Source organism: Acanthochromis polyacanthus, chromosome 7 (assembly GCF_021347895.1).
Source record: "Acanthochromis polyacanthus isolate Apoly-LR-REF ecotype Palm Island chromosome 7, KAUST_Apoly_ChrSc, whole genome shotgun sequence".
Classification (NCBI taxonomy): domain Eukaryota; kingdom Metazoa; phylum Chordata; class Actinopteri; family Pomacentridae; genus Acanthochromis; species Acanthochromis polyacanthus.
Genome location: NC_067119.1, coordinates 34,863,973 through 34,928,396, shown reverse-complemented (window position 1 = coordinate 34,928,396; position 64,424 = coordinate 34,863,973). Strand labels below are relative to the sequence as shown.

General features: G+C 43.1%; 1 protein-coding gene across 1 annotated transcript; it reads left to right on the top strand.

Annotated features, from left to right (window-relative positions):
* The first annotated feature begins 40,263 nt into the window (after positions 1–40,263).
* LOC127534723 (uncharacterized) lies at positions 40,264–47,546 on the top strand. The gene has a single exon (XM_051950650.1). It carries the CDS (start codon positions 41,027–41,029, stop codon positions 45,419–45,421), a length of 4,395 nt encoding a protein of 1,464 aa, XP_051806610.1. The 5' UTR covers positions 40,264–41,026; the 3' UTR covers positions 45,422–47,546.
* The last annotated feature ends 16,878 nt before the right edge of the window (positions 47,547–64,424 follow it).

Genomic DNA, 64,424 nt, shown 5'->3' with positions numbered 1-64,424 from the left:
ACCAAATTTCAAACGACACTGGTTGAGAGAAATGTTAAGAGTATAAAATTTTGGCCAAAGAGTATGGTGCTAACATCCATTCTTCCAAAGCTCGCCAAGACACCCGAGCATCAGACTGCAGTCAAGTTAATAGAGGTCTCAGAGTAAAGGCCCAATTATAAAATTTAAAGTTTGGAAGTGACAAACGACCATCCTGCCTATCTCGCTGTATTGTGGTTAACCTCATACGAGGTCGTTTGCCTCGCCAGATAAATTTTGTCATTGCTGACTGTAATATATTCCAATATTGGGGGGGTGGAGGAAGAGGGAGCATCGAACTAACAAAATGGATTCTGGGCAAAACATTAATTTTAAGAATAGCTATTCTACCACACAGTGAATTAGGTAGGTTGGACCACCAATCGAGGTCTGCCACTACATTGCTGAGTGTTTTACTAAAATTGTTTTTTGATATAGTCTGAGTAGAAGCATATATTTCTATTCCCAGATAAGCAAAATTTGTAATAACTGGAACAGAAGCAGGAACCGGAGCATTATACGCAGCCTGGTTTAATGGTAGTAAGACTGATTTCTGCAAGTTTATTTTAAAACCAGAAAGTTTGCCGTACAGTTCAAAAATCATCAAAACATTTGGGATACTCTGCACTGGATTGTTTACATACAGTAAAACATCATCTGCATACAGTGAGATGTGATGATTAGTTCCATTAACAGTGACTGGGGAGATTGTAGAGGAACTGCGGCTTGCTTGAGCGAGTGGTTCGAGGGAAAGAGCAAATAACAAGGGACTGACAGGGCAGCCTTGTCTTGATCCTCTCAAAATAGGAAAAGGAGGGGAACTAGTTTTGCCTGTAAGTACTACAGCTGTTGGGTTTTTATACATCACTTTGATCATATTAATAAACGTCCTGCCAAATCCCATAAACTCCAGTACAGACCATAGAAAAGGCCATTCTAGGTGGTCGAAAGCCTTCATTGCATCTAACGATAGGACAGCAGCAGGAGAACTAATACTTTGGGCCCCATTGATGACGTGTAATAATCTTCTAATATTGTCCGTGGCTAGTCTAGAACGAATTAACCCTGTCTGGTTACAGTGTACCAGTTCTGTCATGTAACCCTACAGTCGTCCAGCCAGCAGCTTTGCATAAATCTTTAAATCTGCATTCAAAGGTGACAGAGGTCTGTAGCTAGAACACTGTACAGAATCCTTTCCCTTTTTAAGAAATAATTGCTGAGTTGACATCCCTAGAAAATGAACCCTCTTTGATCGAGAATTGGATCATGTCCAGTAATAGCGGGCCGATCAGAGACCAGAAAGTGAGATAAAATTTTTGGGGGATGCCATCCGGTCCAGGTGATCTCCCTTTGCGCATGTCTCTAGCGGCTGCCTCACATTCCTGCAATGTAATGGGGGAATCTAATTTGATAGAATCATCATCAGTAAGGCGGGGAAGGTTAACGCTACTTAGGAAATTATTACACGTTTGTTGATTGAAATTATTTTTTCGAATTATATAACTCCTTGTAAAAAGTGGCAAAACAAGTGTTTACTTTCTTGGGGTCCAATTGTATGGTACCATTATTGTCTTTAATGCAGAAAATATCAGCGAAATGCTCATCAGATTGAAGTTTCATTGCTAGTAGATGATAATAAAAATAATTTATTAAAACTTGACTGTGATTCATTTTCCGTTATTGGCCAGATCTGTCCAGAATTACTATTGCAACAACACATCATCAGTAGGGTAAAATTAACCTGTCTCACGACGGTCTAATCCCAGCTCATGTTCCCAATTAGTGGGTGAACAATCAAACGGTTGGTGAAGAAGAGTTGAAAGTAATAGTTCTGTCTTGTTTTATGCATGAGAAATTCTGAGTGACACCCCAGGAGTGAGTTAATCTCTTTTTTAACCAGATCCTTTTGTAAAGCAGTAGCATCATCAAAATTAAGCTGTAAAGCAGTATCAAGAGCAGCATATTTTGATTCCAAAGCTTCTAGTTTAGCTGCATGTTCTTTGTTACGTGTTGAAGCATATAATGTGGTATTACTCCTAATAAAGCCCTTTACTGCCTCCCAAAGAATCCTTGGATCTAAAACCGAGCCGACATTGAACTCCAGAAATTCAGTAAGGTTGCTTTCAAACTGACCTATGAATTTTTCATCTCTTAATAATGATGAATTAAAACACCACCTCGGAGCTTTGTTTGGCAAAGGGCGAAGAGTGACGGAACAAAATACAGGTTTGTGATCGAGCACGTAATTGGAATATAGTGTGCATTTTGAATATTTTGGAATAAATCCCTCGAAGCAAGTAAAAAACCTAGTCTCGAAAAAGATTTGTCTCCCTGAGAAGAACGAAAAATCTTTTAAGAAAGGGTTCAACATTCGCCATATGTCAACCAAACCAGTATCAGATGCCAATTTGCGGAGTGCTTCAGATGCTAGGCGTCGGTCCCTGCTCTCAATGCCACCTGTTCTATCCATGTTACTGTCCCATATTGCATTAAAGTCTGCCCCCAAAACTAAGAGAAAGCCTGTGAGATCAAGCAAAGTTTTAGTTAAAAATGTATAAAAACATACATCAAACATGTTAAGAGCGTAAGCAGAAATAAATGCAATATTCTTCCCCTCCATGCGGATCTTAGCAATAGCTATCCGACCTGCATCATCTGCCCAAGAATCAATCACTTCAAATTTCAGTTTGCGTTTACATAGCACCATAACCCCTTTACATTTTGTGGCTGTGGATGAAGTTGCAATAGAGTGGTAAAATTTATTAGCTAAATGACATGAATCTCTAAGCAATAAATGAGATTCCTGTATCATAGCGAAATCAATGTTTTCCCTGCAAAGAAATTCCAATACGGTTGTCCTTTTGTGTGGAGTGTTAAGACCCCTAGCATTGATTGAAACAAGGTTAAGAGCCGTCATGTTCAATCAGGTTTTGATGATAAAACAAGATGGAAAAGAAAGGATAGAGTTGATTCAATAGCCATTGGAGAGAAAAAAAAAGTCTGGATCCAGGGAAAAACAGAAAAAAATGGAAAAAGGGGGCTTGGGGAAACATACCATCAAACCCTCCTGATAAATCCACTTTCGGATAACTAACTCAAGAAAACAAGAGTTTCAGGCCTCACAAGTGTGACACCAACATCACCAGACATCAAAATAGAAATTACAATAATGTGAACCCTTACCTTAATACTATAACATTTTTAACCTTGAAGAACAAACTGCAAATTGACATACCCCTGAACATGCTTCCCATCCAACTTAAGTGCCTTACAGACGTACATTACTTAAAAATGGGGCATAAAATGCATCGACAGTGGAAATTAGAAATAGTCAATATGTGAAAGAATAAATAACCAAAGGTGCAGTTGAAAGAAAACAAATAAAAATGTCTCCACAATACAGTGTTTATAACTCCCAAATGCTTAAAAAAGAAAGGAAGAAGAAAAAAAACACTGTAATAGAGAAAGAGATGGCCAATATTGTCCAAGTCATTGTCTCACCCAAATCTGTCTGTAAGGTCCATGAGGGAGAAAGAAATGGAGGGAGGGGGGCAGTTAGAGGTTTTTAATGCACTTCAGGGCCTTATTAGGATCCTCAAAATGATGCTTTATCCCACGCGGTGTAGTGAATGACAGAATGGCAGGATAACCAAGACCAAATGGGATTTTCGCTGAGTGAAGCAGGTGTTTACACTCCAAGAAGGCGTGTTGACGCTCCTGCGTAGCCTTCGAGAAATCTTGGTGGAAGCTTATTTTGTGGTTCCTCCAGCAAACATCACCAAGATCCCTGGCAAGTTATCTTACCAGCTCCATCTGTTGAAACCTCAGCAAGCGAACGATGAAAGGCCTCGGTGGGGCTCCGGGCTTAGCTGGTAGCAATGACCGATGAGCACGCTCCAAATCCAGCCCTCCCTAGAATTCAGCCTGAAGGATTTCGGGAAGAGTAGCCCTCAGGAACGAGATAGCATCTTTATTTTCAACGTTTTCTGGGAAGCCATAAATGCTTAGATTCACTCTCCTGTCCCGATCCTCATATTCCATTAGTTTGGCGTTCAATGTTTCCACCTCAGAAGCCGAAGCCGAGGGGGAATCGCACCGCTGCTGCTCCGCTTCCTCCAGCATATCGATACGGGCTCGTTATCCTCGTTAGCATTTCGGCTAGCTTAGCCTCCATCGCTACAACCGCTCTTCTAGTTTCTGACAAGTCCTTGTGAACTTCCTCAAAATGTTTGGCTTGATCGTTTAAGATCTTTGATCAGTCGCCACCTTCTGAAGAAGCTCATGCATTTTACCAGTGGAGACAGCCGCATCTGTGGCATCCTGGAGTGACGAGGCTGAAGAGGCCTGGTTAGCCTTCAAGCCAGGAGTAGCAGTAGCTCGGACACTTTGCTGCTGTTGCGGTCCATCTGAATCGTTCTTCCGGAGGTTCGGCATTTCGTTCTCACTGGTTATAGTCAGTCACTTATTCATGAACAAATATGTATTGAAGCATCGCAAATACCTGTATGTTCACGTAAAATATAAACTGGTGAGGTCGGAGCCTCCAGCTTATGCAGCCATCTTACTCGGCGCCCACAAACGTCATGGACATTGTTTTTTGATTGTTTGATTTTGCCTTGTCTTACTGCCTCGGTTCCAGGAATGTTAAGCCTGATGCCCTGTCTCGCCTCTGACGACTTCAAGGAGCCCGGTCCAATTCTCCCTAAGTCCTGTCCGATGGCCACCTTGACTTGGCAGGTGGAAGCGGACGTGCGTCAGGCTCAGCAGCAGCATCCAGACTCAGGTAATGGTCCTGTGGGATGCTTGTTCATGCCTGATCCTGTCCGTTCTAGCGTTTTACAGTGGGGACATTCTTCTAAAGTTGCCTGTCATCCTGGCACTCATCGGACCTTGGGGCTAATCTAGTGACGGTTCAGGTGGCCGACCATGGAACAGGACGTTAAAGAGTTCATTGCAACTTGTACCACCTTCGCAGTAAGACGTCAAACCAGGTCAGTCCAGGGCTACCTCAGCCCCTCCCAATACCCAAGCGTCCATGGTCACATATTGCTGTCGATTTTGTAAATGGCTTTCCTCCTTTCAGAGGTAACACTGTCATACTCACCATAGTAGATCGTTTTTCTAAAGCTGCCCATTTTGTCCCTCTCGCTAAGTTACCCACAGCTAAAGAGACCGCAGATGCCATGATCAATCACGTGTTTCGCCTCCATGGGATACCTGCGGATATTGTGTCAGACCGGGGGCCACAGTTTGTCTCCGAGGTATGGAAAAGTTTTTGCAATGCTCCTGGGGCCACTGTTAGCCGAACCTCTGGTTTTCACCCACAGTCTAACGGACAGACTGAGCGTACTAACCGGACTCTGGAAGTTTTTTGAGATGCATGGTTTTGGAGAATCCCTCCTCCTGGTCCGACTGACTCCCGTGGATTGAGTATGCGCACAATTCTTTGCCGAATGCCTCGTCTGAGTTCTCTCCTTTTTTGTGTTCCCTGGGCTACCAGCCCCCTCTGTTCCCTTCCCAGGAGTCAGAGATCAACATTCCTTCTGTGAACGTCTTGGTCCACCGGATGCAGGGCACCTGGAGACGTGCGTGACAAGCCTTGCTTCGGGTCAACCAGCAGATGGTGACCCAGGCCAATCGCCATCGGAAGCCCGCTCCGGTATATCATCCCTGCCAAAAGGTTTGGCTTCGGGCAAAGGACATCCCCCTACGTGTGGAGTCTCAGAAGTTGGCCCCTCGCTTCATTGGACCCTTCGACGTAGCGCGTATCATTAATCTCAGTTCTGTTCGGCTTCATTTGCCTCCTTCTATAAAGGTCCATCCCACATTTCATGTTTCCCAACTCAAGCCTGTTGTAGAAAGCACTCTAGCTCCCCCTGTCCATCCCCCTCCTCCACCCAGGGTCATCGATGGTGCACCTGCCTATACGGTGCGCTGCTTCCAGGACGCCCGGCGCCATGGCCGTGGCCTTCAATTCCTGGTAGACTGGGAGGGATATCGACCTGAGGAACGCAGATGGGTTCCTAGAAATCAGATTATTGACAGAACTTTGATTACTGACTTTTTTAGACACCATCCGGACTACCCTGCTCGGGCACCTGGAGGTGCCCATAGAGGGGGTGGGTGGGGTGGGGTGGTACTGTTAAACTGGCAACTGCCAATTCTGGGTAGTGCTCTCTCGCCTCCTCTCCCTTTCTCCTCTTACAGGTTCCTTTAGGATTGATTGCATCGGCAGGTGTCCATCGGCTATCAGGAGCAGGTGGAGGCAGGCCCAATCTACTCTCGTCTGCCTGCTATTTAATGAGACGCCACTCTCCTCTCTGTGCCAGATCATGACACTACCAGCCTGGATTCTCTGGCTCACTCGTTCCACCCAGTTTCCCGTTCTCAACAGCCACCTCCTTGGATCAACTCACCAGACCAGATTCTCTCCACCTGGCGTCCCTCTCTCACCGACCTGCTGCTGCCATTCCCCACTTCTTCTCTGCCGGCCGTGCCAGAACCCAGTCCGAGCGTCCATTCGTTTGAGTACAATTGTTAATGGAGATGGTTGTGTTAGTTGTAGTATCTTTAAACCAGTTTTGCCTATAGTCATCGAGCATTAGTATGCTTGTTTGTACATACTATCAGGTGTGTCTCGCTAATGTTCCTTAGTTTCGCTTTGAGTAATCCAGCCATAGTGGCTTCGTCCTTTGTTCTTCAGCTAATGCTAAAGTGTTCTTTGTCATAGTAAGCTTAGTTTTTCTGTATCTCTTTTCAGTATTCGCTATTCTTACCTGGTTGTTGCCCGACATAGGTCAGTAACTCTTCTCGACCACTAGTTGCAGTGTAGCTCATTTTCTTTGTGGACTTCCGGTTTTAGTTTTCCGGTTCAAGTTTGTAGTTTTTTTTGGAGAACTTCCTGTAATAAACTCAAACGTGGCAACGTTTCATTTCCTGCACTTGAGCTCCCTCGCAAATCGATACACTCTCAGCTCATTGTTTTGTGTTTCCAACCCACAACTTTATACTGATCTAGTTCAGTTTCATTGAATGAAACCAAAGGAACCAGAGGCAGCTGCTGTTATCATCAAAGCTTGAATAAACCCAGTTTGCACTAGTTTGTAAGACACGAGCTTGTAAAGACAAGAGATATTTAGTTGGAGACACCAACACAGAGCTGAAAGAAGAGTCAGGTGGCCCAAAACCACATCAGTGTGTAAATATTCTCATGTTTGCTAGGAAACAACATATGGGTCTCTAAGATGACAATATATCAGTTTTTTATTCAGTTTGTTGCCTTGTGTCTAGTTGGACATGAACAACAATAAATGCAGCTTTAAATAAGAACAAATCAATCAATTACCCATGTTTTTATTGTAAAAGAAAGCTATGAAGTTGCTTGTTTGCTCTTAAAGAAATATGTGCCAAGGTTTAACAGAGCAATGAAGAATGAATGGTCACTGAACTAGACAATACTTAGGGCACATAACCATCTTCACATATCCGCATATAATGCCTTTTTCTATTACTTGCAATCAAGCGAAACAGAATCTTGTAAAATGAACCACTGGATTTGGATTCAAGGCTGAATCTTAATACTTATAAAATGTGTCCACTGTTAGAACTTAGATCAGTTGTCTGTTAGTTTCCAATGTTGTTTCATCTGTTTCAAATTCCAATTTAATTCAATTCAGTTCAATTTAATTCAATTTTATTTATGTAGCGCCAATTACAGTCAAATTGTTTCAAGACGCTTTACAGAACCCATATGCCTGACCCCCAGAGCAAGCCCTAAGGTGACAGTGGCAAGGAAAACAGCCTTTTAACAGGGAAAAAACCTGAAGCAGAACCCGGCTCTGTATGTAGGGGTACCCATCTGCCTGCTGGCTGGGCAGGTTGAGAGGGACAGAAAAGGTAGAGGTAGAGGGGCAGAGGTAGAAGGGCAAAAGTAGAGGGGTGGAAAGGGGGAGCAATGGGAGAGGAGGGGAGTGGGGAACAAGGAACATATAATGCATAGTTGGATACATGTATGATAAACTAGATGATACATACAAAGTACAAGCTAACATTGAAACTGATTCAGCTCATTTGCAACATTTTTAACAGAATAAAGTTCATGTGTTATTTATTTGGTGTTCTTCACAGAGCCTCTGTTGACTTGACTCTTTGTGTATAAAACCTCATTTTGGGATGACGGGGAAATACAATCCACCCCCCAGGGATGAGGGGTGTAAAGTAGCGGGTGGAAGGTGGGTTTAGCTCAGGAGAGACTGCTGGAACTGATGCTGTGAATGTTTGTAGTGCTGGCTTCCTGTCTCTGTAATTAGTGCTGTCACATCAGTGTCCTTCACACCCGGTGGGCAGCTGGAGCAAGAGCTCTGGGCAGCCCCTCCTCACATGCCAATCGATGGGCTCGCCCTGGCTCCAAACAGCCAACCCCGCCTGATAGAGCCATAACACACACTCACATATAAACATGCACTCATGGTGTCGGTTTCATGTGCTCTGCCAGCATGTAAATGTACACAACTCCCCCAAAGTGGACGTGGTTCTCTGGCCAAAAAGCAAAACAGGTCATTGTCACTAAGGAATGCTGAAAACATTTGCTACTGTGCCGAGATGATTCAACGTGCTTGTAGAAGTTTCAGCCCCATTTAACATGAATGACATTGTGTTAGAAAGACAAATGGGTCAATCTGCATCAGTTCAGACAGAACTCAGGAGAAATGTTGGTGCACAGAGTTTACTTATGTATTTGTGAACTAAAAAGTAACATCTGTTAAACATTTTGGCTAAAGTGTGAGAATTTCATATGTTTTCAGACCTCTTAATTACAATGATAAATTTTTGACTTCTTTTAAGGAAGTAGGCATTGCAATTCAATTCTGACTCACTACTGTTCAAAAGCTTGGGGTCACTCAGCCAATTTCATGTTTTCCATGAAAATTCATACTTTTATTCATGTGCTAGCATAATCACAAAATGGTTTCCTAATCATCAATTAGCCTTTCAGCACCATTAGCTAACACAATGTAGCATTAGAACACAGGAGTGATGGTTGCTGGAAATGTTCCTCTGTACCCCTATGTAGAAATTCCATTAAAAAATCATCCATTTCCAGCTAGAATAGTCATTTAAGACATTAACAATGTCTACACTGAGTTTATGATTAATTTAATGTTATCTTCATTGAAAAATCTGATAAGGAACACATACACAAACACACACTCACACACATACACAAACACACTAACCCTTAAGATGTTTGTCTTGCACAGCTAGTTAAAACTTAAAGTGTTCTTTCTGATACATATGCCGATGGTGTAAGTGCGTTTGTGCATGCGTGAAGATAAAGTACAAGAAGAGTTGTCAGGAAAAGTGAGACTCATTAGTGCCTCAGTAAGTTTAAAGGAATAAACTTCATGTCTCATCAGCTTCTCAAAAAGTTTTTCAAAGTCTTATATAAAAAACTTCATATCCCCTCAGGATGCGATGGTGTCTGTGAAAATATATGTTTTGCAGACCCCTGAACCCCTGAACAAGGTTACTGCCTTAAACTTGCCTCACAAACTTCAGACCTATCAAATTCCTCTGTAACATAAGGACTTAATAGGTATGCATGCTGTTCAGTGCTGTTGTTACTAAACATATTAGACTCTCTAGTCCAGGGGTCGGCAACCCACGACTCTGGAGCCGCATGCGGCTCTTTTATCCCTCTGTTGCGGCTCCCAGTAACTTTGGAAAAAAAATAATCAGCAGGCCATTCAATTTAAAAAAATGTATTTTAGTTTGTTAATTTTTAAAATTTAATTCTAAATTTGAAGATTATGGTGATCTTGTAACATCAAAATAAAACGTCTTAATTTTTGTCTGTCAAAATATGCATCCCAGCCATCAATCTCCGACACTCACCACCTGCGTGTATTCATTTGGAGTCCTGTTGATATTCGGATCCCAGTGTTTGCTCTACATTCATTCAGCAGCGGCGGGCCACCATTCCTAAATCCGAGCTGTCGCTCCATCAAATTTCTTTCTTTTTCTTATTGTCGCAAATACACCACTGCCGCATGTCTCCGCCTTCACAGCAGAGTCCTGCATTGGTCGGGTACTCGTGAGTAATATGGTAAACTACGGATAATTGTCTTGCTCAGTATCTACTCTTTGATATGTCAGGTTAATACGACGTTACTCGCGAGAGCACGGCTCGATGTCACGTCCAGCATCCAGGCAGCAGGTCAGAGAGTCAGAGGAGTGTCGTCTTGGAAAATAGGGCAGTGACTTACCGGAGAAAAGTTATTAGTTTAAGATAAATAGATAAATAGATTTTACAAGTTAAATAGACATTCGCAAATTATTAACTTCCAGCTAACATTACGTAACATATGAGGTCCAAGAGCAAAAATGACATGAACCAAGTAAGATAAATATTAGTGGTAGGACACAATTAAAAAATGAATCTATGAGGCTTTGTAATTAATTAATCACGACTGATTAACAAGGGCATAGAGGTAAAAAAAAAAAAAAATGCGATATATGCAGTGTTGTCTTCATTTTAAATGCCAAAAGGATTTTGCGGCTCCTGGTGTTTTCTGTGGTAAATGAAATGGCTCTTTGAGTGTTACCGACCCCTGCTTTAGTCTTATGTGGAGCAGCCATATTCCTCCAAAGGTCCCAAATCATCCCCTGTGCTGCTTTAGGTTACTTATACCAGGCTGGAGCTAAAGAAGAGAAACACTGAAAAACTTAATGTCATCTCTGACTCAGCAAGGTGAGAAGATGAACTGGCTCATCTTAGAGCTAGAAGCAATGAGCAGATCAGACAGAAAGGCAAGAGAAGAAGACAGCCTACCTGGATCAGTTGTTGGTTTGAATGAGAGAAAGGAGAAAAGGCCTTTGCTGCTCGTGAAATAAAACCATGCCAGTGGAGCTCTAACAAACTATTGAATGGTACAAACTCTGCAAAGAGGGGAGCTCCTTCGTATTTGTCTCTGTCTGTGTGGTGTAGTGTGAATCTCTCTCTCTCTCTCTCTCTCTCTCTCTCTCTCTCTCTCTCTCTCTCTCTCTCTCATGATTATGTCAATAATGGACAAACTAGGACTCAGCATAGAGCTCCAGGCAGGACGTGGTTTCAGAATATGGTTAACACGATCCGCTGATAGAAAATCTCTCAACATACTGAACCAGCACGTCAATATATATAGCTTTGTGGAAAAAGTGATAAAGGATGAGAAGTTACCGGATCCAACACATGCAAAGATACTACAAGTTAAATAGATTTCAAGGACTGGTTACAGAGCAATAAAGATAATTTATCTGGTTTTTGGGGCAATTTCTTTATTTATTTTTTCTCAGTTAAAATACCAAGAGCAAATAGAAAGGAAAAAAGGTTTCAGTCCACTATGTTTGTTTCTTGCTATTAAACCCCTGTACTTTCATTTCATTCAGTTCTAGACCTTTGACAGAAGCTTGATTTATATCCTGTGTTGAACGTACGCAGAGCCTACACTGTAATCAATGCAAGTGGCTTACGCTGTTGTGAACATTCACACTGTGCTGGTGTGTGTGTATCACTCGGTAATAGAGGACTGCATTGGGACTGGGATTCTGCAGGGCCCAGCACAAATCTTGCAGAAATATGTAGTTTTAACTTTGCTGCAGGGGAGATCAGGCAGCTGAAAAAATAGATTACAGTTTCTAAGATTTACCATCACCAGAAGGATGGCGCCAACAAATGAAACTGGAAAGAAGATGAAAGCAAGTATTTATAATAGAAATGCGAAGCAAGTCTGACACGTGAGCTAATTCTCCCATTGTTACTGAGTTGAAAGTTAAAAAAAGAACAAGTGTAACAGGCCAGATTAACCCCTTGGCCAAAGTATACCCGGGTATAAACTGTCCTAGGCCAATAACTAGAATGTCCTTGAGCTAATTACAATTTAAAAAAGTTGAAATTAATTGAATTGAAAACCCAGAAAAAATTAAACAAAACATGATGAAAGAACATCCACATTGGCTGGTGTTGCTTTCAATTGTTTCTGTACAAAAGATTTCAGTATAATATCTCTTTGTATTGTCTTTGATTTGTGCTTAAACTAAGACTGACTTCATCTGTGTGATTACACCACCAGCCAAAGTACACAGTGTCTTGTGAAAGTATTCGGCCCCCTTGAACTTTTCAACCTTTCGCCACATTTCAGGCTTCAAACATAAAGATATAAAATTTTAATTTTTTGTCAAGAATCAACAACAAGTGGGACACAATCGTGAAGTGGAACGAAATTTATTGGATATTTTAAACTTTTTTAACAAATAAAAACCTGAAAAGTGGGGTGTGCAATATTATTCGGCCCCCTTGCATTAATACTTTGTAGCGCCACCTTTTGCTGCAATTACAGCTGCAAGTCACTTGGGGTATGTCTCTATCAGTTTTGCACATCGAGAGACTGAATTTCTTGCCCATTCTTCCTTGCAAAACAGCTCGAGCTCAGTGAGGTTGGATGGAGAGCGTTTGTGAACAGCAGTCTTCAGCTCTGCCCACAGATTCTCGATTGGATTCAGGTCTGGACTTTGACTTGGCCATTCTAACACCTGGATACGTTTATTTGTCAACCATTCCATTGTAGATTTGGCTTTATGTTTTGGATCATTGTCCTGTTGGAAGATAAATCTCCGTCCCAGTCTCAGGTCTTTTGCAGACTCCAACAGGTTTTCTTCCAGAATGGTCCTGTATTTGGCTCCATTCATCTTCCCATCAATTTTAACCATCTTCCCTGTCCCTGCTGAAGAAAAGCAGGCCCAAACCATGAGGCTGCCACCACCACGTTTGACAGTGGGGATGGTGTGTTCAGGGTGATGAGCTGTGTTGCTTTTACGCCAAACATATCGTTTTGCATTGTCGCCAAAAAGTTCAATTTTGGTTTCATCTGACCAGAGCACCTTCTTCCACATGTTTGGTGTGTCTCCCAGGTGGCTTGTGGCAAACTTTAAACGAGACTTTTTATGGATATCTTTGAGAAATGGCTTTCTTCTTGCCACTCTTCCATAAAGGCCAGATTTGTGCAGTGTACGACTGATTGTTGTCCTATGGACAGACTCTCCCACCTCAGCTGTTCATCCAGAGTGATCATGGGCCTCTTGGCTGCATCTCTGATCAGTCTTCTCCTTGTTCGAGGTGAAAGTTTTGAGGGACGGCCGGGTCTTGGTAGATTTGCAGTGGTCTGATACTCCTTCCATTTCAATATGATTGCTTGCACAGTGCTCCTTGAGATGTTTAAAGCTTGGGAAATCTTTTTGTATCCAAATCCGGCTTTAAACTTCTCCACAACAGTATCTCGGACCTGCCTGGTGTGTTCCTTGGTCTTCATGATGCTCTCTGCACTTTAAACAGAACCCTGAGACTGTCACAGAGCAGGTGCATTTATACGGAGACTTGATTACACACAGGTGGATTCTATTTATCATCATCAGTCATTTAGGACAACATTGGATCATTCAGAGATCCTCACTGAACTTCTGGAGTGAGTTTGCTGCACTGAAAGTAAAGGGGCCGAATAATATCGCACGCCCCACTTTTCAGTTTTTTATTTGTTAAAAAAGTATAAAATATCCAATAAATTTCGTTCCACTTCACGATTGTGTCCCACTTGTTGTTGATTCTTGACAAAAAATTAAAATTTTATATCTTTACGTTTGAAGCCTGAAATGTGGCAAAAGGTTGAAAAGTTCAAGGGGGCCGAATACTTTCACAAGACACTGTACTTTAGCTTAGCCCAATTCATACCCCGGGCACTGAAATTAAAGATTTTGGCCAGGACCCAAAATTTAAGATATCGGTCCCACCCGAGGTGACCAATTCTTTTTGGTATTTTTAACTTGCTATATGTCTCTAGTTTACATTTTAATATGATAGCCCTTGCATACTCACAGCTAAATATATTTTAGCACTCGTTAAATGGACATGACCCACGATGAAATGCATGGAGTCTGAGCCAAAAGTCCTATCAAAAGTCCTATCAACACGACAGGACAATTTGATGGGATTTTTCCTTCACTGCGAAAAAATATGAAACACCACATGCTACACATGACCTGAATAATAACTTTACAGCTCAGAACAATACTATAACAAACATGAGACTGAGAAAGATTTTGTTGCTATGGTAACAAGATTATCTGTAAGCAGGATGGAACACTAAAATAGTGGAAATCTGACAATTTCAAAGTTAAGTTCCATTGAAGTTTAAAAAAAGACAAACCATGTCTTGTGATTTGTGGTCAGTGAGAGACAGCAGACTATAATTTCCAGTTAAACATACAAAATACCTTTTAAATGGAGTCAAAACTGTCAAAATTGTGATGACAAGTTCAAAATATAACCCAGTTATAACAGACTGCTACCAGAATTCATCATGTCAAAACACTATTGCAAAGACTATTTCCATTACGAAGCTGAATTTTCAAATGCTTTTGCAGTTTTTATTTTAATTAAGTTTTTATCAGTTCCATCCTGTTGTTCCGTGCGGTAATTCTCTGAGAACAGTACAGACTTATGAGATGAAAACATAAAATACAGGTAAGTCATTTCTTACATGTACCAGCATCATATCAAATAAAGGCAGTCATTCAAGTTAATTCAAAGTTAATCCTAGAAAAGGAAAGGATGTTACCACAGTTAACCGATCTAATTCAGCTTAATTAACTTTAATTAGAACTGTAAAAGGCAACTTGCATAACTCGACATTTCAGCAGTTTCAGCAGGACCTGAAAACAAACGTACACCTACCGAACAATAACTCCTTCTATAGGAAAAAACAAGTGAAGGCAAATACACAATTATCAAATAAGCAGGAAAAGATGCATTCATTTGGGTCTGATGTTTAATTATTATAATAGATTAAATGTATAATATATTTCTCACAGTTTTATTTGATTATTGAGTTATATTATATGTGACCTTTGCATACTGCAAGATTTAACCCGCTGAAACCCATTGATGATATTAATGTAATTTCTTTTCCTTTTTAAACTGTTTTTAGCCTCTAATCAAGAAAACAATGAGACTTTATAATTGTTTGAATTTTTCAGGATTTTGTGAAAATGTTACAAAATTGCAACAGCCACTCTTAGTGTATGCAAATATTACAACTTAATTTTTAAGAAAATCCACAGATGAGTAGGCATTGATGATTCAATAGTTTCAAAATAAGTATCTTGAAATGAATTGTATTGATATTAAATTGTTGAATACGGCACAATAAAATGCAAACTAATTTAACTAGTCAAAGCTCTAATTGCAATCCCTGTTAGAATACACCGCCACACAACAGAAAAGCTGTAAGAAAATTATCTTATTACAACTTTATTTTTTTGAACTTACAAAAGTGGAATTGTATTAAATCAGTCATCCACCATTAGTTTATATTTACATATTGGAATTGCTTGAACATTATAATGATTTCTGGTGTCTGAAGACTCTTAACTGGTGGATGTCATTCTCCTTTGTGTCTCCTTATGTGAAACTGAAGGCAGCAGTTTGATCTGTGAAGCACAAACGAGTATCACACTGCAGTTGATGTGTGTACCTGCTAATATACTGTTAATCCTATACTAAATTAATTGGGTAAACTTTTAAACTTAACCCCATAAGCTATGCAGTACAGTATTTATGGTTTTTGATTTTAGCGCCTTCTTTTACAGCACTTAATTTATAGAAGATGTTGCTTTCACTTTTTCTTTTTTATAACTGAAGAACAAGGAGGCCTTGGCTTGGTACAGTATCTGTATACAGTACAGATACTGTATATTGCCATAGATGGCACAATTGATTAATTTACTCATGACCTGGTGATGGGTCCTTCTGTGTAAACAAGCAGCATCCATTAAAGCCCAGTGTTGCATTTTTGCACCATAGAAAGAAATCCCTAAAAATCACAAGTAGAGTTGAAGACAAAATTATTAGGCCCGCTATGAAATTTAAGATTTGTTTTTTTTTTTTTTCAAAAAATTCTCAAGCACTGTTAAACAGATCAAGGAAGTTTTTAACACAGTTTTTTCAGATATCCTAGTTTTATTTTGGAGCTTACAATATTTTATTTTGCACACAGAAACAAGATTATTTAATAAAAAACAAAAACTATCAGGGCCATTATTAGCCCCCTTGATGCTAATAGTCAGTTGTGTATCATTTTTGCTGCAGCTTCCAGTCATTGTCACAGCTCCCTTCTCCTCTGCCTCGCCTGTCTCCCATCCGCTCCTCTGCCCTGTCTGTCTTGCCTGTCTCCCATCCGCTCCTCTGCCCTGTCTGTCTTGCCTGTCTCCCATCCGCTCCTCTGCCCTGTCTGTCTTCCCCGTCTCCCATCCGCTCCTCTGCCCTGTGTCTTCCCCTGCAGCTCGGTGCCTGAGTGGAGTCTGGCTTCTCAGCTGACTCCACTCAGGCAATCAACCACCTCCACGGCTCCCGGACAGCTGATGATCATCTCACTAATGACTCACCTCAACAATAAGTACAGGCTCAGCCTTCCACTCCCTGCCAGAGTATTAAACAAGAACCACGCAGTTCGGTTTGCTCTCTAGCCCTTGTACAAATCTGTTTTGAGTTCTTACCTTGTTTCTGACCTTGTTTTCTCCTGCCTCCCTCAGTTCAGCTGTCCGGGATCCCCCGCCATCCTCCTTCCCCTCCGGCTCTCCCCGACAAGTCGTCATCCTCCTTCCCCTCCGGCTCTCCCCGACAAGTCGTCACCGGTTTCCCCTGCCTGGACCCCCCACTCCTGCCTGGACCCCCACTCCTGCCTGGAACCCCCCGCTCCTGCACCCTGGTTTTCCCCCACCTAGCCACCATTTCACCCCCCCAGCAATAAAACCCTTCATTCCAACCAGCCTTGGTGGTGTGGCTCTCTGCTCGGGTCCAGCCCTCCTCAGATCGTGACAGTCATTTGTTGTAGTTTCTAACGAGTCTCTGACATCTCCTGAGGAATCCCAGCCCGTTCTTCTTTGACAAATCTCTCAGCTCCTCCAGATCTGATGGTCTTCTGGTATGGACCCTGGTCTTCAGTTGACCCCACAGATTTTCAGTGGGATCCCAGTCAGGGCTTTGTGCAGGCCAGTCAGTCACATTCACTTTGGTCTTCTAGAGGTAGATCATTACCAGAAGCAACGTAAGTTTTGGGTCGTTGTCATGTTGGAAGACCCAGACCCAGTTTAGCAGCTGACTGCTGGAGGTTTTCTTTCTAAATCTTCATGTATCCTTCTTTCTTCATGATTCCTTAAATCTTGACCAGATTCCCAGTTCCAGACGCACTGAAGCATCCAACAGCGTGATACTGCCACCACCGTGTTCAACTGTGGGGACGGTGTTCTTTGGATTCTACGCCTCTCCCTTCTTTTTCCAAACAGAAGCAGCGTCTCTATGACCAAAGAGCTGTAGTTTGGTCTCATCTGAAAGACACGCTTCCAGTCTTCATAAGTAGTCCAGCTTCCAGGCTGGACTACTGTAATGCTCTCCTCATTGGGATCCCTGGCAAGAGCCTCCAAAGGCTCCAGTATGTTCAGAACAGTGCTGGCCGGGTCCTGATGAGGATGCGTAAACATGATCACATCACCCCCATCCTTCGCACTCTGCACTGGCTTCCTGTTCACCTTCGCATTTAGTTCAAAATCCTTCTTCACACCCATCACTGTCTGCACGGTGCAGCCCCCACCTATCTCACTGAACTCCTTCACCCACACACTTCAGCCAGAACCCGGTCAGGCCAACTACACCATCTGCGCCCGCCCAGGACTCGGCTCAGGACCATGGGCGACAGGGCTGTCCTCAGCAGACTTCAGTTTGGCTTGAAGGTTTCTCTTCTGTGGAAGTGGAGGGTTCGGGTTCAGTCCATTTCTGTGCTAGGCTCTAGTGACCGTCTTCTTTGACGCTACAATTCCTGACTTCTCTAAGCCATTAACCAGTGTTTTGGTGGTTGTTTTAGCATCTTTAGACACATCTCTCACAGGTTTTCTTTCCAGAGTCTTTGAAATCTTTGGCATCCTCCCTCTGCCAGACTTGTTCTGTGCTGTGTGGCTCTCTCTGAATTTCTTGATGAGACTTCTCACTCCACTTCTGGACACTTAGAAACACTGTGATAACTCTGCTTTGTAAGCATCAACAATTCTTTTTCTCTTTTTGTTTTTGGCATGATGCTTTCTCAAGTAATAGCTCAAATCCTTAAGTTTTTATACTGTGTGTAAAGTGTAGGACAACCCCAGTTTTAACTTGATTGATTGATTGATTGATTGATTGATTGATTGATTACAAGCTGTAAGCATTACAAAGTTAAAGCACATGATTGCACAACAGCGGTTTGTGGTTTGTCTCAATAAAAAGGTAAATTCTTAAGGGGGCTAATCATTTTGACCCTGGTAGTTTTTGGTTTTTGTTGAATAATTTGTTTCTGTGTGCAAAATAAAATAATGTAAGCTTCTAAAATAAAACTAGGATGTTTGGGAAAGCTTAGATAGAAATTCCTTGATGTGTTTAACAGCACTTGGGAATTTAAAAAAAAAACCAAAACTTAAATTTCATGGCGTGGCTAATAATTTTGTCATAAACTGTATTACACGTTTTAAAAAAATATTTTGAGTTGTTTATCACTGAAAATCTGTATCTATTCTTCTCTTTGTAGAAAAAAGTATTACAGATCAAATACTTGTTTGGAAAATTATTGAAATCATTCCTGAAGAGAGCTGGGGGCATCAGCGAAAGACATGTTGTTTGAACTTGGAATGTGGTATGTCGCACAGTATTAATATTTTCATAAAATGCATTCCAAAAATTTTGCAATTTTGCAGTTCAGAGTGTGGGGTGCTGGGATATGCAAGTGTTTGTCTACATTTTTAAGGCTGTTCAGCCTTAAAAAATATTGTAATGTTGCAGCTGTGGGCCTCATAGGGTTAAATGGATTGCAATACAGCGGTTATGGTGAATGTGACCGTTTCACAAAAAAGTGACTAAGCTGCCAGTGTGGAAAGGCTATCACATCTTAATGTACTTATATTAACCCAATATACAGTTTAGTACCACTTTGGTTTGGTCACCTGAGGTGGTACCAATATTTGGGCCCATGGACTAAATGGCCCAGAATATACCCTTAAAATATGTCCCATGTTATATGCGATTACATCAATCAAATTAATTTTGTCTCAATTTAAGCACAAATCAATGAAATTAAATAAAACATTTTAGGCAAATTGGACTGCACAGCAGCTCGGTGGTGAGCACTGTTGCCTTGCAACCTGGTTTGCGTCCTGGCCTTGGCCTGGGATACTTCTACGTTGAGTTTCCAGGTTCTCCCTGTGCATATCATTGGTTTTCTCTGGATTCCCCAGCTTCCTCTCACAGTCCAGAAACATGCTGAGGTTAATTAATAACTCTAATTGCCTATTGAAGGTGTGAATGTGAGTGTGATTGCTTGTCTTAATAGTAGCCCTGTGATAGACTGGTGACCCTAATGAGGATTAAGTGGTCTGTAGATATTGGATGGATGGATTTTAAGGTAAACTATACTATGAGATATTATGCTGATGTAATAGCTTATTTATGGGGCACAAGTCAAGCCAATTTTAATTTAAGCACAATACAAAGGTAATATAAATAGATATTGTACTGAAATCAGTTATACAGTAACAATTGAAATTAACAGCAGCCAATGTTGATCTTCTATGATAACATTTTGCTGACAGTATAATTTTATCTTGGTATGCAATTCAGTTTTTCCTTTCATTTGAACTTTTTTTCATTCTGATTAGCTCATGGACATCCTAGTTATGTTATTTCATGATGATTTGCTTGCTGAGCATACCTCTTTGTAAAAAATCTTAATCTTTATGTGTCAGCAAGTATAAACTGGATCATCTTCAGGAATCTCAGCCCCCGGGTGAGCCCTAATCTGGACCCACTGCAGTTTGCTTACCAACCGAACATTGGAGTGGATGATGCAGTTGTCTACCTGCTGCACAGATCACTGACTCACCTGGAGGGCACTGGCAGCACTGTGAGGGTCATGTTCTTTGACTTCTCCAGTGCTTTCAACATTATCCAGCCTTCCCTGCTCAGGGTGAAGCTTGAGGGAGCGGGAGTAGACTGTCACCTGGCTGCTTGGATCATCGACTACCTCACCAACAGACCACAGTACGTGAGACTTCAGCATTGTGTTTCTGATGTTGTGGTCAGCAGCATGGGGGCCCCACAGAGGACATTGCTCTCTCCCTTTCTCTTCATCCTGTACACATTGGACTTCCACTACAACTCTGGGAGCTGTCACCTCCAGAAATTCTCTGATGACACAGCCATTGTTGGGTGTGTGTCTAATGGGGACGAGCTGGAGTACAGGGCAGTCATCTCTGACTTTGTTGACTGGTGTGAGCGAAACCATCTGCAGCTCAACGCCAGTAAGACGAAAGAGATGACCATCGACTACCGCAGGAGGAGGGCACCTCAGACTGCACCGGTGAACATCCAGGGTATGGACATCGAGATAGTGGACTCATACAAATACCTGGGTGTTCACCTCAACAACAAACTGGACTGGTCACACAACACAGAGGTCCTGTACAAGAAGGGCCAAAGCTGTCTCCACCTGGTGAGGAGACTGAGGTCCTTTGGAGTGTGCAGGACTCTGCTGCGGACATTCTATGACTCTGTGGTAGTGTCTGTTATTACCTCCGCCAAGGAGGTTATGTGACACCCGGCGTTTGTGTGTCTGTCCATCTGTCTGTCTGTCTGTCTGTCTGTCTGTCTGTCTGTTAGCAAGATAACTCAAAAACGGCTGGGCAGATTCACATGAAATTTTGAGGGGATGTAGACTATGGTAAGAGGAAGAGCTGATTTAATTTTGGTGGCAATCCGGAAAGGATCCTGGATTCTGGATCACTTTGAATTTTTTAGTATTGTAGTGGCCGTGGGGGCCGCTGTGACTGTGTTCCGGATAGGGGTACCGCTAGGCATCATGGGGGAATTATGTGTTCTTTGGGAATTGTTTTACGGGGTTGTTTGTTTGTTCCAGACGTTCTTTAATTACTGGTTGCATTTAGTTAGTTCAGTTCTGCCTTCTGAGTTCGTATGTGTGTTTGTTGTTTTCATGTGTACTGTAGCTCAGGGGTAGCCTAGCCATGCTACACCCATGTTTCTGACGGCACAAGGGTCTAGGGAAGCTCGACAGGGAGGGAGGTGGGCTAAAAGGTTGTCTATTAAATCCCTCTGCAGCAATTGGGTAGGTATACAACCAATCAACGCAACGAATAGGCTGACGGAGTTCCGAGAGCACCGGCGGATTGTGGCTAAGTCCCATTAGCTTCCCAACCAGCGGAGCCAACTGGTATATTAAGGATTTGCCATATCCCGTCGGCATAAGTCCAAATACGTCTTTCTTCTCAATGAAACACTTAAGTGCCGTCCTTTGTTTATCTTTCAAGTTGAATTTTAGCTTCAAATCTTTAAGGGCTGTGGCCAAAGCCGAGTCGAAAGATAACTGTTTATTGTGCGCCGGTTGTTTCTGTCAGAATCGTCACGCCTCTGTCGTCACTTCGTTACGCCCGCCTTCTGACTCTACACTTCATGGTGATTGGTCCGGCCAGTTTTAGGAGAATCCAGCCTCGAGCCTTATGGAGGGTAACTAGACCCTCCCTGGCAGAGAATTAAATTTGTTGTCGTGGGTTGTCTAGCGCGGCTAGGCTAGCTCAGGGGGGTAACGGGAGGAGTGACATTGGCCTGCAAGCCGGTACGTTGAGATTTCTGGAGTGCTTATTGTGGTAGAGACAATAAAGCCTGGTGTGCTAACTGTAAGATCCTTCATCGTTCCTGCCTTAAGTCGCCGCTCAGTGCTACAGTATGTTTAGGTTGTGGTCCAAAATATGACAAAAACATCATAGGTTAGTATGTCATCCAACAAATTGGAGCAAGGTGTCCAGATAGCTCAACTGGTTAAGAAGGTGATTTGTAAACAGAACTGTGTCAGAGACGCAGGTTTGATTCCAGCTCATGATCCTTTACTGCAGGGTTTCCTGTTTTCCTCTCTATCCTTGGCAGAGGTCTGCACTCTCTGAGTGCTTTTCTAGTTTTCTATGCAGTGGTCTGCTGGGGAGCAGGGAGCACTGAAACGGACAGAAAGAGACTGAACAGATTGGTCAGGAGGACCAGTTCTGTGCTGGACTGTTCCCTGGACTCCATAGAGGAGGTGGGTGAGAGGAGGATGTTGACAAAGCTCACATCCATCATTGACAATCCCTCTCACTCACTGCATGACACTGTGATGTCTCACAAGAGCTTTTTCAGCAGTAGACTGAGACACCGAACCTGCAAGACAGAGCTCTATCTCAAGTCATTCATTCCATCTGCTATAAGACTTTCTAGCATCAGCATCACTGGCTGATGTTAAAACAAAACTGGACTCTATCACATTGGCTTTTATCACATAATCTGCAGTTCTTGTATTACTTGAGTCTTCTTGTAGTCCACATCATTCCATAAGCCACTTTTTCCATCCTACACTCCTGAAAATATTGTGATTGTTATTATGATTATCATTATATTGTTGTTTATTGTTGCTCTACTGTGTGATACAATGCTGCTGTAACATGGGAAATTTCCCCGGACAAAGGGAGTAATAAAGGATTATCTTATCTTACAAATCTGACACTTCTGGGTTGAGGTAATACTAGCACTCCCTGGTCAAAGTAAGCTCCTTGTTCCTGCACACATTAAACACCATACTATCAACAAATATATGTAATGTGTCATTACTATCCTAGAATAACAAGTTCTGATGAACATAAGTGTAATTTTGCTGTGTTAGTACTCACAGTTTTGTATTCCTTTATTAATACTACAAATGGAAACAATAGGTTTTCCCTGTGGGATGGCAGAGGACACAAAATCAGTGGAACTCTATACTGTGCAGGTGTGAATGTTTGCAGGTGCAGGCAGGAGTGAGTGGTAATGGTGAGAGAGGAGTAGGATTAAGAAAAAGCTCTGCACCACCAGAATGTCAGTTTGCAGTGGGGTTCCCACACAGCTGTGTTCAATTTCCTCATGTACTTCAAACAGTGTTGACTGAAACAGAGCAGATATTGTTGGAGTTAGAAATAATATTGAACTATAGTTAATTTCACCAAAATTACTGCAACACAGAGGAGAGAGAGGATATGAACATGAGTTCATGGATTTCTAGAGCTATGAAAATGGAGCAAAATGAAAAGAAATCTCTTGCGTTTTTATTATGAACAAGTCAGATAGAATTACAGTCAGTTACATATCACAATTATTTCACAGAAGCATTTATCTTCAGGAACATCAATATTTACTGTAAACATTGTCATTACCAGTGCCGCAGTGGTTAGCACTTTCGCCTTGCAGCAAGAAGATTCCGGTTCGAATCCCGGCTCGGGCCTGGGATCTTTCTGCATGGAGTTTGCATGTTCTCCCTGTGCATGCGTGGGTTTTCTCCAGGCACTCCGGCTTCCTCCCACAGTCCAAAAATATGCTGAGGTTAATTGACAACTCTAAATTGCCCGTAGGTGTGAATGTGAGTGCGATTGTTTGTCTGTACATGTAGCCCTGCAACAGACTGGCGACCTGTCCAGGGTGTCCCCTGCCTTCGCCTGAGTCAGCTGAGATAAGCTCCAGCACCCCCCGCAACCCTAATGAGGATAAAGCGGTCTATAGAGAATGGATGGATGGATGGTGCATTACGAGAATCATGCAGACCAGTTACTGTTACTGCAGTCTGAGTCGTTGTAACATGTAGTTAAAATTCTAAAGAAGTGCATGTTAAACACATTCCAGAGGGCGTTTGTTGAAAGTACAGACTGACTATCTGTCTAAAGGCACAAGGTGGTGCCTTATGCCAAATGCAAATGTCAGCAGACTGATATCTTCACAATGTTGATGTTACCATGCTCAAACAATAATTATAATGTACACACTGGGCTACTGTTTTTAACACCTTCATTAAGTGTGCTAGCATTCTAACGTCACATGGTTGGTATGGGCAACTGATTTATTTTTAACTCAACACAGTGGCAACAGGTCAGAAAGTAGTTTCATTATTTATTGAGAGATTTGTGATAGTGGTGAAGCTGTAACTTCTTGCTGGTGTATGATGGCTGAGGTGGAACTGAAGCAGGTGAGTACCATTTCTGTCTGCATTCCCATTACTGCTCATCTGCTGTGTTCTGCTCATGTTCCACTCCTTTTATCTCCATGCCGACAACACCGTCACCACAGGTCTCAAGCAGGTCGGCTGTATACTATTATTTCATAATGTGAATGTTACTCTACATCCTGTATGATAGTTTTATTCAATAAAAAGGGATATTCAGACAAATTAACACTGCTGTGGCCTTCCACTGGGAGCCACAGTGTCTGATGGCTTGCGTTTATAATATTCATAAGGACCAGGGAACATAAATGTACTAGTAGAGGACCACTAGATAGTGCACATGGATAACTTTCTCAGATTATTGAAGATAATCAGAAGTGACTGAATAGACCAGTTTAGATGTAATGGGTACCAGGACAGTTAAGTTGGTGAAAATGTGCTTTTCTGTGATTTGGATAAAGTGACCCTGTTGAGTTGAGAGCTTTCCACCACTGTGAGACTTTTATCACTACTGTTTCACACCATTGTGCATACTGGTGGCCACATGGTGTTGTCTTGCAGAACTGTGTCAGAGACGCAGGTTTGACACTGCAGCAGCCACGTCACGCTTAAACTTAAGGCTTTTGCTCAATAACAAGATAACTAGGAAATAGTGGTGTCAGTTTACAACTCAACACAGACCACCAAACAAATAATAGAATTTTTGAAATGATAATTCTTGGTCAAGCTCTGTTTTTACCTCTTTTAATTTTTTCCTACAAAGAAGAACTTTAACATTTTATAGCTCTTGTTAAACATATTTTAAAAGTAGATGTCTTTGTGGAAATGACCTTTCCAGTTCTGTTCTTAAATGATTTCTCTGGAGAGGACTAAACTGTCAGTTCTAAGTTATTCACACAGTGTGCTTAATGATTGTTAAATGGGAAGCCATTAATTCACCCTGAAGTTGTAGAGGCCCAAAGCATATTAGAGCAGATTGCTTTGTTCTCCTATTTATATTTTGCATATTAAAGTTTGGTTTCTGCATATTCAAGACTTACAACAGTCTGATGTTCACTGCCTTCCTCATGGACCATACTATAGAGCATTTAAGAACAATACAACCTCCAGTCAGATGACAATGTAGCCTGACTCTCCCATTCTCTCTAATGCACGTCAGCAAAGGCAGTGTGATGCTTTATATAATGTTCTGCTGGGAAACCTGGGGTCCTCCATCCATGTGGATGTTAGTTTGACACGTACCTCCTACTTAAGCATTGTTGTAGACCATCTACACCTTTTATGGAAACGGTATTCCCTGATGGCTGTGGCCTCTTTCAGTAGGATGATGTGCTGTGCCACAAAGCAAAAAGGGTTCAGGAATGGTTTGAGGAGCACAAAAACAAATTTGAGGTGTTGACTTGGTCTCCAAATTCCCCAGATCTCAATCCAGTCAAGCATCCATGGAGGTCCCAAACTCACAACTTCCCGGACTTAAAGGATCTGCTGCTAACATCTTGGTGCCAGATACCATGACACAACTTCAGGGATCTAGTGGAGTCCATGGTTCGATGGGTCAGGGCTGTTTTGGCAGCAAAAGGGTAACAGCACAACATTAGGCAGGTGGTCAAAATGTTATGCTTGATCGGTGCTCAATTTATGTCACAGACTGTTAAAATCATGCCTACAAAGACAATTTTATGTGATGACGCTATTGTAAAGGTCTGGTAAGGTTTAGGCACAACAACAACTTAGTTCAAGATCATGGTTTGGTTAAAAATAACTACTTTGTTAAGGTTACAGAGCCTTGGTCATCATTGTTTCAATAAAGAAAAGAAATAACTTTCACTTTCAGTCTGAAACAGGAAACAAGGAGAAGCCTCCCACACAGTGTTTAGCCAACCCATCCATCCACCCCAACCATGTTGTCTAAGTAGTTCTATAAAACGCGATACACTAGAAGGTGCTTTCCCCTGATATAACACATGCCCTTTTGGAGCATGTGCCACAGTTTTATTGTGTTTTATAGTGAGTCTTTTGACATAGTAAGAGACTCACTTCCATTGCAATATTATATTAATGAGAGAATCTAAAATATTCTTGTTGAGCATCTCTTTGGTAAAGGTGGGAATCCACAGATACTTACAGAGAAGACAAAAACTATAGGAGAGGTGGAGACACAATTTTAAGAACATGACCTGTTGGTGCATCCATATACATACATACATACACAGAGAGAGAGAGACAGAGAAGAGAGAGAGAGACAGAGAGAGGAGAGTACAGCAGAAAAAAAAAGTGGCGCTCAGTGCATCATGGGAAGTCCCAAGCAGCTTGAGTCTTTGAGTCTGTAGCAGCATAATTTAGTGGAGAGTTCAGGGTCAACTGAGCCAGTAAAAATGACAAGCTTTACAAAACAAAAATTTTCAGCCAAATCTTAGAGCTGAAGGATCTGCCTTCATCAGCTTCTGGAAAGACAAGGATCCACAAGCAAGTCTTTAGGATACAATGGGACTTGGTCTTTGTATGTGAGGAGAAGGGTTTTAAATTTCATAAGAGCACCACAATAAATGGCATAATGTGGCACTTCCAGAATCATAACCATGCTGAAACCTTTAACAATATTAACTTGGACATATCCTAATCTTTCACTGAAAGCAACAATTCCCATTTCTCCATCTATGTTGTCAAATGGGCTTCTGAGAGTAAGTAACTGTACTGAAGGTAGGCACAATAAGGAAAATAGCTGCACTTGAAAAGCAAATTACAGCACAACACAAAATAAGTAATGAATTTTACTGAATATCAAAGACAGATGATTTCCAACAGCTAGTGTGCCAGGAAGCCCTTAAGTTTTCAGAATAACAAACAGCAACACTCTCTGTTAATAAAAACTCTTAACAATAAATCAGCTGAAGCTTGCTCATTTGATTGCGTCTATGATAATTCCCCCTGGCTCTCCTCCCATTGTTTGAGCTCGCAGAGCGTAGAAGACTAGAGGTATGCTATTAAAGGTAGTCTTTTAAAACCTAATGGAGTGGGACTGCAGATCTGAAGATGTGCAGCTGTCAATAGCTACAATTCTGAATATATAAGAGGTTAAGTGGGGAGGATGAGACGCTTAGGATTAGACGCCCCAATGTAACCATCCAGCAGAAGAAATCTGTAGCCTATACACCCTGACGGAGAAGCTTATGGTATCAGGTCTGTCTTTTACCCTACAGCACATGAAGCATTTTGTGTGAATTGACTGCAGATTGGTCAAGCTTCCTCTGTAACTGAAGCCAGACCTAGGTAATTCAATCAAGAGCACACACAGGCAAGAGTGCTTGTCTGCCCTGGTAACGTGAAGTAGTGAAATCAGAGTTACCTCACGGACATGCCAGAAACTAATGTTACTGGCAGTACTTTATTCTTTACACAAGAAATGAATGTGAAAAATTCCAACAGGAAACCTTATCTCTCATGGGGACAATAATCCTATAAAACTGAGATCAGAGTCAAGAAATTTCTAATGAGTGCCAATTTGATGAGCTGTTCTTGAGCTTCTGTATTTCTTCCTTCAGTCTGACCTCTAGTATCCATTAGGCGGCACTACAGTGTTGCAGGGGTGGTGGAAAGTAACGAAGTACATTTACTCAAGAACTATCCTTAAGTACAGTGTTGAAGTACCTTATTTAAATGTTTCCTTGTCACGTTATACTTGTATTGCACCACATTTCAGGCGTAGATATCACACTACAGTTACTTTGCAGATCAAAACTCAGAGAAAATGGAGTTGTTGTTTTTTTGTTTGTTTTTTGCCTTGGTAGTACGTTACATGGCTAAGCATTTTTACCTTGGAACTGCAGTATACTGATGACAATCTCATTAACACAGATTCAGACTTCCACGGTTTTATTTGTAGCAAAGTTAAGAGCCAATGCTGTCAACTCTCAAAGTGGAGCTTTCTGCATCCTTATTCTTCAGAATTGTTTTCCAGTTTGAACATGCATGGCTGAATTGCTCCAATATTACAACTTGCCATTGCATAGAGTAGTCTGAACATATTTAAGCAGTCATAGGTGAGCAGGTGTGCTGAGCGGCAGTGAGCAGCAGAGGGTGGAGAGAGAGAGGCAGAAGCCTTGTAGGCCTGCATACTCTACAGTAAGCTGCAGTATAGAGAAATATTTAATACATTTTAAAGCAGGAAGTCAATATTTTCATGGGGAACATTTTTAAATATGTAACTTTAATACAAAGATGATTTTGTGTTGGGTTAAAGGATACAATACATACAACAAAATATTTCAGTTCTCAGGTGCCCCTCTTAAGAGTGGAATAGCTTGTTTAAGATGTAAACATTCCTCCTGTTCATATTTCCTTGATAAATACATAACAGGATATAAAGGGATGCATGTTTGAAATTCATAATGGATAAATTCTTTAAATGGTGCACTGTTTATAACCAATAACCAAAAGTATCATGCAAGTGTAATCAGTTTTTAATACTGGCCTGACAGGGCGGCATTCTGTTATTTTACATAGTTATTTGTTTGTTTGTTTTTTTGGCAAGCTGGTGAATGCAATACAATTTTTAGTCTGTTTTTGGTCTACGAACTCCGTAAGCTCATCACTACCAGCTGCATTTTCACCTCGTTGCATTGTTTTCACATTGTCATTTTGCTAAATGACAAAACAGGTCACGCTAGTCGTGCAGAAATGCTTGCATATCTTTTAACGACCTTTCCTTCAGCGTCTCCATTAAAAAGCAAAAAAAAAAAAAAAAAAAAAAACATTCTTATCCTAATGCCTAATTCTGGGAACAATGATAATGGGACATGATGTAAGGATCCAAAAAAACATGTAGTTTGTGTTTCTCCAGCTCCATCATATGGTGGAGGTTGTAATTTCAGCAATTTTCCAAGAATCCTGAAATTGTATATCACTGTCTGTGCTCAATGCATATACTTTTTGCAACAAGTGATAGTTACTGAGGCTGTTTCTGACTGGTAACAGTAAGTGTTTATTTCCTCTCCTGATTGTGACAACAAAATGTCCATGCCCATATTCTCATAATCACGGCTTGTTTGGAGGCGCACATGTCCTGCTCTCAGGCCATTGAGTGCTTGTTGGTTTTTGTTTTTTCCCCTCCTCTTTAGCTGCGCAATTCATCTCCTCATTGTAATTATTCCACCCGCTGTTTCTTGATCATCTCGATGAGGGGGAGGAGAGGGGAGAAGTGAATGGAGATAGATGACCTGAAGGAGGAATGAAAGCTGTGCATGCGCAATTCATGCATTGCTTGTGAATTCTATAGCTGGTATTCTCACATCCAGGGAGTGGGCTTGATGGAGGCAATGAAACAGGAATGAAGAGATAAGCCTTTGGGTGACAAAGGTATAGATGCATTTAATTCAGTGCTATAGAAAGGCAAAAGTAATTCACCCCCGTTGGCACTTCTCATGTTTTGTCGCCTCACAACCTGGAATTAAAATGGATTGTTTGAGGGTTTGCATCATTTAATTTACAGAACATGCCTACAACTCTGAAAATGTCCATCCATCCATCCTCTATATACCGCTTTATCCTCACTAGGGTCGTGGGGGGTGCTGGAGCCTATCCCAGCTGACTCAGGCAAAGGCAGGGGACACCCTGGACAGGTCGCCAGTCTGTCGCAGGGCTACATACATAGACGAACAATCACACTCACATTCACACCTACAGGCAATTTAGAGTAATCAATTAACCTCAGCATGTTTTTGGACTGTGGGAGGAAGCCGGAGTACCCGAAGGAAACCCATGCATGCTCAGGGAGAACATGCAAACTCCATGCAGAAAGATCCCAGGCCCACCCCGTGATTCAAACCAGGGATCTTCTTATTGCAAGGCGAAAGCGCTAACCACTACACCACTGAGCAGCCCTCTGAAAATGTGACTTTATAAAATATGAAGCAAACCAGGCCAGACCAAACCAAAATAATGGTCAATTTGCAAAACTGTTCACCCACCTAAAGTCAGTACTTGTAGAACCACCTGTTGCAACAATCACAGCTACCCCTCTGATTAATGTGCTCCTTGCTTGGCCTGTGAATTTTGGTAGGCGGCCCTCTCTTGGCAGATTTGTTGTGGTACTCATAGATATACTAGATGCCTCGCGCCACTGTCCGGCATAGGCTGGCGATGCGTCAGTGCGCCGCCATCTTGGAGTGGGAGTGAAGTTGTAAACAACCAACGTCTGGTATATGCGAGACCATTACACAGACACAGTTTTCCGGTCATAACTTCCCTTGTAATGCATAGATTTCAACATGGTATGGCTCATTTGAAAGCTTACAAGGTCGTCTTTTGATTACACTCCCAAAGAGATGGTGTCAATCAGCACAACAAGTTTTAGGGACCCCTTTCCTGCAACTGTTTGTTGTGTTGACCTGTTGTGATGTCAGGTTTCTCTGATCACCAAGATAAGCAGCTTCTAAGTTTTATTTATTTAGTCTACTGATTATTCCTTTTTTGTGCCGCATTTCCATATGGGACATCTTTGAACAATTATCTTGAAATTACATTGAAGGTTAATAAAAATTTTGAGGGTTTTTCTATTTTCTCATTTTCAGTGTTTTACTACTAAAGAATTTTCAAAGCTGGCACAAAGTTGGAACCATGAATAAATTCTTCAATAGACCTGTGTTTCCAGACACGTGGAGGAGTTCAGTCCCAGAGGTGTGTACACCAGCGGTAAAGCCAGCAGCGCTGCAGGTCTGACAGCAGCTGTGGTTCAAGACGAAGAGTCCCACGAGTTCGTCATCGAGGCTGGAGCTCTGATGCTCGCAGACGACCCATTTACTGCAGGTAAATAAAGAGGGCTGCGTGCGCACCCTGGAGCCAGAAGTATGGTGGCTCGCACTGGCTTGTCAAGCCATGCGGTTGCATTATCAGTAAAAGATCGCGAAAAATACTTTAAAAAACTCACTTTAACAAATGGCAAGAGGCTCTCACATCCCCGTACACTTACCAAATGGGACTATGACGTTATTAAGTGGCCCAATATTCAGTGGCCTGATATTTATTTATATTTAGTTGAAAAACCTAGCATGTACACTAGAGAGAAGCTGCGAGCATACAAATCTATAGAGGCCTATGATTATGCAATTTATACAAGGACACTGACTAAGAGTTTTGTATTTTGATGTCTGAAATCCTACCCAGCCAAAGGCAAGGGCAGAAGACTACGATGTATGAGGCATGGCTGATCATCAACAAAGTGGAGAACTATATACACACAACAAACTGTACCTGTATGGCGGCGACTCCAGCCACATTATTGTTTATGTCCCCCTGTCACAACAGTCGACAGGGCTTTTATTAATGGCTCTAATCGTGTGGGAACCGACAGCTCGTCAGTATATTTTGCACTGATTTTGCTTTATTTGCCACAACAGAGCACACATGTGCATTGTTGATGGTATCCTCCGTCCAATCCACTCGCTTGATAGCCTGGAGCCACAGCCGTCTCGGCCGTTGCTCTGAAACGGCCGAGAGTAGGGTTGCCAACTGTCCCGTATTAGCCGGGACATCCCGTAAATTGGGCTACATTGATTTGTCTCATACTGGATCACAGATCACACACAAACACAACTCCAAAATGACTGGAAAAGTCATAATTCCATCTATTTGCTTGCAAGTTGGATAAAATAGATCATTCAGCATGACAATCTGCTTCATATCTGTCTTTGGTTTCATTTCACACATTAACCAAGCCTGAGTAAACTCCCAGTTAGCCCATAGCCTTTAAACTCTGATTAGCAGCTCACAGCCACATATCCTCCAAACAAAACACCAACACAAACTCTGCATTTTAAATGAACTGTGTCGTTCACCCATTGACGATCTTACGATCTTCATAAGCCAATGAATTTAGCTGCAGCCGCTGTTCATCTTAAACTGGAACATCCAGCCGTGAAAAATGGCTCCTCTGGTCCAGTAATAGTTAGGTGTTGTCCTCCGTTTGTTGGTTGTTTTGTGCTGTCCCTTTGTTTTTTATCCCTCCATCAGCTTTACGTCTTCACCGCTGCTAGCCTTGATAGCCTTTAGAATGCTAACCGGCTCTACCGTGGTTATCTCATGAATATTCAATTAGCCATGTGCTGCTTATGCAGATCAATAACTTTAGCACTGAACAGGACGGAGTATCGCTACCTGATAGTTACGATAGAGAGTTGAGAGGATGTTTTTTAGTGGCACTGTGCACCTGTCCCTTATTTAGTTGTGAAAAAGTTGGCAACCCTAGCCGAGAGCCCCTTGGTATGCGGTAGAACTTAAGTCCTGCTTGAGTATTTCGGTTCATACAACCAAAAACACAACAACCTAACATTATGATGCCGATAGTTCAGTGTTAGCTTTTAGTTTTGCTACTTCATGTGGTGCGAACAATGCCAGGTAAATGATATGAAACAGTACTTCCGGCTCCATGATGCGCACGCAGCTTGTTGATGACGTAGGCTCTGATGGGGTCCAGAGCCTTCGAGACAGTCAGAGTTGCGACACTCATGCTCTCGCAGCGGGGCGGTCACGTGGTTTATGTAAGCCTGAATAGTTCTAAACAGGCAGCGCTGTCATTTCCTTCTATGGGACTGAGAGCGGCGATTTCACGGTAAAAAAGGAATAAAATCACACCTCCAAATACTTGTTTGATTATTAATTCATTGGAGTATGTATGTAAATGTTAGTTTTACATTTTGAGCCGTAAGGTGACATATTAAAGACACTTTTGGGGTTTTGGAGGGAATGTTTCACATTCGTGGTAGCATGGAAAATCGACTTTTACACAGAAATGTAAGATGATTGAAGATGTTAAGTTTTGCCCAGCTGGATTTTTGTATTTCCAGACAATGTCTATATTTCTCTGATTCACTTACACGTAGTCTGGGAGTTACTGAAAAGCAGAGTAACAACAGTCCATTCAGCAGATAGTGTCCAGCCACTTCTGATGAGGCAGGAGTTGACTCACTATAACCATTTTAAGACATACACAAAATATATATTCAAGAATAACAACTCATTATGCTTTGATGAATGAAATAGTATGTTTTATTGACAATGGGAGAAACAATGAGGGTCTTCGTGTCTTCAGTGAGGGCTCTCGGGATACTGGTGGATACGATAGATATTAATAAATATATTTGTTAAATACTTACAAGTATAAGTTTATGCATTATAAAGGGTCTCATATAAAGGACGTAGTCTTGACAATTAAGAGGTAGCGATGTAGCTAGGTAGCTTTCAAAGAAGAGCTAAGAAGGACATGGCAATGCCTGAAAGTCGGTCATCTGCCAATATTCACAAATACAGATAAATGTATGGACCACAAAGGGCTTCTGATATAATATAAAGACGTTAAAATTAAAAAGAGTTAGCGACTCATCAACAATTAATCCGTCAATATATCCCTGGAGATAACTTCACAGCTAACAGCAGAGTCGAGCTAAAAAAAGTAGCAGAAATTCGGTCGTCTACCAAGATAAAATATATATATAATTACGCTGCGCAAATACAAATAAAGCTCAGCGTATGCATCATAAAGAGCCTCTGATAAAATATAGGCAGTTGACAATTCAAAAGAGGTAGGCATTTCATCAACTTACCTCCACATATACTCAACGACCTGCAGTGCAAATGAACGGTGGCTATCACTGTCGAAGCGGTGCTTGGAACTAAACAAGCCTCCACAACCCGGAAGTAGACTGGAAGAAAGCGTACAACGGCACCCTATGGGAGTGTCGCAACTCTTACTATCTCTAGGGCTCTGATGGGGTCTATTTACTTGTGTTCCATGCGTGCATGAAAAAAAGCTAGATATTCTGCCCTCCCGAAAGTTTTGTCAAGTTGGCAGATAGTTAACAGTCGTCATACAAAGACAACGCTTTGTGGGTTCAGGCCACGCTTTATTATCTCCACACGAATTACTGTAAAACTGAATAGACCAGAAAAATACAACAAGTAACGACATACACGAAAATACGCGTATAAACAAAGTCCGCTAGCTTGATGCTAATTCCTATGGGAAAACCCATTGACATGCTAACGGTTAGCATTGCGGTCGCGGAAAATAGTACAAGATCAAACTCAACAGCATCATACTTGCTCAATTCAATAACACAAACGGTAAGTAATTCAGTACTCACAGGCATAGATTTTCCTCACTCTGAGAAAAAAGGGAACAACAATAACAGCACATAGCTGGCACAAAGTTGGAACCATGCTTAAATTTTTCAATTTACTTGTGTTCCATGCGTGCATGAAAAAAAGCTAGATATGTAGTGCCGAAGAACAGGAGTCTGAGGCGGAGTGTCAAAAGCAGGTGCTAACCTCTTTACTGACATCAGTTGACTGAATAATAACACTCAGTACATGTGGAACGTAACTTAACAACATGAAGAGTAACAGCCTAAACAGTCCGTGTTCACACACAACCACCACTCCCAACGTTCCGTGGGTGAATTATGTAAACCCACTACACAAGCCCCCCCAGAATTCACCCATAGTCAAAGTCCGCGCGCCGAGGAGGGACAACGGCCCGACCCCGACGGGTACGCACAGCAGAGGCGGGGAGGGAGGGAAAAAGGGGGAAGGCGGGCGAAACAAAACAATCCACCGGACCGGGAGGCAACGATCCCGAAGAGGAAACGGGGACCGGGTCGGGGCGGGGAAGAGGGGGGCGGCCCCTGCGCGGAGCCCGAGCCAACTCCAACGGCCCAGAGACGTCCACATGGGCGGGCTTAACCCTGTCAACAGACACAGTCTCAGCCCGTCCACCAACGTCCACAACCAGAGTCTTATCCCCGTGTCGCAGGACCTTGAACGGGCCATCGTAGGGGGGGCGCAGAGGCCCCCGGTGGGCATCATGGCGAACGAACACAAAACCCGCCGAACGCAGGGCAGGAGGCACACAGGAGGCAGGAGTGCCGTGCTGCGATGTGGGGACAGGCGCGAAAGCACCTGCGGCCTCCAACAGGGAGGACCGCTGCCTGGCAGCCGACCAAGCGGACGCGGCCTCTGGAATGAAGTCCCCAGGGACTCGAAGCACTTGTCCATAGACGAGCTCGGCCGACAAGGCCTGCAGGTCTTCTTTGGGGGCGGTCCTGAGACCGAGCATGACCCAGGGAAGTCTGTCCACCCAACCGCCGTCCGTCAGACTGGCACGTAGGGCAGCCTTCATAGAGCGATGGAACCGTTCACACAACCCGTTAGCCTGTGGGTGATAGGCCGTCGTGCGGTGCAACTTGACCCCCAGGCCGTCGGCCACCGCGTTCCAGATCTCTGAGGTGAACTGCGCGCCCCGGTCTGAGGAGAGGTCGGAGGGGGTTCCGAAGCGCGCGACCCACGTCCCGATGAACGCACGGGCCACGTCCGCGGACAAGGTTGAAGTGAGGGGCACGGCTTCAGGCCAACGAGTCGTCCTATCCACCATGGTAAGGAGGTAGGTGAAACCATGGGAGGGGGGAAGGGGGCCTACAAGGTCGACATTAACGTGGTCGAACCTCCTGGCAGGGACGGTAAACGGCTCTAACGGGGCTTTGGTGTGGCGATGCACCTTGGCACGTTGGCAAGCCACGCACGAATCGACCCATGATCGCACGTCCTTCTTCAGCCCCTTCCAGACGAACTTCTGAGCCACCAGTCGCACAGACGCCTTCCTGCCAGGATGGGAGAGGCCGTGCACAGCCTCAAAAACAGCCCGCCGCCAACCAACAGGAACAAGCGGCCTGGGCTGGTCAGTGGAAAGGTCACACCATAACCGGGCACCCGAGTCGCCGACCGCGACCTCCTTTAAGCGCAGCCCCGTGTCCGAGGCTTTCAGGCTCCGAATCTCATGGTCGGAAGCCTGCTCCGCCCCCATGCGGGCGTAGTCCAGCCCTAAATGGACTGTGCTGACGAACGCTCTGGAGAGGCAGTCCGCGACCACATTGGACTTGCCAGAGATGTGGCGGATGTCTGTGGTATATTCGGAAATGAAAGACAGCTGCCGCTGCTGGCGGGCAGACCAAGGTTCGGCAGACTTGGACATAGAGAACGTGAGGGGCTTGTGGTCAACAAAGACCGTAAACTCACGGCCCTCCAGAAGGAACCGGAAGTGGCGGACTGCCAGCCAGACGCCGAGCAGCTCCCTGTCGAACGTGCTGTATTTGCGCTCCCTCGGGACCAACTGCCGGCTGAAAAAGGCGAGTGGTTGCCAGGCACCCCTGACCCGCTGCTCCAGCACAGCGCCAACGGCAAAGTCAGATGCGTCGGTGGTGAGGGCGATCGGGGCGCCGGGAGCTGGGTGGGCAAGCAAAGCGGCCTGACACAGCGCAGTCTTAATGTCCTCGAACGCCCTCGACCTCTCGGACGTCCAGTCAATGTCCTGGTTCGGACTCTTGTGCCTAAGGGCTTCGTACAGTGGGCATAAGATATGCGCAGCCCGTCGGATGAACCGATGATAGAATGTGACCATCCCGAGGAACTCTCGAAGTCCCCGGGCCGAACGTGGGCGGGGAAATCCCGACACGGCCTCCACCTTCGACGGAAGGGGCGCGGCCCCATCTCTATTGATGAGGTGACCGAGGAACTGGATAACCGGCACCCCAAAAACACACTTCGCCGAGTTAATAATGAGGCCGTGCTGGTCCAACCTCGTAAACAGGGTCCGTAGATGAGCCAAGTGCTCCTCCTCGGAAGAGCTGGCGATGAGGATATCATCTAAGTAAACGAAAACAAAAGGCATGTCTCTCAACACTGAGTCCATCAGCCGCTGGAACGACTGGGCCGCGTTCTTAAGTCCAAAAGGCATTCTCAGGAACTCAAACAAACCGAAAGGCGTCACAACCGCCGTCTTCGGAACATCCTCAGGGCGAACGGGAACCTGGTGGTATCCCCGTACCAGGTCCACCTTGGAAAACACCTGTTTCCCCGCCAGGTGTCCAGAGAAGTCTTGAATGTGGGGGACGGGGTAGCGGTCGGGCGTGGTGGCGTCGTAGAGACGGCGGTAATCACCGCATGGGCGCCAACCGCCCTCCGACTTCGGGACCATGTGAAGCGGCGAAGCCCACGGGCTGTCCGAACGGCGGATGATCCCGAGGCGCTCCATGTTGGCGAACTCTGACTTAGCCGCTGCCAACCTCACCGGGTCGAGCCGCCTGGGTCTGGCGTAGATAGGAGGTCCCTCGGTGACGATGTGGTGTTCCACTCCGTGTCCCGTCACTGCGGCAGAAAAGGTGGGCCGAGTAAGGCTGGGGAACTCACTCAGCAGCTGTTGGTAACTGTCCCCCACAGAGAGTGCGCCGGAAAGGCCGTTGTACGTCCCCACATCTCGGACGCACTCCAGGGAGGAGAAAGTCAGTGCGTCCACCAGGCGCTCGTTCTTGACGTCCACGAGCAACCCGTGGGCACACAAAAAATCAGCACCGAGTAGGGGAAAAGAAACGTCCGCTGTAACGAAGTCCCATGTGAAACGTTGACCGTTGAAGCACAAGACCACAGTCCTTAAGCCATACGTCCGTATGGGGGCGTCGTTGGCAGATGTTAACGGCGGGCCGTGTGTTCCGCCAGCCGCGTCGTCCGCCGAAGCCGGAATCACGCTCCTCTGGGCGCCCGTGTCACAGAGGAATTTGCGCCCGGAGAGAGTGTCTCTGATGAAAAGCAGCCGGTTCGTTGGACCTGCACTCACGGCCACTACTGAGTGCAGGTCTTGTCGTTTCCCCCCGTGCCGTAGTTGCAAGGGGAACGGCATCTCTTAGCCTTTGCGCCGAAACGTGCGTGGAAGTAGCACAGGCCTGTGCCTGCACGGCTGTCAGTGGTGGCGCGGCTCCTACCGGCGGGCGCGCCGGCGCTCGGCGCCGCGTGGCTGCGCGTCGGGGCCAGAACCTCCGGGGCGAAGCGCTGGGTCGCCAAGAAGAATCAGTCCGCCTCTTCGGCCAGCGCGCGAGGCTCCGTGATAGTCGTGTTAGCAAGCGCCGTCTGGACGTGCGGCGGCAAGTGTCTCAAAAACAGTTCGATAAAAAGGAAATTCGGCTCCTCCGCGCCCAGTAGGTTCAGCATCATCTCCATGTGCTCAGAAGGCTTTCGGTCCCCCAAGCCCTGGATAGCCAGGAGACGTCGTGCTCGTTCCGAGCGTGACAGTTCAAAAAGCCGCAGGAGGTAAGCTTTCAGCCCAGCATATTTCTCTTGGGCGGGGGGAGCCGTAATGAAACTCACCGCTCTGGCCGCAGTGGAGCTCCCGAGCGCTGACACGACGTGGTAGTAGCGTGAGTCGTCGTCAGTAATCCCCCGGAGGGCAAACTGAGCCTCCGCCTGCGCGAACCATGTGGCTGCAGACGTCTCCCAAAACTCCGGCAGTCTCAGGATGGCGGGGTTAGCCATGCCGATATGTTCGAAAGTCAGTATAGTCTCTGAAACTTCAGCGGGACTGACGTCGGGGTCACCAATGTAGTGCCGAAGAACAGGAGTCTGAGGCGGAGTGTCAAAAGCAGGTGCTAACCTCTTTACTGACATCAGTTGACAGAATAATAACACTCAGTACATGTGGAACGTAACTTAACAACATGAAGAGTAACAACCTAAACAGTCCGTGTTCACACACAACCACCACTCCCAACGTTCCGTGGGTGAATTATGTAAACCCACTACAGATATAACATTGATTTCATTAACTGCTCATCAAAAAAAATATATCCTTTTCTAAGTTCAGTATGAGTTTATTTTTGAAACCCAATTTGCCATCTCTGTGTGCACTTCTCCAAAGATATAGCCACATCAAGAAGTGACAGACTGACGTCTTGGTATCATACCATGGGTTTCTGCTACAATATCTGGTGAAATCTGTGAAAAATTCAATGGAAAGGACATACTCACTTGTGGAATGTGATTCCTTGTGCCCTTGTGTTTGGGTTGCGTTGTATTGTGCAGCCCCAGGCCGCACAAGACTGTGGCATTTTGAGCTTTTTGGCAATCGGTGTGTGATAAACACGCTTATCGCTGGTTTGTTTACTCCCGCTTGCTCCCGTTCCAAGAAGGCAGCGCACTGACGCATCGCTCATTGGCCGGCAAGGCATCTAGTATATCTATGGTGGCACCATTTTTTTTCTGTGGCAGGGCTACATGGGTTAGATTTATTTTTCTTTAGCCAGTGTCTGACAACGCCACCTAGGGGAGTTTCACCCCCAGGAAATCTATTAATGGGGACCACCGCTCTAACACAGACAAAAAGGTCACACAGGATGACACCAGAGACTGACATGATTCCAGTGTAAAGTATTAAAAAATAGAATTTATTTGCAATACTAAAAATGTACAATTTTTAGTATTATCATAGACACAATCAAATGAGCAAGCTTCAGCTGATTTATTGTTAAGAGTTTTTATTAACAGAGAGTGTTGCTGTCAATTAAAATCTTATTGGCAATGCCAATAAATCCTCCAGTAGTAAGTGGCACAATATTGTACAATTCTCCAGGGCCTCAAGGCTTAGTTAAGTTTGCTACCAAATACAGATAGGCACAGAGCCGAGGGCTTACCAGGCAGAGATGACTAACTGAAAGGGGAGGGGAAGGGTCCTTATGATTCACACCACACGAAGAAACAAAATACACTTGATGGACATGTAACACACTAAGTTTCATTGTTCAGTATATGAAAGAACAGGTATTCTAAAATGTTCAATGTTTTATTTATGTTTACAAATTATGTGTGTTATTTTATTTCTACAGCGTAAATTTATTTGGTATGTGTTGTTAAACATGTTCTGTATGTAAATAGTTATGTTGCAGTTAATTTGGGAAGACTGGTGTAATTTTCGGAAATGGCCAGCAGGGGGATCGAGCAGTCCGGGGAGGAGTGAGAGAAGAAGAAGTGAGAAGAGAGCGGACGAGGAGGAAAGCGGACGAGGAAGAAAGCAGACGAAAAGTCAAGAGAAAAAGGCAAAGCCGACAGTGGTGAGCTTTGTAGTAAAAGTAACGGCTACATGGGGGAGAAGAACACTGTCCGACTGTCCACCCGACGTCAGCTCGTCTGTTTTTCCGTCCGTGTAGTATAAACTGTGTCGTCGGACTGACGCACGGAACGCAGTGGCTAGCTGTTAGCTTTACTAGCACAGCAAGGACTTCCTAGCTACACGTGTGAGCCGCCTTTTGTTATTCTCTTGGGCGACAAGAGGAGTCAAGTGCAGGACGGACATTGGCGAGGAGCTTTCTACCTACTGTCGTATGCTGAGAGGAGCGGAGGACCGGAGTCTACCCCTGGAATCAGGCCTGAACTTTGCTTTTATTTTTTTTTGCCGGCTTTAGTTTACTTTGGTACTCATAAAGGGCCCATATGTATATGTGAATGTGACATATTGGTTGATTTTCATTTTATTTCATTATTTTTCCAAAAAATCAGTTCTATATAAATGTTTGCTATTTTAATTATTTGAGTATTGTGTATTTACTCTTAGTGTGACAAAGGGATATGATATAACAGCTTGGTTATCAAGGACCCAGGGCCTTGCTCTTCTATAGTATAAAGAGAGCAAGCGCTACATAAAATGGAGGCACCGCTGGGATTTAGTTTCTAAAACTTTCTTTTTTGTTATTGTTGCTGTTAATCAAGATAGTCATAATTCCTTTAACTGAATAACTGTTTTGAAAAGTGTATGGTTATTACCCAGAGTAATTATGTTTGAACTGTGTTTAGTTAGTATGAGTGTGTGATTTGTGATATTTTGACACAGTTTTATTGTTGTTAAGGGAGGATTTGTGTAAGATGGAAAGCCACACTGTGCTAGTTAGTGAAATGAAGAACTGGTGCAGGGGTGAAGGTCTCCAAGAAGACCAAGCACTAATGGTGATTGTTCAAGAAACAACCGAAATAGCAGCTATTGAAGAAGCTTTAGAAGCTAAGTTTTGGGTTGTGTGCGTGTAAGAGGAAGGATGTTCAGTGCTAGGCTAGGGGGGTTGATGGTGCTGTGTGAGAGCAAAGAGAAAATTAAGGCTGACAATGTTCCACCTGAGGTGCATCCTGGGGAAGAGCAAGAAGCATGGCCCATAGTCATCATTAGTGAAAAGACAGTTACAGATGATGATTTTAGTGTTAAGTTAACCTCTTTATTGCAAGCTGAGGGAAAGACAGTAGAAGATGTGCAGGCTCTTTTTCCTGGTCAAAGCCCAGCTCCTTCATCCACCGAAGCTATTCTACGTGCTGTGGGCGATTTGCTAGACAAAGCAGCTAAACCAGCGGCTGAGAGTGGAAGCTATCGTCGTCTTCGCATCTTTTCTGGCACGTTACCAACCCCTGCCGGTGAAGAATCTTTTGATCATTGGTTGGAGCAAGCAAACTTGATGGTGGCCGAGAGTGATTGTCCTGAAAAAGAAAAAAGGAGAAGGATTATGGAAAGTGTTAAAGGCCCAGCAATGGAGATTCTTAAAGCAGTCAGATTATCTGATCCTGATGTCAGCCCACAGCATTGCATAGAAGCTCTTGAAAGTGCGTTTGGGACTGCTGAATCTGGAGATGATCTGTATTTCTCTTTTCGCCTTATGCAGCAACAATCAGGAGAAAAGCTGTCGGACTTCTTGAGGAGACTGGAACGTTCTTTGACCAAAGTCATCCAGAAAAGTGGATTGCCGGTTTCTCAAATTGATCGAGCCCGTGTGGAGCAGCTTCTCCGTGGTGCTGTGACATCTGATCTCATGTTAATCCGACTGAGACTAAGAGAGAGAAAAAACAATCCTCCAAATTTCTTGGAACTGCTAAGTGAGGTTCGCAGTGAAGAAGAATACGAAGCTTCTCGTGCCAAGTTGACTCCATCAGTTCATTCCATGCATGTAAAACAGGACGTCGATGGAAAACAAGCTGAGATTCAAACTTTAAAGGCTGATATTAAAGAAATAAAGTCAATGTTCGCAGCCATGGCGACAAAGTCTCAACCTACAGAAACAGAAAGAAATGTTGAAGCACCTGCAGAGACCTGGCACGCACCTGAGAAGAAGGCCGAATCAGAAGTTGCAGCACTGAAAAAACAAGTGAAAAGACTGCAACAAAAACTCAACAACAAAAGGACTCACATAGACACTCCAGCTGCTGTCATGGCAGTTGAGACATCGCGTCCGGATCAAAATACTTCCAGAAGGTTCCGCAATGACCCTGATGAGTACTTCTGTTACAAGTGTGGTGAACCTGGACATATTGCTGGACAATGCAGAAACCCTGAAAACCCAAGCAAAGTTATCCAGAAGCTAATTCAGTCTCTTAAAAAAGCCAAAGATGCCCACCAGCCCACTACAGGTGAGCAAGCAGCCAAAAATGTTGTCTGTAATGCCAAGAGAAGTGCCGTAGATTTACTGAGATCCAGAAATATCTCCCCAGGCTTAATAGGGCCCCCATCCATTGAGCCAGTGAGAGTTAATGGACATCCATGTGATGCTCTGTTAGACAGTGGGTCCCAGGTGACCATTATCTTTGAGCAGTGGTATAGCATGTACCTGCCAGATGTTCCTATCCAGCCAGTAGAGGGTTTGGATATTTGGATTTTAAGTGAGTCTGAGTGCACCTACCCTTACAGAGGTTATGTTGTTGTTGAGATGGAGTTTCCAAAGAAGGTGGTGGGTACTCCAGCAACCATTCTAGTTTTAACTCTGATCTGCCCAACCCCAAGAGGTCCAGATCAAACACCCATTATTGTTGGGACCAATGCTAAGGCAAGCCTCCCCCAATGTTTAGCCAAACTGTCTGAGGAGATATCTGGGGAAGACACAGCCACTACACTTAACCTACAGGGTGCTGTTACTGCTGAGAAGTCAGAATCCAGTGATCTGGATGTTGGGGAGGAAGATCAGGAGGTTGGACAGGTGAAGTGGTTAGGGCCTGGTTCCCTCTCGCTACCCCCAGGGGCTAGTCATCTTGTTGATGCTAGTGTTGAGTTCAGTCAGCCAGTAGACAAAGAAATCCTGATGCTAGATGTTTCCCCAACTGACCCCCTTCCAGCAGGTGTGCTGCTGCAGCCCATGGTTGTGCCGAGCTATGCAATGGACTCCAGCAAAGTAACCCTCCTGCTACAGAACGAGTCTTTGAAAGAGGTGCTCATTCCAGTTGGGACCATTCTAGGTCATCTGTTCCTGACAGACATCATAACAAACATCCCCAAAACAGACCAACCAACAGATAAGTTTGATCCAAGCCAGATTGACTTTGGTGACTCGCCAATACCAGAGAGCTGGAAAAACAGACTCAGAGACAAGTTAGCACAGAGATCCGATGTCTTCTCTCTCGATGAGTGGGATGTGGGATTAGCTAAGGATGTCGAGCACAGCATAAGGCTTGCAGATGATCGACCCTTCCAAGAACGATCTCGACGTCTTGCCCCAGCTGACATTGACGATGTCAGACGCCACCTCCAAGAGCTTCTAGCTGCTGGCATCATCAAGGAGTCGAGAAGCCCCTATGCATCACCAATTGTGATCGCTAGGAAAAAGAGTGGGAAAGTGCGTATGTGCATCGATTATTGCACCCTCAATCGACGCACCATTCCGGATCAATACACCACTCCTAGGATCGACGATGCTCTGGACTGCCTATCCGGAAGTCGCTGGTTCACCGTGTTAGATTTAAGGAGTGGTTACTATCAGATCCCGATGAAAGAACAAGACAAAGAGAAGACTGCTTTCATCTGCCCACTGGGGTTTTACCAATCCGAGAGAATGCCACAAGGCATCACAGGGGCTCCAGCAACCTTTCAACGGTTAATGGAAAAAGCCGTGGGTGACATGAACCTCCTCCAGGTGTTGGTCTACTTGGATGATCTGATTGTCTTTGGGAGGACATTGGAGGAACACGAGGAGAGACTATTGAAGGTCCTGGACAGACTGCGTGAAGTTGGACTCAAGGTTTCAATTGACAAATGTCAATTTTGTCAACCAAGTGTTAAATATGTCGGACACATAGTCTCAGCAGAAGGTGTAGCAACCGATCCTGCCAAGATCGAGGCCGTCACCACCTGGCCTCAGCCCACAGACCTGAAGTCCTTGAGGTCGTTTCTTGGATTCTGCGGTTACTACCGTAGATTCATAGCCAACTATTCCTCCATTGTCAGACCCCTCACAGATCTAACTAAAGGCTATGCTCCAACACAGCGTGGCAAGAAATCTGCTAAAGAACAGAAAACTTACCTCAAAGAGACTGAGCCATTTGGTGAGAGGTGGGACCAAGAGTGCACCGACGCGTTCCACAAAATCATCTACTGCCTCACCCATGCTCCAGTGCTGGCATTTGCTGATCCTAACAAGCCATATGTCCTGCATGTTGATGCCTGTCTGTCCGGGTTAGGCGCCGTCCTTTACCAGGAATATCCTGAGGGATTGAAGCCTGTAGCTTTCGCTAGTAGAAAGTTAACTGTGTCAGAGAAGAACTACCCCATTCACCAACTGGAGTTCCTGTCTCTGAAATGGGCAGTCGTGGATAAATTTCATGACTACTTATATGGAGCCAGATTCACTGTACGGACTGACAACAATCCACTCACGTATGTGCTTACCACAGCGAAACTCAATGCCACTGGACATCGCTGGCTAGCCTCTTTGTCCACATATGACTTTGACATTCTGTACAGACCAGGTCGACACAATGTTGATGTAGATCTGTTGTCAAGACAAGAGACAGATGAATGGGAGACCATACCTCTGGCAGGTGTTCAGTCTATCTGTAAGCATGCTGTGTTGCAGAACTCAACCACGACATCACCTACATATGTAGAACAGCTAGGAGCTACTCCTGAGAGTATCCCAGATATCTTTGCTTTTCCCACTCGCTTAGATGTGTGTTCTTTAGGTCAACTCACCCGCTCAGAACTTGTAGATGCTCAAGCCAATGATGCAGTGATAGGACCAGCAATCCAGGCATTGAGGCAGGGTCGTTGGTCTCAGGAAGTTGCAGCTAGCACAGAGTTAGCAGTAATTAAGAAAGAGATGGGGAAGCTAGCATTGAAGGATGAGTTGCTCCATCGTCTCAGCAAGAAGCAATCAGGCGAAGAGGTCGCACAGCTAGTTCTTCCTGAGGTGTTTAGGAGTACTGTGTTGAAATCCATGCATGACGATTTTGGGCACTTAGGTGTAGAACGAACTCTTGACCTAATCAGAGCCAGGGTCTATTGGCCCAAAATGGCAGTAGACATAGAACAGTACATAAAGAACTGTGGAGAGTGCATCACACGTAAAACTCCAGGTCAGAGAGCCTCTCCATTACACCAGATAGTGAGCAGTGGACCAATGGATTTGGTCTGTATAGACTTTCTTTCAGTAGAACCAGACTCAAAAGGCATAGCTAATGTGTGAGTGATCACAGATCATTTTACGCGTTATGCCCAAGCCTTTCCAGCTAGAAACCAAAAAGCTCCGACTGTAGCTAAGATTCTAGTGGAGAAGTTTTTCGTTCATTATGGTCTGCCAGCAAGAATCCACTCAGATCAAGGGAGGGATTTTGAAAGTCGTCTGATCCGAGAGATGCTGAAGATGATGGGAATACAGAAATCACGAACCACCCCGTATCACCCTCAAGGTGACCCGCAGCCAGAGCGGTTTAATCGAACCCTTCTCTCTATGCTAGGCACCCTCAGTCAAGAGAAGAGGAAGCAATGGAGCCAGCACATCCCATACTTGGTGCATGCTTACAATAGTACCAAGTGTGACGCAACCGGATTCTCACCGTATTTTCTGATGTTCGGCAGAGAAGCCAGGCTTCCAGTAGATCTTTGTTTCGGTACCTCGCCTGATGGAAGTGATGTGGGCCATCACCTTAGGTATGTGGCTAAACTGAGAGAAGATCTGTGAAAAGCCTTCCAACTTGCTTCTGCTGCAGCTGACAAGACACATCTGAGAAACAAAAAGTCCCATGATAAAAGAGTCGTTCCTCAGACACTGGAACCAGGTGACAGAGTGTTACTCAAAAACCTTGGCCTCAAAGGGAAGCACAAACTTCAGAGTCGTTGGAGCGCTGTCCCTTATGAAGTGGTGGAGAAACTACCAAATCTACCAGTGTACAGAATAAAACCGGAGAGTGGAAATGGTTGCTTAAAAACATTCCACAGAGATCATCTCCTGCCCATTGGACAGTTTGTGAGGATGCCAAAGGTGGAGGATGAGATCAAGTTGTTTCAAAAACCTAAGACAAGAGCAGACACACAGAAAAAACGAAGGAAAGTGTTGCAGCCTTCCATCCATGAACAGGAAGACACGGACTTGTCAAGCAATTCTTCAGTTGAATGTTGTGTTCAAAGACCTCACAGAACATACAAAACTTACCTGGATAGACTCCTACAGAAGAGAGCCAGAGGAGATGGTCCTGATTCTAATGATGAGGAGCCTGCACCTGTCACGGAGGAGTATGTAGATGAGGAAAGAGACAGTCAGGGAGAGGATGAGGATCAAGAACAGGGCTCAGATGCTGGGGAGGAAACGGGTCCTGAATCAGAGACAGCCAGTGAAGGAGAACCAGTTAGTGGTCCAGATGTAAGAGATATTCCAGAGCCACAAGTTAGGCCAAAAAGACGAGTGAAGCCGGTGGTTAGACTCACTTACGATGAGCCTAGTAAGGCTAGAGATCAACCTATTACTATAGTACATAAGGGTATTGTAATCAAAATAGGTAAATAGGTTTGTTTGACCACAGCTGATGCGTTCTTTAAAATGAAACACAGGGTTTAAAGTGAATGAGGGCATCCACATAGAAGGGGGAGGATGTAACACACTAAGTTTCATTGTTCAGTATATGAAAGAACAGGTATTCTAAAATGTTCAATGTTTTATTTATGTTTACAAATTATGTGTGTTATTTTATTTCTACAGCGTAAATTTATTTGGTAAGTGTTGTTAAACATGTTCTGTATGTAAATAGTTATGTTGCAGTTAATTTGGGAAGACTGGTGTAATTTTCGGAAATGGCCAGCAGGGGGATCGAGCAGTCCGGGGAGGAGTGAGAGAAGAAGAAGTGAGAAGAGAGCGGACGAGGAGGAAAGCGGACGAGGAAGAAAGCAGACGAAAAGTCAAGAGAAAAAGGCAAAGCCGACAGTGGTGAGCTTTGTAGTAAAAGTAACGGCTACATGGGGGAGAAGAACACTGTCCGACTGTCCACCCGACGTCGGCTCGTCCGTTTTTCCGTCCGTGTAGTATAAACTGTGTCGTCGGACTGACGCACGGAACGCAGTGGCTGGCTGTTAGCCTTACTAGCACAGCAAAGACTTCCTAGCTACACGTGTGAGCCGCCTTTTGTTATTCTCTTGGGCGACAAGAGGAGTCAAGTGCAGGAGGACGGACATTGGCGAGGAGCTTTCTACCTACTGTCGTATGCTGAGAGGAGCGGAGGACCGGAGTCTACCCCTGGAATCAGGCCTGAACTTTGCTTTTATTTTTTTTTTGCCGGCTTTAGTTTACTTTGGTACTCATAAAGGGCTCATATGTGAATGTGACATATTGGTTGATTTTCATTTTATTTCATTATTTTTCCAAAAAATCAGTTCTATATAAATGTTTGCTATTTTAATTATTTGAGTATTGTGTATTTACTCTTAGTGTGACAAAGGGATATGATATAACAGCTTGGTTATCAAGGACCCAGGGCCTTGCTCTTCTATAGTATAAAGAGAGCAAGCGCTACAGACACCCAAGTGCACTACTGTACAGAGAGTGAAGGGACCTCCACCACAGGGAATGAGTCAGCCACTGGCCACACTGGCCCAACAGCTCCTGTCCAGAGAGAGGATGTAAACAGTCACCGCAAAGGGACAAAAACATAAATATCTAAAAACTATGCTGGGCCCAGGAGGTCACCACCAAAGTTAATTATGCCCCTTACACACACACTCACCCAGTCAACCCAATAAAGAAAAACAAAATCTACAAAACCAAAAAAATAACTGATAACTAAACACAAGATTGCTAGAAAATGACAATGAATAATGAATAAAAACAAATGATCCCAAGATCAGTAAATAATAACTAAAAATACAAAAAAGAATAATGAAATATAAATAGGTTGGCTGATAAGAATCAGTCTGCCTGGTGCAGCTTCCAATCCTACACTCCCAAGTGTGCCAGGCAGCAGGCATGCACACACTCACACAAGGACTGAGTTTTAGAAAATAGCAATAAAATTGCAGACGAGCGGAGAGCTTGCCGCGGTGAACCCACAAACAGAACAGCAGTAGAGTAGCGGCTCGCTTCAGAGGTGGAGCTGCCCATCAGCGAAGGTGCAGCTTCCCAGGCAACAGGGGAGATAGCCACAGAAAAATGCACTCGATAACTGCAAACAGCAATCAGAAACCAGAGTCACATTTCGTGTGCAGCCCAACAAAAGCACATAAAAACGCCAGACAGCAGGTAGCCAGCCTACCTCAGGAATCCCACGCAACGCGTGGATCATTACGCACGGCACCAAGGCCACACACGCCTAACTCCCAACCTTCGACCAGGATATAGGCTGATTTTGCTTGAAAGCAAAAAGCGCATCAGACACGCCACTAAAATAGTTCAGAGATGCAGTGACCACGCCGGAACATACACACGTGGACAAAATTGTTGGTACCCCTCAGTTAAAGAAGGAAAAACCCACAATTCTCACTGAAATCACTTGAAACTCACAAAAGTAACAATAAATAAAAATTTATTGAAAATTAAATAATCAAAAACAGCCATTACTTTTGAATTGTTGATTAACATAATTATTTAAAAAAACAAACTAATGAAACAGGCCCTGGACAAAAATGATGGTACCTCTATAAAAGATTGAAAACTATTTGACCAGAGTGACATGATTAACTCAGGTGTGTCATTTAATTGACATCACAGGTGTTTCCAAACTCATAATCAGTCAGTCTGCCTATTTAAAGGGAGACAAGTAGTCACCCTGCTGTTTGGTGAAAAGGTGTGTACCACACTGAACATGGACAACAGAAAGCGAAGGAGAGAATTGTCCCAGGACATCCGAAAAAAAATTATAGACAAACATCTTAAAGGTAAAGGCTATAAGACCATCTCTAAACAGCTTGAAGTTCCTGTGACAACAGTGGCTCATATTATTCAGAAGTTCAAGACCCACGGGACAGTAGCCAACCTCCCTGGACGTGGCCGCAAGAGGAAAATTGATGACAAATTGAAGAGACGGATCGTTGGAATTGTATCCAAAGAGCCCAGAGCAACCTCCAAAGAAATTAAAGGTGAACTCCAAGGCCAAGGTACATCAGTGTCAGATCGCACCATTCGTCGTTGTTTGAGCCAAAGTGGACTTCATGGGAGACAACCAAGGAGGACACCACTGCTGAAAAAAACTCATAAAAAAGCGAGACTGGAATTTGCAAAAATGCATGTTGACAAGCCACAAAGCTTCTGGGAGAATGTCCTTTGGACAGATGAGACCAAACTGGAGCTTTTTGGTAAGGCACATCAACTCTATGTTCATAGACTCAAAAACCAAGCATACGAAGAAAAGAACACTGTCCCTACGGTGAAACATGGAGGAGGCTCAGTAATGTTTTGGGGCTGCTTTGCTGCATCTGGCACAGGGTGTCTTGAAAGTGTGCAAGGTACGATGAAATCTGAAGACTATCAAGGCATTCTGGAGAGAAATGTGCAGCCAGGTGTCAGAAAGCTTGGTCTCAGTCGCAGGTCATGGGTCTTCCAACAGGACAACGATCCAAAACACACAGCCAAAAACACCCAAGAATGGCTGAGAGAAAAGCGTTGGACTATTCTAAAGTGGCCTTCTATGAGCCCAGATCTGAATCCCATTGAACATATGTGGAAGGAGCTGAAACATGCCATTTGGAGAAGACACCCATCAAACCTGAGACAACTGGAGCTGTTTGCTCATGAGGAGTGGGCCAAAATACCTGTTGACAGCTGCAGAACGCTCATTGACAAATACAGAAATCGTTTAATTGCAGTGATTGCCTCAAAAGGTTGTGCAACAAAATATTAAGTTATGGGTACCATCATTTTTGTCCAGCCCTATTTCATTAGTTTGTTGTTTTTTAAATAATTATGTTAATCAACAATTCAAAAGTGATGGCTGATTTTGATTATTTAATTTTCAATACATTTTTATTTATTGTTACTTTTGTGAGTTTCAAGTGATTTCAGTGAGAATTGTGGGTTTTTCCTTCTTTAACTGAGGGGTACCAACAATTTTGTCCACGTGTGTACCTGACAAAAGTGAATGGGGAAAGCTCAACAGCCAGTGTCTCAAGACCGCCACGTGGATCTGACACAGCCACGCCAAAGTACGCAGTCGATGCAACACTCAGGCTCCAGGAAGAGGTAAGAGGATGCGCGTGGGAGACGCACAGCCCTCTCCCAGATATAACTCAACATGGCACCACCCAGTAAGTAAGGTGCAATAAAATAATTGCTCTCAGCTGAACGGCATTCAATGGACGGGGAGCAATAGAAAGAACTACACCACTATTCGCCTGATCCAATACACACAAACAGCATGAGTGGAGATGGACGAGGCCGTCTTACCACATTTCCATTTCACTATGATGGATTTGATGGTGCTCCTGGGGATCATCAAAGATCTGAATTTGTTTTTAGAACCCAAACCTGACTTGTACTTCTTAACAACTTTGTTGCTGACTTGTTTGGAGAGTTCCTTTGTCAGCCAACAGTTGAGAAGATTTAAAAATAGTGGAAACTACTCTGCCTCTGTCTGCAAGTAGCATTTCTGAATTCCTTAACATCTCATTTGTTTATTCTGTACAAACACCTAAATATAAATGTGCCAGACTATTTCTTGGTTGGGACTTCCCAAGGTCTGAACTGGTTGCCTGGCAACAGGTCCTGGAAATTGCATCAGTCTTCTCATTCAAACATTGCTATTGTGGGGATACGAAAATACTGATGTAAAATAGGCCATCCCTTCAAAATGTATTTAATTGGTAGTAATATTATGCTATTCATCTTCAGTTTCCTTTTTTTTAATTTCTTGTCTTTTCTCCTAATGTACATTATTTCTGAGCCACACAGTTAGATTTGCTTTAGATGTAATTCATACAGCCCGCCACAAGAGGGAGTTGCTCTCAAGGGAACCTCAGGCCGCTGCGGCGTAGAATAAGCCAGTGCTCTAGAGATATTAAGAGTTGCGACACTCATGGGCTGTGTCCGAAATCGCATACTAACGTACTACTCATACTAAGTGTGACGTCAAAATAAGTATGTAGTGCATTCACATTAGATAGTATGAAAAGACTGATGCGAGAAATACCCGGATGTATACTATATCCGGAAAATTTTTAAGTATGCGTGGTGACCACTAGTCATACTCAACTGCCCCATAATGCTTTGCGAGCTATCCACCGAAATGCAAGCCTCCGCGGGATCTGTGGCCGGACCGGGGCGATTTTTATTTTATTTTATGTGGTTAAGTAGTCATCCTAATCACCCCACAGATTTGAGAAATAGGCGTTTTCTGACCAATGTTTTAAATTTGTCAGATGCCTCACAACGTGCTACTGAATGCTAGCAGCTAGTTGCAGCAGCTCGCTTTGCATACAGAACAAGTAGCAGCTACCTCCAGTAGCCTGCAGCTACAACTGAAACGATTCGCATAATCTGGCTAATAACTGCATGAGGAGTGCCGGCTTGAAATTGCCACATTAATTATGCGACTGTTTGTTAGCGTAAAATCAACCTGAAGCCGGCATTCAGCCGAGATATTTGATAGCCGTACTTCCGGTTTTTGTCGTCGGAGGTTTGAAATGCATTATGGGAAACGTAGTAGTATACTACAGTGTGAACGGTCGGCATTCTAATCATACTTATAGTACGTAGTATACAGTATATACTCATTGAGAATGTAGTATGTAGTACGTTAGTATGCGATTTCGGACACAGCCATGCTCTCGCAGCGGGGCGGTCACGTGGTTCATGTAAGCCTGAATAGTTCTAAACAGGCAGCGCTGTCATTTCCTTCTATGGGACTGAGAGCGGCGATTTCACGGTAATAAAGGAATAAAATCACACCTCCAAGTACTTGTTTGATTATTAATTCATTGGAGTATGTATGTAAATGTCAGTTTTACATTTTGAGCCGTAAGTAGACATATTAAAGACACTTTTGGGGTTTTGGAGGGAATGTTTCACATTCGTGGTAGCATGGAAAATCGACTTTTACACAGAAATGTAAGATGATTGAAGATGTTAATTTTTGCCCAGCTGGATTTTTGTATTTCCAGACAATGTCTATATTTCTCTGATTCACTTACACGTAGTCTGGGAGTTATTGAAAAGCAGAGTAACAACAGTCCATTCAGCAGATAGTGTCCAGCCACTTCTGATGAGGCAGGAGTTGACTCACTATAACCATTTTAAGACATACACAAAATATATTCTAGAATAACAACTCATTATGCTTTGATGAATAAAATAGTATGTTTTATTGACAATGGGAGAAACAATGAGGGTCTTCGTGTCTTCAGTGAGGGCTCTCGGGATACTGGCGGATAGATAGATATGATAGATAATAATATCTATCATATCTATGATAGATATGATAGATATAACCCTTTATGCATTATAAAGGGTCTCATATAAAGGACGTAGTCTTGACAACTAAAAAGAGGTAGCGATGTAGCTAGGTAGCTTTCAAAGAAGAGCTAACAAGCACATGGCAATGCCTGAAAGTCGGTCATCTGCCAATATTCACAAATACAGATAAATGTACGGACCACAAAGGGCTTCTGATATAATATAAAGATGTTAAAATTAAAAAGAGGTAGCGACTCATCAACAATTAATCCGTCAATATATCCCTGGAGATAACTTCACAGCTAACAGCAGAGTCGCGCTAAAAAAAAAAAAGTAGCAGAAATTCGGTCGTCTACCAAGATAAAATATATATATAATTACGCTGCGCAAATACAAATAAAGCTCAGCATATGCATCATAAAGAGCCTCTGATAAAATATAGGCAGTTGACAATTCAAAAGAGGTAGGCATTTCATCAGCTTACCTCCACATATACTCAACGACCTGTAGTGCAAATGAACGGTGGCTATCACTGTCGAAGCGGTGCTTGGAACTAAACAAGCCTCCACAACCCGGAAGTAGACTGGAAGAAAGTGTACAACGGCATCCTCTGCTGCACCATGAAACAGCAGACAGACGGCCCAGATCCGCAGCACAGCATTTATCCAGCAGGACGAGCTCGCCCAGTCCCTCCAAAAAAACGCGGTGCGCCAGTCCACCAGGACCGGCCGGTTCCGTGAATCTCTCTGCCCTAAACACGGAGGTGAATTCCGTCACGTACGTGCATTACGTTCGAGCTGGGGACTGCTTTGATTAGTGGAACTCATAGGAGGCTGGCCAAAATTGCGGGAAAGTTGCGGTGATTGGACATAATTGCAAAATGCAACTTGTGCATGTTATGTTGGCTCTGTTCTGCATCACAATGGGGAGGGAAAAAAATGCCAACTGTGAGCTTTGACTGTGTTTACAATAAAATAGAATATTTTCTACCACAGAAATTATGACATTTTTGGGTCTTAAATTATATTTGTTGAGGTCTTAAAAAGCATTAAATTTGACTTTCAAAATGGTGCAAGAGCCCTGAATATGTGCAAGGTGTTGTGTAGAATAAGCAGGTTCTGCTGTGCCATGAAAAAGCAGACAGACGGCCCAGATCCGCAGCACAGCATTTATGTTTTGTGTTGTTGTTTACAGAAAATAAACCCATCAAAAGACACACTGACTTATGTCCTCAGTTAAGTGTGCAACACTATGAAGGGAATAAACACTGATTTTTTTCCATTAATACTTGAGCAGAACTATTGTCAGTAAATCATTTTGCACCTGATTCAGTATATCATTTCTTAAATCACTTAAGTACTATATATGGAACGGTAAGAAAGATAGTTTCAACTTTATTTGTAACTGCAGTCATTTCTGTCTAATCAGTATCATCACAAATACAAGCCTAAACCGTTCTATCCAATCCCACTATCACACTGACCTCATACATTTACACACGTGGACAAAATTGTTGGTACCCCTCAGTTAAAGAAGGAAAAACCCACAATTCTCACTGAAATCACTTGAAACTCACAAAAGTAACAATAAATAAAAATTTATTGAAAATTAAATAATCAAAATCAGCCATCACTTTTGAATTGTTGATTAACATAATTATTTAAAAAAACAAACTAATGAAATAGGGCTGGACAAAAATGATGGTACCCATAACTTGATATTTTGTTGCACAACCTTTTGAGGCAATCACTGCAATTAAACGATTTCTGTATTTGTCAATGAGCGTTCTGCAGCTGTCAACAGGTATTTTGGCCCACTCCTCATGAGCAAACAGCTCCAGTTGTCTCAGGTTTGATGGGTGTCTTCTCCAAATGGCATGTTTCAGCTCCTTCCACATATGTTCAATGGGATTCAGATCTGGGCTCATAGAAGGCCACTTTAGAATAGTCCAACGCTTTTCTCTCAGCCATTCTTGGGTGTTTTTGGCTGTGTGTTTTGGATCGTTGTCCTGTTGGAAGACCCATGACCTGCGACTGAGACCAAGCTTTCTGACACTAGGCAGCACATTTCTCTCCAGAATGCCTTGATAGTCTTCAGATTTCATCGTACCTTGCACACTTTCAAGACACCCTGTGCCAGATGCAGCAAAGCAGCCCCAAAACATTACTGAGCCTCCTCCATGTTTCACCGTAGGGACAGTGTTCTTTTCTTCATATGCTTGGTTTTTGAGTCTATGAACATAGAGTTGATGTGCCTTACCAAAAAGCTCCAGTTTGGTCTCATCTGTCCAAAGGACATTCTCCCAGAAGCTTTGTGGCTTGTCAACATGCATTTTTGCAAATTCCAGTCTCGCTTTTTTATGAGTTTTTTTCAGCAGTGGTGTCCTCCTTGGTCGTCTCCCATGAAGTCCACTTTGGCTCAAACAGCGACGAATGGTGCGATCTGACACTGATGTACCTTGGCCTTGGAGTTCACCTTTAATTTCTTTGGAGGTTGCTCTGGGCTCTTTGGATACAATTCCAACGATCCGTCTCTTCAATTTGTCATCAATTTTCCTCTTGCGGCCACGTCCAGGGAGGTTGGCTACTGTCCCGTGGGTCTTGAACTTCTGAATAATATGAGCCACTGTTGTCACAGGAACTTCAAGCTGTTTAGAGATGGTCTTATAGCCTTTACCTTTAAGATGTTTGTCTATAATTTTTTTTCGGATGTCCTGGGACAATTCTCTCCTTCGCTTTCTGTTGTCCATGTTCAGTGTGGTACACACCTTTTCACCAAACAGCAGGGTGACTACTTGTCTCCCTTTAAATAGGCAGACTGACTGATTATGAGTTTGGAAACACCTGTGATGTCAATTAAATGACACACCTGAGTTAATCATGTCACTCTGGTCAAATAGTTTTCAATCTTTTATAGAGGTACCATCATTTTTGTCCAGGCCTGTTTCATTAGTTTGTTTTTTTAAATAATTATGTTAATCAACAATTCAAAAGTAATGGCTGTTTTTGATTATTTAATATTCAATACATTTTTATTTATTGTTACTTTTGTGAGTTTCAAGTGATTTCAGTGAGAATTGTGGGTTTTTCCTTCTTTAACTGAGGGGTACCAACAATTTTGTCCACGTGTGTAAATATTGCTTTAAATCAATGCAGAATTATTAGTTGATTAATGTATAATACAAGCGTAACTGATTGGATGCTGGTGTTGTGTTATTGTTTTTGTTTTAAGATACCGACACTTAGCACTAGCCAAAGGTGTTACATACGTAATATAATGCAATATAAAATATTTGACGTGTGTATTATTTAGAAAAACGGTATCGACAATAGGCTAATGCTAAATATTAAAAGACTGGGATCAGATTAGATTGAAGAAAATAATAATAATTGAGGGGCTTTGGGACATTCCTTCCTACATTATTAAGCCACCTATACCACACCAGATGGCTAAATATGTGCAAGAAGATCCACATACTGTGAAAAAAAATCCTGCATAGGCCCTGTCACCAACAGAAGACATCCGACTGTCTCCTGTGACTACAGACCTGTAGCCCTCACTTCTCACATCATGAAGACACTTGAGAGACTGGTCCTTTCCCATTTAAGACCCAGGGTGAGGACATCCACAGACCCCCTACAGTTTGTATATCATCCCAGCATTGGTATGGATGATGCCCTCATCTACATGCCACACAAGGTCTATGGACATCTGGAAACTGTTGATACGACTATGAGGATCATGCTTTTTTGATTTTTCAAGTGGCCTCAACACTATCAAGCTGGCGTTGCTTGGCAAGAAGATGAGAATGTTGCAGATGAAGTCAGCACTGGTCTCTTGGGTCATGGACTATCTGACCTGAAGACCACAGTATGCTTGACTGCAGAACTGTGTCTCCAACAAAATCCTCAGCAGCACAGGGGCCATACAAGGAACTGTCCTGTCCCCTTTCCTCTTCACATTATATATGTGTGACTTCCGGTATAACTCAGACAGCTGCTTTCTTCAGAAATGTTTCAATGACTCTGCTGTCATCAGATGTATCAGAAGAGGACATGAGGAGGAGTGAAGGGACATCATCATGGACTTTATTGACTGGTGCGACCTCAACCACCATCTACTGAACACCTTTAAAACCAAGGAAGTGGTAATTGACTTCAGGAGGATGAAGTCCACACAGACCCCAGTCACCATTCTTGGCACAGAAGTGGAAGTTGTGTTCAGCTCTAGGTACCTGGGAGTGCAGCTAGACAACAAACTGGACTGGTCCAGACACATGGAGGAATTTTACAAGAAGAGCCAAAGCAGACTTTACTTCTCGTGAAGGTTAAGGTCTTTTAACACTAGCAGGCCTCTTCTGTGTACATTTTACCAGACTGTGGTGGTCAGTGCTTTATTCTTTGAGGTTTTGTGTTGAGGGGAGGGGGCTCACTCCAGGGACAGAAACCAGTTGAGCAGTGTTTCTCAACTACTACACAATCTGGAGGTGTTTTGGCAGAGCACCTTCAGCCACAAACTCATCAACCCTCAGTGCAGATCTGAACACAGCAGGAAGTCCTTCCTACTAGCTGCAATCAGGCTTTTCAATTCATGCTGATTCACATTAATATTTTAACGTATGCACATGTTTTAAGTTTTAGCATTTTTTCTAACTCATATCTATGTATATGATCTTACTGATGACTGTTAGCGTTGGTGTTCTGTTGGGGTTGTGGGTTCTCTTCGTGTTAACATGCTGCTGTAACAAAGTAATTTCCTGTAAAGAATCAGTAAAGTTCTATTCTATTCTATTCTATTCTTTTATAAATGACACACCAACTTTTCTGAAACCATTACATTTTAAGGTGAACACATGATGTTGAGGTTAAATTAAAGTTTAGGTTAAGGCTAGGATTGGGTTTTAAGTAAGGGTGTGTGTCGTGTAGTTTGTGACGCTACAGGCAGACCAAGTAGCAACCACCTATACTAAAAATTGAAGCCAGTGCCTCAACGTCACAAACTTCAGTTCTTCAAACGACCCCTTGTGGCTGCCTCCAAAAGTCCATCTTATTAGCAAAAATAAACATGTTTACTGCTAGTGACAGTTGCACTCGGAGTACATTCTTATAAAACTTGCCTGTTTAAATTGGATTAAGGCTTAAAGTTGTGCATCATTAAGGGGGAGACTGCTTTTAGTGACAGGTGGGTGCCGCCGTAGCCCCACCAGAGATCCACTTACACTTTACTTCTCATTGTTGAGCCTGGAGTTAATAGGAGTCAGGCACGGCCAAGATGAAGACAGTCAAATGCCCTATTCGCATGGGATTAGTCTCACCGGAGGGTCTCTGGTAATTTGTGAATTATCAACCCCTCCCCCCTCCATGTCTGTGTTTCTAGCAGTGCATTCACATGGGATAAGCAAAGTCTGTATTTTACTTGAATTTACTGACATTGTAACCCAGATATAATGTCAAATCTTTGCACTTTGCAACATCCACTGTTGTCACATCCATGTGCAAAATGCCTGCTACACGCAAAACAGCTGACACTGGTTGCGCGAAGAAACATTAAATTGCTGTGTGGGGAGAACAGCAATACCAGAGGCTAAATGATGACATGTTACATAATCACACCGTCTGGGAGGATATTCACAGGCAACTCCGGTGCCCATCGATAAAGGACTTTCAAGAGCGGGTGAATGCTGTCAATAATTTCCACCACTACCTCCATAATTAAACTGGGAAAGTGGTACAAAAAGGCGTGCAATTAAAAAAAACAACAACTACAATACACCTCAATGCACCAAACATGGTGCATTCGCTTGGGATTAAGATCACAGAAATCCTCCGCAATTTTTACAAAATCACCATTGGTCCTGAAGCAATACTAATCCTATGCGAATAGGGCTAAAGCCACCACATGTTGCCTGAGGACCAGACAGCCTTTATATTGTGTATTACAAATACACATAAAGTCAGTCTGGAACTGCTCCATTGAACCAAATCCAGCCCAGAGGCAGGACTACCGATCACAGCTTGAATTGGAGAGAGCCAATCAGCGTAACACATGTGTGATGCAATCACTAAGCGACCTAACAATTGCCTTTCCGCCATGATGTTTTGTAGTTTTAACAGCTTCCTTCGCCGTACAGGGGTCCTGAGGAAAATCTAAGCTCTCCCTTTCAACAGTGGAGGGCAGCATTACGCATTCTATCGTACAGCCTGCCGGAATTAAAAGAAGAAGAAGTAGTCCAAACAGTTATGGCGACCAGTCGAGGACAAAGGACAAAGGACAAATTCAGCCCGTGCAAAACAGAGGAACGCGCACGAGAGAAACCTCGCTCTGTTGCGGACGCCATTTTGTTTGTATGCGGGAGGTGCACAGGTGTTAGATGAGTATTCTCGGCCCTGAACATGACGCGTCGTTAACTCCCGCCTCTGGTGCTCTGATTGGTTCGGTCTGATCTGCTCGGAGCTTGAAAACTTGTCAAAATGTGTCAATGGAGGCGGGCTAGACCGTATTCCCGTATATCCCTTATAACGGGAATACAGTCTAGCTAAGCTAGGCTACACCACATGAGCTTCAAAACTGCTGTTTAGAAAACCTGTGCGTAACATCGTGGAGGGGTCCATCTCTAAATACAGCCAATGAGATGGACCATCCTCAGAGTCTGGCATTTTTGCTGTTACCATTTCATTTTAATTAGAACTGGATCTGACCATACATTAGTGACACACTAAAATATATACTACTGTACTCCAAAGGGACCATAATTTCCTAAATAAAAGCTGTGTTACATTGGAGAAGATTGTTAACTTATGTATTAGCTTCACTTTTCAGACCTGGAGGATATATCTGTAAAGTGCCCACTAATTAAATCCTTTTGGAACTGCTGCATGCACTGTGCATACCTGTTCAACCTAGTACTTCATCAGGAGATTGCACCTTAAACTCTGACTGGTTTGCTTATATGTTCATCACAACCTGTAGACCAAAATGAGCTCTCATCTGTCTTTGCAATCTTGCCAATTCTGTTGCAGAGGATTGTGGGCCAGAATTGTCATAAAAGCATGCTGGTTTGTAAACTTCTTAATGCAAATAGATGCAGTAAGACGTCCTGGTATTACTGGCAAACTGCCCTTAACATCAGAGACACTAAATCTTTTTCTGCCGTGTCATAAAGTAGTTTAGTATGGGTACTGGAACCATGCACCCCATGATTCAGCTGTGGTTCACCTCATGAGAACATTTTGGTTTAAAGTTTTTGGGTGTCTAGGTAAAGACAGGATTCAACAGAATTTGGGTTATGCACATTCAGTTTCTTTTGTAATTGTTGTTTTGTTAAAACTGATTTCAGAAATAGAGGAAAGTGGGAAATAAAAGTGATTGTGAAGACACTGACAGTTGCAAGTTTCATGAGAACTGGTAAAACATGTAAATACAGAATACACACTCCAAAGTAACAACTTTGCATTATACTCAATTGTTTTTTCTCAACATGTAAATAGACCAACTCATAATTTTGATCACACCCTTGACCTTGTTCTCACTTATGGCATAGAGACCCAACAGTTAACAGTATTTCCCCAGAACCCTCTTCTTTCTGACCATTTTATGATAACATTTCAATTTATAACAATAGATTGTATAGGAGTTAAGAATAAATATCATTACAGTAGATGCCTGTCTGACAATTTGGTAACTAAATTTGAGGAATTAATACCCTCTCTATTTAATTCAGCACCATTTACTGATAAAACAGAAGGCAAATATACGATGGCCGACAGGTGCAAACACGCTGCAAACAGCAAAAGCGCTGCAAACACAGAAATGATCCAAAACCAAAAACTCACAAACACATAAAACACATGCAAGAAAAAATGCTGCAAGAAAAATATGCTGCAATCACAGAAACGACGCAGAAGCAGACTTACAAAATCACAAAACAGATGCAAACAAAAAATGCTGCAAATATATAAAAACACACGCAAACCCCCGGAACAACCGCAAGAGAAAAACGCTGCAAATTCAATGCACAACGGAAGTGCACCAGGCCACTCCACAACGGAAGTGCACCAGACACGAAGAAGAAGAAGAAGAAGAAAAGGCGTGCAGTTTCTTTCCGTGTGAAAAGGTACGTTTTCCTTTATGTTATACTTGGCTAACTTGGCTGGGATCTTCTTCTTCTTCTTCTCCTTCTCTTCTTCTTCGTGTCTGGTGCACTTACGTTCTGGAGTGACCTGATGCACTTCCATTGTGGTTTGAATTTGCAGCGTTTTTCTCTTGCGGTTGTTCTGGGGGTTTGTGTGTGTTTTTATATATTTGCAGCATTTTTTGTTTGCATCTGTTTTGTGATTTTGTAAGTCTTTGCTTCTGCATCGTTTCTGTGATTGCAGCATGTTTCTCTTGCAGCATTTTTTTCTTGCATGTGTTTTATGTGTTTTTGAGTTTTTGGTTTTGGATCATTTCTGTGTTTGCAGCGCTTTTGCCGTTTGCAGCGCGTTTGCACCTGTCGGCCACCATACAAATATTATAATTTTACCCTCACAGAAGTGGATTATTTTGTTAATAAGGCTTCCGCCTCATTACGTACAACACCTGTAAAAAGGAAAGTTCTATCTCAGAGAGGGCCTGCTCTGTGGTAAGTCAGTCCCAGCTGCGGACTTTAAAGCAGGCATCCAGAAAGCTGGAAAGGAAGTGGTATTCCACTAATTTAGAGGAAGTTGATGCAGCTTGGAAAAGTAGCCAAGTAATTTATATATAAAAAAGCTCTTTGTAATGCCAGGACAGCATATTATTCATCTTTAATAGAGGAGAACAAAAACAACCCCAGGAGGTTTCTCCTCAGCACTGTAGCCAGGCTGACAAAGAGTCAGAGCTCTGTTGAACCTTGTATTCCTTTAGCACTGAGCAGTAATGACATCATGAGCTTCTTTACAGATAAAATTTGTTATGATTAGAGAAAAATATAATCTGGCCCTTCCTACAAATGTTGCTGATGCTTTAGAATTGGCTGTAAGACCTGATGAATATTTAGAATCTTTCACTCCTATACATCTCTGAACTAATTTCAGCAGTTTCTACATCCAAACCATCATGTCTTTTAGATCCTATCCCAACTAGACTGTTCAAGGAGGCTTTATCTTTAATTAATTCCTCAGTGTTAGATCTGATTAATCTCTCTCTAGTAACAGGCTATGTACCACAGGCTTTTAAGGTTTCTGTAATCAAACCTTTACTTAAAAAGCCCACTCCAGATCCACATGTTTTAGGTAGACCAATATCCAACCTCCCATTTTTCTCTAAAATTCTGGAAAGAACAGTTGCAAAGCAATTATGTGAACATTTACAAAGTAATAGCTTGTTTGAAGAGTTTTAGTCAGGCTTCAGGATGCATCATTGCACAGAAACAGCTCTGGTAAAAGTAACTAATGACCTTCTCATAGCATCAGATAATGGTTTGGTCTCTGTACTTGTTTTGTTGGACCTTAGTGTAGCATTTGATACAATCGACCACAAACTTCTATTACAGGGACTAGAACATTGTATTGGCATTAAAGGGACAGCACTGGACTGGTTTAAAACCTACTTATCAGACAGGTTCCAGTTTGACTCTTCTGAGCATACTAAGGTTAATCATGGAGTCCCTCAGGGTTCTGTCTTAGAACCAATACTGTTCACATTGTACATGCTTCCTTTAGGCAATATTATTAGAAAGCACTGTATTAATTTCCACTGTTACGCTGATGACACTCAGTTGTATTTATCTATGAAGCCAGATGAAACTAATCAGCTAGCTAGAATGCAAGACTGTCTTAAGGATATAAAGACCTGGATGACCTGTAATTTCTTACTACTAAATTCAGACAAGACTGTAGTCATTGTATTTGGCCCCAAACATCTGAGAAACTCGCTTTCAAAGCATATACACACGTGGACAAAATTGTTGGTACCCCTCAGTTAAAGAAGGAAAAACCCACAATTCTCACTGAAATCACTTGAAACTCACAAAAGTAACAATAAATAAAAATTTATTGAAAATTAAATAATCAAAAACAGCCATTACTTTTGAATTGTTGATTAACATAATTATTTAAAAAAACAAACTAATGAAACAGGCCTGGACAAAAATGATGGTACCTCTATAAAAGATTGAAAACTATTTGACCAGAGTGACATGATTAACTCAGGTGTGTCATTTAATTGACATCACAGGTGTTTCCAAACTCATAATCAGTCAGTCTGCCTATTTAAAGGGAGACAAGTAGTCACCCTGCTGTTTGGTGAAAAGGTGTGTACCACACTGAACATGGACAACAGAAAGCGAAGGAGAGAATTGTCCCAGGACATCCGAAAAAAAATGATAGACAAACATCTTAAAGGTAAAGGCTATAAGACCATCTCTAAACAGCTTGAAGTTCCTGTGACAACAGTGGCTCATATTATTCAGAAGTTCAAGACCCACGGGACAGTAGCCAACCTCCCTGGACGTGGCCGCAAGAGGAAAATTGATGACAAATTGAAGAGACGGATCGTTGGAATTGTATCCAAAGAGCCCAGAGCAACCTCCAAAGAAATTAAAGGTGAACTCCAAGGCCAAGGTACATCAGTGTCAGATCGCACCATTCGTCGTTGTTTGAGCCAAAGTGGACTTCATGGGAGACGACCAAGGAGGACACCACTGCTGAAAAAAACTCATAAAAAAGCGAGACTGGAATTTGCAAAAATGCATGTTGACAAGCCACAAAGCTTCTGGGAGAATGTCCTTTGGACAGATGAGACCAAACTGGAGCTTTTTGGTAAGGCACATCAACTCTATGTTCATAGACTCAAAAACCAAGCATACGAAGAAAAGAACACTGTCCCTACGGTGAAACATGGAGGAGGCTCAGTAATGTTTTGGGGCTGCTTTGCTGCATCTGGCACAGGGTGTCTTGAAAGTGTGCAAGGTACGATGAAATCTGAAGACTATCAAGGCATTCTGGAGAGAAATGTGCAGCCAGGTGTCAGAAAGCTTGGTCTCAGTCGCAGGTCATGGGTCTTCCAACAGGACAACGATCCAAAACACACAGCCAAAAACACCCAAGAATGGCTGAGAGAAAAGCGTTGGACTATTCTAAAGTGGCCTTCTATGAGCCCAGATCTGAATCCCATTGAACATATGTGGAAGGAGCTGAAACATGCCATTTGGAGAAGACACCCATCAAACCTGAGACAACTGGAGCTGTTTGCTCATGAGGAGTGGGCCAAAATACCTGTTGACAGCTGCAGAACGCTCATTGACAAATACAGAAATCGTTTAATTGCAGTGATTGCCTCAAAAGGTTGTGCAACAAAATATTAAGTTATGGGTACCATCATTTTTGTCCAGCCCTATTTCATTAGTTTGTTTTTTTAAATAATTATGTTAATCAACAATTCAAAAGTGATGGCTGATTTTGATTATTTAATTTTCAATAAATTTTTATTTATTGTTACTTTTGTGAGTTTCAAGTGATTTCAGTGAGAATTGTGGGTTTTTCCTTCTTTAACTGAGGGGTACCAACAATTTTGTCCACGTGTGTAGTTACTCTGGATGGCATTTCATTGGCCTCAAGTACTACTGTGAGGAACCTTGGAGTTATCTTTGACCAGGATATGTCCTTTAACTCACACAAAACAGATCTGTAGGACTTCATTTTTCCACCTGAAAAATATTGTAAAAATCAGAAACTTCCTGTCTCAGAGTGATACAGAAAAACTAGTCCATGCTTTTGTTATTTCCAGGCTTGACTATTGTAATTCCTGATTATCAGGTTGTCCAAATCGCTCTCTCAAACATCTTCAGTTGATCCAAAATGCT

Bases quoted from the DNA above. Each gene is read 5' to 3' on its own strand.
- LOC127534723 (XM_051950650.1), top strand. From the start codon at position 41,027: ATGTTCAGTGCTAGGCTAGGGGGGTTGATGGTGCTGTGTGAGAGCAAA.